This window comes from Phlebotomus argentipes, unplaced genomic scaffold (assembly GCF_947086385.1).
Source record: "Phlebotomus argentipes unplaced genomic scaffold, Phlebotomus argentipes genome assembly contig_32, whole genome shotgun sequence".
Classification (NCBI taxonomy): Eukaryota; Metazoa; Arthropoda; class Insecta; order Diptera; family Psychodidae; genus Phlebotomus; species Phlebotomus argentipes.
In genome coordinates, this window is record NW_026776187.1 from 1 (window position 1) to 68824 (window position 68824).

Below are 68824 nucleotides of genomic sequence, written 5' to 3' on the forward strand. Positions count from 1 at the left end.
GCCGCCGTTGTGGAAGAAGCCAAGGCTGAGAAGGCAATCACGAAAGCGAGGAAGAAGTCTGAGGAAGCCGAGAAACCTCAAGAAGCCGCCGTTGTGGAAGAAGCCAAGGCTGAGAAGGCAATCACGAAAGCGAGGAAGAAGTCTGAGGAAGCCGAGAAACCTCAAGAAGCCGCCGTTGTGGAAGAAGCCAAGGCTGAGAAGGCAATCACGAAAGCGAGGAAGAAGTCTGAGGAAGCCGAGAAACCTCAAGAAGCCGCCGTTGTGGAAGAAGCCAAGGCTGAGAAGGCAATCACGAAAGCGAGGAAGAAGTCTGAGGAAGCCGAGAAACCTCAAGAAGCCGCCGTTGTGGAAGAAGCCAAGGCTGAGAAGGCAATCACGAAAGCGAGGAAGAAGTCTGAGGAAGCCGAGAAACCTCAAGAAGCCGCCGTTGTGGAAGAAGCCAAGGCTGAGAAGGCAATCACGAAAGCGAGGAAGAAGTCCGAGGAAGCCGAGAAACCTCAAGAAGCCGCCGTTGTGGAAGAAGCCAAGGCTGAGAAGGCAATCACGAAAGCGAGGAAGAAGTCTGAGGAAGCCGAGAAACCTCAAGAAGCCGCCGTTGTGGAAGAAGCCAAGGCTGAGAAGGCAATCACGAAAGCGAGGAAGAAGTCTGAGGAAGCCGAGAAACCTCAAGAAGCCGCCGTTGTGGAAAAGCCAAGGCTGAGAAGGCAATCACGAACGAGGAAGAAGTCTGAGAAGCCGAGAAACCTCAAGAAGCCGCCGTTGTGGAAGAAGCCAAGGCTGAGAAGGCAATCACGAAAGCGAGGAAGAAGTCTGAGGAAGCCGAGAAACCTCAAGAAGCCGCCGTTGTGGAAGAAGCCAAGGCTGAGAAGGCAATCAGAAAGCGAGGAAGAAGTCCGAGGAAGCCGAGAACTCAAGAAGCCGCCGTTGTGAAGAAGCCAAGGCTGAGAAGGCATCACGAAAGCGAGGAAGAAGTCTAGGAAGCCGAGAAACCTCAAGAAGCCGCCGTTGTGAGAAGCCAAGGCTGAGAAGGCAATCACGAAAGCGAGGAAGAGTCTGAGGAAGCCGAGAACCTCAAGAAGCCGCCGTTGTGGAAGAAGCCAAGGCTGGAAGGCAATCACGAAAGCGAGGAAGAAGTCTGAGGAAGCCGAGAAACCTCAAGAAGCCGCCGTTGTGGAAGAAGCCAAGGCTGAGAAGGCAATCACGAAAGCGAGGAAGAAGTCCGAGGAAGCCGAGAAACCTCAAGAAGCCGCCGTTGTGGAAGAAGCCAAGGCTGAGAAGGCAATCACGAAAGCGAGGAAGAAGTCTGAGGAAGCCGAGAAACCTCAAGAAGCCGCCGTTGTGGAAGAAGCCAAGGCTGAGAAGGCAATCACGAAAGCGAGGAAGAAGTCTGAGGAAGCCGAGAAACCTCAAGAAGCCGCCGTTGTGGAAGAAGCCAAGGCTGAGAAGGCCGTGACGAAAGCGAGGAAGAAGTCTGAGGAAGCCGAGAAACCTCAAGAAGCCGCCGTTGTGGAAGAAGCCAAGGCTGAGAAGGCAATCACGAAAGCGAGGAAGAAGTCTGAGGAAGCCGAGAAACCTCAAGAAGCCGCCGTTGTGGAAGAAGCCAAGGCTGAGAAGGCCGTGACGAAAGCGAGGAAGAAGTCAGAGGAAGCCGAGAAACCTCAAGAAGCCGCCGTTGTGGAAGAAGCCAAGGCTGAGAAGGCCGTGACGAAAGCGAGGAAGAAGTCAGAGGATATAGGAAAGCCAAAAGTAAAGAGAACTAGCTTGAAATCGAAGAAGAAAGTTGAAACGGATGGCCCAGACAATACCACTGAGACTAATGGTTTCCGTAGTGTGGAGAATGGGGACAGTCATTCAGTGCCCATGAATGGTAAATTGGAAAAAATTGAAAGTCTGACCGCCGATGAGGAATATGAGAAATTATACCAGAAAGCTTTGGAAACTCGCGCTTATATGGAAGATGGCCGCGAGTGGACACGTGTGACTGATGAGGATAACAGCAACCGACAGATTCTTCTAAATAACGATCAAAAGCTTACTGAGGCAGTTAAGAGAGAGATGGAGGATCTCAAGAAGATGCAGAAGGATCGCGAAATGAAGAGGAAACCTGCCTTTGAGATGTTTTTGACGAATCGGTCAATGGGCGTGGGATCAACTGTGAAACTATCGTGCGCAGCAACTGGTCCCGAATATCAAGTGCAGTGGCTGAAGAATGGGAAACCCATTTCAAGTGGAGGAAAATATCGCATCCGGGAAAGCTGTGGTCTGCTTGCTCTCGAAATTCTAGACGCTACCGTGAGCGACAGTGGTGAATACACTTGCATCCTGAAGAATCGCAATGGTTCCGTCGAGAGTAGCTCGATGGTGACTATTTACGAGAAGTGTCGGGACGATGACGCATTCGCGCCACTCTTCACTCGAGGAATTCGAGGTAAGACTTACATTTTAATCTTCCTTCTCCACCAGATAGTTTGACGAGATGTAGAGGAAATATTCAACTGAGATCAAGTTCTATGTTGCAGCATACAGTGTGTGATAAATAAATGACGACAGTTGAAGCTGTGAGACACATTTGTCCCAGAGTTTAATCTGTCCCTATTTAATTGCCACTCACTGTACATTTGTTACATATTTATAGCCGCATGTTTGTTTTATGAGTGAGTAAATTCGTTGCAGTGACCCAAGTTAACGAATCACCCCCGTTTTCATTTTGCTGCGCTCACATAATTGATTTGCACTCTTGTACACACTTAATAGACCAAAATAGACCAATCATGACCGAATAATTTAGATAAATTCGGTTGATGAAGCAGCGCACGAAAGGTATGTATACCAATTATGTGGTTGATGCTGAGGAAAACAATACAAGAACGCATTGATCGATCGTTTCTCTTCTAAATCGAAAATAATGTATTTTCTATCTTCTTTCAATTCATGAATTGAGTGCGTCAAGTACAATGGCAAATTGCAATCGACCACATCATGAGGCAGTGTCAATGTTAATTATATCCCTTGGCGCGATGCCACGAGAACTGATTAATTGGTCAGAGGCAGTCGATTGAGCTGGGCGATCGATGTCTTCAGAAGGGTGCAATCAGTGCGTTCTGTCAAGTGCTGCTGACCAGTTCTCAGGTGGTCCCAACAATGGCGGACGTGTTGGTGGAAAAGAAACCTACCGTGAGCATTCAGGTGCCTCAGTCGATCATTAAGCGCGGTATAACTCCAGATGTCCTGCGAAGGAGCCGCAGCCGGCGCAGCCGCAGTGTCACGCCATTTCTGGCGCGTCAGGATCGCGAGACCACACCTTATGAAATTGGCCAAAATGTCCCTCACACGCTCGTGTCGGCGCTTTGCGTCCTGGATCAGGCTCTCGTTATGGACATCTCATCGGCCATCCAAGATGATCCAGTGCAGGTGCTCACATCGGACTTCTCCGTAATCGACAGGGCGTCCGTGATGGACATTTCCCACGGAGATTTCATCCTTGAGTACGAGGAGTACGAAGAGGAAATTGCCGATGATGCCAGTATAATGAGTGTCGATGACCGCGCCAGCGAACTGGATGAAAGTGAAACGCGATCGGAAAGATCAGAGAGTGAGGCGCCGGTGAGTGAGGCTGAATCTGTGGGTACAGAAGTGAGTGAGACGGGAGAGGGCGGTGAACCAGGTGCCAAGAAGAAGAAAGTGGTGAAAAAGAAGGCAGTAAAGAAGCCCGTAGTGAAAAAGAAAATTGTGAAGAAAGAGGAGTCGCCAAAGAAGAAGGCGGCCGGGAAAACGGGTGCCACCCCACCGCCAAAGGCTCCGCCCAAGAAACTCGCCGTCTCGAGTATGTTCAATCAGGCAGACTCGGCTCCAAAGCCCCCGAAACCCACGAAGCCACAGCCGAAGAAGAAGTCCAAGTCCCCATCGCCTAGGCCAAAGGGAGCCACACCAACGAAGTCAGCAGAGGAAGCGGCAGAAATCGCCAAGAAAGCACGCGAACCGTCTAAGGAGCCAGAAGAAGAGCCCGAAGAAGAGGAGGAGGAGGAAGAAGAGGGTGAGGAAGAGGGAGAGGAGGAAGAGCAGGAAGAGGAGCCAATGGACGAGTATCAGTACGATGAAGATCAGGAGCCAGAGGAAGAAGAGGAACCGACTCCAAAGTCTCCGTCGCCAGTATATACGGAAGACGATATTGCTGAGCAGAAACTCATTGCCAAGCTCACAGTCTATGAGCCTGACTACGATCCTGATATCTGGAGGAAGGTTAAAGATGAACCTCCACCGCCGCCCATCCATCTCGAGTTCCCACCGGAGAAGCCGAGAAAGGGCCAACTTCCTTACAAAAGTCTCACGGAGAAGGAGCGCGATATTGAGTGGCAGAAGGAGCGTGAATCCAGGAAGCCACCAGTTCTGTTGAACCATCTCACGGATCGTATAGTGTGCGAGGGAACACCAGTGAAATTGAGTTGCAGTGTATCTGGGCCGGATCTTCAGGTGAAGTGGTTGAAGAATGGTTTCACTATGGAGAAGAAGCCGTCAATCAAGACCACGTCGACCGATGGATATCTGGTACTTGATATGCCAAATCCCACTCCTGCAGACTCCGGAGTGTATGAGTGCGTGGTGAAGAACAAGAACGGGGAACTCTCCACTCAGGCCAATGTGACAATCTACCAGCTCTCAAGTGAACTCCACGTAATCCCGACAGTCATCGCAGCTAAAGGTATCTTCATTTGTGCTGTCCATCATTTGTGACTCCCTCTGTTCCCTCTAGAGCACCATTCGTCTGAGCATTGAGCGGCAGTTCATGGCAAGTCTCTGTCTTTCAGACTCCTACGACATCTACACAGATGAATTGATCGTGGAGTTCCACATCCGTGGTCAGCCTAGACCTCAGCTCGAGTGGGCCAAAGACGCCATTGCTCTGGATTTGAATGACGAGCGCTATCGCGTGGTTCACGAAGGCAACCTGTGTCAGTTGCTCATCTCGAAACCAACGATCAATGATAGTGGAAAGTACGTGTGCTTCGCCTCGAATGCCGCTGGCAAGGTTGAAGCCTCGCACTATCTGTACTTCGAGAGCAAAGAGGCCGTGACCCACGTTGCGGGCATTTTCCATGCTCACTCTAAGAAGTCCTTAGAGGAGATCACCGATGAACTGATGCCGCACATCACGCTGCCCGAGAGACCGAAGGATGATAATCAGGGCGAGAGAGTGAAGAAGGAGAAGCCAGCCGCGAAGGGTGTCAAGGGCGGGCCAAAGGCGGCGGCCGCAGCCGCTGCTGCGGGCAAGGGTCGTCGCAAGGAAGAGACTCTGCTCCACAGGAAGATCCTCACCTTCTCCAACAACTTGCGCGACATGACAGTGAATGTGGGCACAAAGCTGAAGCTCACGACCACAGTTATCGGGCCAGAGCCCAATATCAAGTGGACCAAGGATGGCATCGGCATCGCTCCGTCGCCGCGCTACAAGAACTCGACCAAGGAGGGCTTCGCGTGCATCGAGCTCAATGATCTCACGCTGGACGACTCCGGAGTCTACGCCTGCACGGCCAAGAACGCCGCTGGTGAAATATCAACCCAGGCGCAAGTGACGGTTTATGCAATAGAGGATGTCGACGCGATCGCCCCAATCTTCACTTTGCCAATTAGAGGTAAGCTCAAGTGGCGTTCTATAATTAAGTCGGCGATTGAGAGCCAATTTCACGAGTCTGTGAACCTCCCCAATTGTTTTTCAATCATCCAAATTCCTCAGCGTCAAGCAAGATTAAAGAGACAATGAAGAGGTGTGTGTCATTGACATTCTTCTCTATTTTCTGAATAATTTTCCAACTATTTCAAACAATATCAATTAATATGTTGCACAGCAAGGGGAGAATTAAATAGTTAATTTGAAAAGGGTTACAAAAATACTTCTGGGTTGAAACGAATTGAGAAATTTCCTATGAGAAACACTTAAGAACGTATAATTTATAGTGTCTGTGCGCATAAATCCGTCACTGAGCTCTCATAGTGCAACCTTAAGCCAATTATCACTCCTAGAATGCAATGATTATGCAATCAAATCGATTGATGTGCTATTTTTACCCCTTCAAGATACTTACCACGCCGCGGAGAACGACTTAATTCTGTCTTGCAAGGTGCGCGCTCATCCGCGACCGCAGATCGTGTGGATGAAAGATGAGGTGGAGATTCCGCCAGAGGAGAGGATTCAACAGGTGGAGCATGCTAATGGGGTGTGCGAACTGCTGATCCACGCCCCGTCGACCAAGGACAGCGGCACGTACTCTTGCACGGCCAGCAACTCAAAAGGCATGCAGAAAGTGGCGCACAGAACGCTCGTGCAGGCACAGTATATCGCACCTGTGGACGTGCAGCCGCGCGACGAACAGAAGCCAAAAGGACGCAAGATGGGCAAGAAGAAGGAGAAGCCCACATCCACGGGCATTCCCAGCGCCAAGTTGTCGTTGGTCTTCCAATCCTTCCTCACGAGTCGCACTGTGAAGGAGGGCCAGCCTGTGAAGCTGACGTGCTTCGTCGCTGGACCGGATCCAAATGTGAAGTGGCTGAAGGATGGGGCAGGATTCGCCCCGTCGCCAGTGCTCAAGGTGAATAATGCCGACGGCTTCCTCACGTGTCACTTCCTCAGCCCCAAGGTCGAGGACTCGGGAGAGTATTCTGTGCTGGTGAAGAACTCCATGAGCACCATCACCTGCTCCTGTCGTCTGGACGTCTATTCTGCTCACCTCACCTCGGACTTCCCGCCGATGTTCACTAGAGCGCTCAAAGGTAAAGCGAATTGCGCGGATTCGATCGGATGTGTGTGACCTTTGAATCACCTTTTCAGACAATTATCACATCAACACGAATGAGCTGATCATCGACAGCCACATCCGTGGCCAACCGATGCCCAGCGTGTCCTGGATGAAGGATGGCCTCACTGTCAATCCAGACGGCACTTTCCAGCAGTTCGAGCACGAAGACGGAAGCATCGAGTTCGTCATCAGCGATCCTCAGCGCAGTCACAGCGGACGCTACATTTGCCAGCTGGAGAACCACATGGGCAAGGCTGAGCTTTCGCACTATGTCCTGTTCGAGGGCCGCGAAGTGTGCGAAACGGAGCCTGTGCACGGAGTCTATCACGTGGACCACGCGAAGATCCGCGAGAAGGAAGAGGCAGAGCGCCGAGCCCGCGAGCAAGCGCTGCTTCCAACTCCTCCGAGGCGAGAATCCGCGGTGGCGTTGGAAGGATCTGCCGATGTTTCGCCCAGGAAGACGGTGTCTAAGACACCGAGTCGCCTGGACAGGGTGATTCACGACGCCAAGACGAGGCTCACCTTCGCGGCGCCGCTGACCAACAGAGTGTGTGCCGTTGGATCCAAAGTCAAGCTCTCGTGCTACGTGGACGGCCACAATCCGCACTTCGAGTGGTTCAAGAACAACAACCCAGTGAACTACAGCACCACAGTGCGCAACTCCAGTCGTGACGGTCTGGGCATCTTGGAGTTCTTCGACGCTCAGCTCGATGACACTGGCGACTACAAGTGTGTGGTGAGGAACATCGCCGGAGAGATCAATTCGACGGCCACGCTGATGGTCTACGAGGACAGAAAGGACGTCGAAGTGCCGCCGTGCTTCGTCATTGGGCTGAAGGGTGAGAATCGAATCTTGATGGAATTGCCAAGCAAACTGATGACTTCTCTTTGCAGACAAGTACATAATCGAGCGCGATGAAATCCTCATGGAGTGCCACGTTCGCGGTGATCCCAAACCTAGCATTAGCTGGATGAGAGAGGGCGAACCGATCACCGACCCTCGCTTCCAGTTCTTCGAGCTGGACGATGGCGTTTGCCATCTCTTGATCACCAAACCAGTGCCCAAAGACAGCGGCGTGTACGCCTGCATTGCGGAGAACAAGCTGAAGCGCGAACAGACAGGACACTACTTAGTGTTCGAGGGCAGGGATGCTGAGCTCAAAAAGCTGGAGCCAGAGCCTGAGCCGGAAGTCAAGGAGCCGCCCAAGAGGAAGCCGATGGGCAAGAAGGCGAAGGCCAAGGCGGCAGCCAAAGCGGCCGAAGCTGGAGGTCCAGTGGACATGAAGAGTCGCTTGCAGTTTGTGGCTCATCTTGCGGACAGAACCGTTCCCGTGGGGGCCAAGTTGAAGCTGTTCTGCATCGTGGACGGTCCAGAGCCGCAGATCAAGTGGACGAAGAACGGATGCGGAGTCGTTGCTGGGCCGCGCGTGAAGAACGGCACGAAGGAGAACAATGCACTGATTGAGATCTTGAACGTCCTACCCGAGGATGCGGGAGAGTGGAAGTGCTCAGCCAAGAATGCCGCTGGAGAAATCACCTCCGTGTGCAATCTGATAGTGTTCGCGCCGCCACCAGTCGACATTATTCCACCCACATTCTCCAGGCCGATTTCTGGTAAATTGCATGCATTGCGTTGTGTGTTGAGTGTCTCGCTCCTCTTGTCGTCTGTGGTAAGTCTAAACCTGAAGCTTGAGGCTTCCGTTAACCCTCAATTTGCGATCTCAGTTGAATCTCGATGTCTAAATTTATATGATCACAATGTGGCATTCAGCAGACTCTCTTCCTGGTTGTAATGAGGCAACTCATGCGCAATTACCGCCTAATTGACGAGCTAATCGATGGGTAATTGCGACGTGATCAGTTCAGTTTGATCCGTGATCCTGTGCAGTTCAGGATGGAGATCAAGACGGAAGCGCCGCGCAAGGCGCGCGGGAAGAAGCGGGGCCAGAAGAAGAAGGAGACTTCGGATCTCCTGGCAGGAGACACAACGCCTATTTTCCTCACCCACCTGACGAACAGGACCGTCGAAGAAGGCATTCCAGTGAAGTTCTCATGCTTCGCCATGGGACCTGAACTGCAGGTGAAGTGGTTCAAGAATGGAGAATCCTATACGCCAACATCGCCCGTGAAGATGTCCTGTGAGGATGGATTGATTGTCCTGGAGTTTCTCAATCCCCGGAAGGACGATTCAGGACGGTACAAAGTGAATGTGTTCAACGCCAGCGGAACTATATCCTCCACAGCCTTCCTGGAGATTTACTCAATAAAAGGCGCCACAGTGACGGCAGATCTTCCGCCTGTCTTCACCAGCGCCATGAAAGGTATCACGCGCAGTCCTCGAGAGTCCTCTGAAGCCACATTGTGACAAAATCTATGATGAATCCTTGTGCCTGTGATAAATGTCATTGGTATTTATTCCCTCTTGCAGATTCATTTCATCCAGAAACCAATGAAATTATCCTTGAGTGTTTTGTCAGCAATCCTCCCCCACAGATTTCATGGTTCAGGAACAATGTCGAAATCACAAACACGGACAAATTCGCTCTCATATCAGAAAACAATCTCAGAAAGTTGATTATATCTCACCCCGAAAGCTTAGACAGTGGTCTTTATTCGTGCAAATTGCACAATAGCGAGCAGGAGCAGGAGGTTTCCTGCCATGTTGATGTGAACTCCTTAATTGGCTTGCCCAGAGTGAAGAAGGAACCCAAAGCCGAGGCAGAGGATCAGGATCTTCTGCCCAGAAAGAGGATTCAGCAGGAGGATGAGCAAGTGGCGCAGAAGCCGCAGAGTCGAGCGGAGAAGATGCGCGAGGCGGAGAGGAACAAGTTGGTCTTTGAGGTGTATTTGAAGAATGCAACGGCCAATGAAGGATCGACGATTAAGCTGATGTGCTGCGTGCGTGGACTCGAGCCAAGAGTGACTTGGCTGCGGAATGGCCAAGAAATTCCTCACGATCCCATCAAGTATTCCACAGAGAGTCGCAATGGCGTATTTTCGCTCGCCGTCAGCAATCTGACCCACTCCGATGCTGGCGAGTACTCGTGCCGCGTTGAAAATGCCATCAATGCGATCTACTCATCGGCGAAGGTGATCGTCAATGAGAAAGTGCAGAAGAAGGAATTGCCGATGGTGATCTCGGATAAGTTACTAGGTCAGTTCATCTACTGAGAGTATTTTTAATCATTTAGTGACGAGATTTATTAATTTCTTGCAGATTTCTATGACCAGAAGACCAATCAACTGATCTTCGAGTGCATGACAAGAGGATCACCGAAAATCACATGGTTTAGAGACAATAAACCTCTGCAGGATGAGAGATTCGACTACTTCTCAGACAAAAGTGGCTTGAACAGGCTGATAATCAGCAATCCCAGAGCTGATGATAGTGGAAACTACTCTTGTCGGATTCAGGATACCAATTTTGACGTCAAGCTTGATCATCATCTGTCTTTCGATGGCAGGAAGATCATCCGCGGAAGACATCTCGAGAAGGCCCAGCAAGAGCCGCAGAAGCCATCCAGTTCGCACACAGCACTGAGGCACAGAGACACGAGGAAGAAGCCCTATTTCACCACTTCTCTGATGGACAGAACAGCCGCCGAGGGATCGACGATCAAGCTGATAGCCAACGTGATGGGCGATGCCGACTCTGAGGTTGTCTGGCACAGGAATCACATTCCACTGGAGAGCTCTTCGCGTCATCGCACGATCTTCAGAGACGGCCTGGCGACGCTCGAGATTTTCGGCGCCACTCCAGATGATTCTGCAGAGTATTCTTGTGTTGTGCGGAATCGCTACGGTCAGGCGGAGTCGAGTTCCAAATTGAAGGTGTACGAAGGGTTTGAAACCACCCCAATGCCACCCACTTTTACCAGGAGTATCAAAGGTATTTGGCGAGATTTCCCCGAGGAATTAGCTTTGGATGCCTTACTGAAAACTTACACACTTTCTCATTTGCATTCATCCTCTGTCGCTTAGCCATAAGTCTCTCCCTCTGTTGAACCAATACTGATCTCTGGTCTCATTGCAGACACTTACAACATTAACGTGGATGAACTGGTGCTTGAATGTCGCGTTCGTGGCCAGCCTCGTCCCTCGATCACATGGTACAAAGACGGCGAGGAGCTGGACACGCACATGAACAAGAAATACGAGCAGCAGGACTCTTACGATGGCTTCTGTCGTCTGCTGATCAGCAAACCCACGCCGACCGACAATGGCATCTACATCTGCAAGGCCGACAATCCCGGACACTCGGACAAGATCCAGCACATGGTGCAATTCACAGGCAAGGACAGCAGCATCCTGGAGCGAACGCACGGCTTCTACCATCGCGATCCCAACAAGCCGCACTTCTCCACTGTGCTCACGGACAATCTGGTGCCGATCGGCGGCACGATCGGTCTGCAAGTGGAGGTTCACGGGCCCGTGGACGTGCAGTGGCTACGCGGCAAGGACGTACTGACGTCGGGCGACAAGGTCAACACGTATGCCGAGGAGGGCACCTACACGCTGGCAGTGTCGAGCGCCACGGCCAAGGAGTCCGGCACCTACACCTGCCGCGCCACAAATGCATTTGGCAAGTCCGACAGCATCGCGCACGTGCACGTGATCGCGCCGGCTACCGTGAAGGGTGGCAAGCCGCCGCAGATCCTCGACAGACCGCCCAAGGAGATGGTCCTCATGACTGGCGACAACCTCAAGATCTCCTTCAGGATCCAGGGCGATCCCAAGCCACAATGTGAGTGCGGCGAAGCCACGAAAGGTGGGAAGAAAAAATGACTCTCTCGCTCTTTGCAGTGTATTTCTTGAAAGGATTGCGAGATCTCTCCAAGAACTCACGGTGCTACAAAGAGAAGCACGACGACTACGTCCGATACAATATCGAGCAGTGCAGCCTACAGGATTCAGGAACGTACTGCATAATGGCGAGGAACCGCTTTGGCATTGATCGAGCATTTGTCGCCGTACAGGTAAAATTCGCGCTCAGAATTTCCAACTAAAACATCTGATAAACTCTCAATGGCTTCTCTTTTTTCACGCTTATCTTTCTCTTATCTATTTCCATGCTGGCTTTTTACACACTAACAACCGATCCTCGCTTTTGCCATTTTCTTACTTTCTGGTTTTTCCATTCAAATTGAATTATGTAGATCATTAATCCTAAGCAACACAATATCGCTGCCGTTAACAGGTTAAAGCAAGAGCGCGATCAATAACGCCATCGAGGGAATGGAATTACACACCGATAACCGTGGATAGCACAGAAGTTTCATATTTTAAAAGTAAGTATTTTCACCATTTTTTGTGTCTTTCTTTGCTTGTTTAACAAGTCGTGTGATTGTTCGCTTGTGTTAAGCAAATTCTAGCGGAATTTCCTGTCATTTATTGGATATTCTGTGAGATTTCTCACGGGATTTCCGTAGAATCTTCATGTGCCTTTATTGTCTTCTTGTAATCCACTCATTTGTACAGTGAAAATGTGATTGTGAATCAACCTTTCGCAAGAGAAATTCAGTAATTGTTCTGTGACTCAGTGAAAAATTCATCTTTCCGTGTCTCACGTCTTGTTTATGACGTCAAATTGTCCAAATATTTGTCCGTATCAATCGTCACAGTCTGTTTCTTCACTCTTGAATATCTTCTCAGCACCTGAATATTTTCTTCTTGTAGGTTTTCACGATGAAACGGAATGTTCGCAAAATTATGTTAAATATCTAAATAATCAATTTCACTTCTATAACTCTTCAATTGCTCTCACTTATATTGTAATACACTGGCAAATGATGTGGAAATTTACTAAGAAGGTCAAAAAGTATATGCTTAATTGTAATAAAGAAGAAAAACACCGTCTTACAACTCTTGCTTTCTTGTTTGATCATCATCTTGCGATCTTGTGCTTCAACACGAACACGATCGTGTGCCGCTGTTTGCCTTTCTTATGCTTGAATAAACACTCAAACTTGTGTGTGGCTTTTTTCTGCTCTCCTTTGGAGCCGCATTGCATCTTGAGCTGATGACCTGTTGTGCTCTCAGATCCACCAGAGCCCATTCCCGCTGAGCCCCTGGTCGTGGACAGTGGGAAGAATCACGTCAGCCTCTCGTGGCTGAAGCCACCGCCCGGCGACGCCGCGCCTGTGATTGCGTATAAAGTCGAGGCTTGGCTGGTGGGCAAAGACGGCGGCGCGCGATGGACTGAGTTGGGAGTGACGCCCATCAACAGCTTCGACGCCTTCAACTTGCAGCAGCGCTGCGAGTACCACTTCCGCGTGACGCCGAGGAATCGCTACGGCTGGGGTCCGTCTGTGCAGACATCTCAGTCTGTCCTCGTCGGAGTTCCCGTCCAAATGCCAGAGTTCACGAAGATCCTCCCCGGACAGCTGAAGGCGCTCATCGAGCGCGAAATCACGCTGGAGTGTATAGTCAAGGGACACCCAAAACCCGATGTGATCTGGTACAAAGACGGCCTGGAGCTGGAGAGCGAGGATAGAATCTCGTGCAGGTCCCTAGGATCGGTCTGCAAATTGACAATCGTCAGTGTGAGGAGCACGGATTCTGGAAGATACACTTGTGAAGCCACAAACAGAGCTGGACGAGTCTCAACCTTCGCGCGCTTGCTCGCTGTTGAGGATCGCAAGATTTTCGAAGCTGACGGCGAGCTCAAGCGATTCATAGAGACTGATCTGGTCAGTGGAATCACAATCACGAAGATTAGTTGAGAGTTTTTGACGACATTCATTTGGTTTCCAGAGTCTCATCAGCGAAATGCAGCCTCAATTCACAATGAGATTGCGAGATCGTCGCGTTCAGGTCACCTTCCCCGTCCGCCTCACCTGCCAATGCATAGGTCTGCCCCTGCCCGAAGTTGTCTGGTTCAAGAATGGAAAGGAAGTCGAGCAAAATGGTGAGAAATGCACAATTTTCCATGACTAACGATCGTAAAAATAATACTCTTTTCTCAAGATCGCTTCAATGTCTGGAACGAGAACAACTTCTACACCCTTGAGATCCTGCGAACCACCTTGGATGACGGCGGAAGGTACACCGTGACGGCTCGCAACGAGATGGGCTCTGTGTCCTGCCACTGCAATCTCGTGGTGGACAAGGGCATTCGGGCTTACATAGCTCCGGACTTCTATTGCGGTCTGGATCCTCTGTACACCTTCCGCGAAGGCTCAGAGATCAGGCTGTCCGCTCAGGTGGAGGCTTATCCCTCTGTCGGCGTCACTTGGCACAGAGATGGGGCGAAGTTGCGTCCTAGCAGGAGGATTGTTGTCACGCTGGATCACAACGGCTTCGTTGAACTTGTGATCGCCGATGCGAAGACTAGCGATGCTGGGATTTACACCTGCGTGGCTTCGAATGCTGTCGGTCAGGCTGAGAGTTGCTGCAGAGTCACAATTGAGGGCTCGTCAGATGATCAGACGGACAGAGCAGCGATCCCGAGAGTGACTGAAGGAGATCACCCGTAAGATCACGTCGCCCAGCGCCTCCTGAGCCCATGCTAATCCTCTTCCGTTCGCAGGTACTCCAAGGAGCCGATGTTCATCACGAAGCCACGCTCGAGCGAAGCCTACGAGGGCGACACTGTGATCATTCACTGCGAAGTAATTGGCGATCCCAAGCCCGATGTCGTCTGGCTAAGAGATTTCCTTAAGGTGAGCTCGCGTTTAACTGCAGGCATTCCCATAGTGGGAAATGTTAAATTAGTTTTCTACCTCAAGTCGGGGTCATGCACATTATTTCTGCCCGCAGATGTTCTTTTGCTCTCACCCAAAATGCGAATTGGCCGTTTATGAAACCTTCATGCCTTAAATGGTATCAAAATTGTGTGGTATTTACTTTATGTTCATTACAGGGTTTTTTTGTGATTAATTCTTAAGAGAAGCAAATTGAATGGAATTAAGTTTTTATCTCTTAAACAATTACCGTGAAGCATTTTTCGGGGTGATCTTGAGGAGAGTAATTTTTATATGTTTTCATAACTCTCCTGGTAAATGAACTCTTTTCAGCGGTGCGATCACGATGACTTTTTGCACATCCGAACGCGTTGAGATGAATTACACGATTGGAAAGGTCATTACCACATCTCTTATTGCGCACTCTTGTGCCATTCAGACTATTCACAGAGGCTCTAATGAACTTTTGTGTTCTGCTGGAATTTCGGCACGATCTCTGCTTTTTTCAGATTGGCGGTAATTAAATTTGCCACTTCACCTGTTTTCTCTTCACGCCGCATTTCTCTCGCAAAAAAAACAGCCAAGAAATAAAGAGATAAAAAGCCAACGAAAATGTACAATTTGTACTGAAAAATCAAAACAATCCGCATACCTTGTAAAAGAGTGAAATTCATCGATATTCTGTCTAATCTCTTGTACAGCAATTTCATTTATGGATTGCCAGCTCGAGCATGGAACGAGAGTGCTTTTTTTCATCTCCATTGAGTGCCTCAATTCGCCAAGATTAATCTCTTGTCGTGCAGCGCAATATCTTCTCGCAAGAGTTTCCAAAGCGATCGCTTGAGTGACTTAAATAATGCATGAATGGAGAGCAAAGTACACCCTCAATATAGGAGACACAGAGTGTGGCCGCGATGTTTTGCTGAAAACGGGCAGAATGAGATTTTATCATCATGTCAAAAATGCCAAATTGCAATACTGTTTAATTAGTTATAGAAAAGGAACATGAGCATTTTACTTGCAATTTCTCTTTCTCATTGCTTTTCGGCTAAGTGAATTGGGCGAGGCGAAGCTGCGGCTTCACCGATTGCAATTCTATTCAATGTAATCCGTAAATGCTCTGAGAAATTTAGAAATCAAGCATAGAGCAGCATTACATTTAAATCGATGGTTAAATGAGAAAGAATATTGATAAAAGGCCAGAAGAAAAGAGTGATTCAATTGAATTCTGAGCGCAACAGTGCGTGCATGGCGCTAAACATCGCGTAACCGCGCGAGATTGTCGGCATGTTTGTCATTCTCAAGTGAATTTATAAGCCAAAGAGTAGCGACGCACGTTGAAAAATTGCCAGTCCTCCTGCTGCTGAATCCACACAAGCTCTTGCAGAGATTGCTGATGTTTTGCTGGCTCCACTATGCGGGATATGCAAATTCTGCTCGGCGCTATGCACGACACAACCATAATTGGAAGCAATTCGCCGAGTGAGCAACTGCCTAATGGCAATGCTTCGCAGCATCTGAAGATGCCATTTGGCGGGGTGAATCGCGGGCTCACACACCTTCGCGCGGGGGAAGTTCGGACAGATGACGAGGCGGGATTTGTGGCACAGGAAGCGACCATCTGAGATGACAATTGAGCTGCGGCACGCAATGTGTGCCCACTCTCGCGGCGAAGAGCACTGAGAGAGGTGGTGGCGGAGCAGGAGAGGGATCAATGAATCTCAAGTGGCGCTTCAGGTCCAGTTGAGCTCGAGTCGTTGAAACGCGTGGGTCGAATTGCGGAGTGCTCGTGATTTCTGGGTGAAGCGTTGACATTCAAAACAAACCATAAAACATAAAGCATCTCAGGAATGCCGTGTGAATCGTGAGTGATCCATTTGTGGACGACTCTGCACAGAGGATTTCCCGCCAGGCTTTCGCAGTGTTGAGCCTCTCGAGGTACAATCACACCATTGCAGGAGTTGTTGCTAATTGTGGGATTAATTGACCAGTATTTAGCCATGGCGAAGTGTTATAATTTGTAGATACAGTGATTTGTGGTCGTGCTGCACCTCAATTTGCATGGTCACGCATCTCCTAAATCAATCAAATTTGATATATTTCTCGCCCAGGATTTTATTTTTCTCACAGCGAGCAATAAGACTCTTTTTTTCCCACTTTTATAATCAACTTCACGGGCACACACCAGCGAAACTTTTGTCTCATGCGATATTGTGAAAAATGTTGATTTACACTAAAAGTTCATATACGGTAAAGGACGTGTGATTCATGCGAGACACTACTTTTTTCGTCAATGTTGCTCTATGGAGCAACTTGAGTCGCTCAACCCAGCGGGGAGAATATAATCTCAGGCAAACATCAAACTGCGAAAGTTGAAGATTGAGTGTGTCTTATTATATCATATCACAATTTACTTACTCTGCACACATCGCAAAACCACATTTCAGTGACTAAATAAAGTGGTGTAGTTGTGGTGGGAGTCGAAGCGCCGGAAAAAGACGCTCAAGGTTCCGCAATATTCAAATTCAGAAGGGTTTCCCCAGGACTGTCGTCAGAAGGTCATGAGAAAATCACAAGACAGTCCCGTGAATGTCTTTTGCACATGCTTACGATATTCTGTCGCATATTATATGCAGAAAATACATTGATTCTTTATAACATTAAGAAAATAAGCTGGGAAATGGCGTACGGAATGTCGTACGACAATCTATCGAAAGCTCTCTTGAATGTCTAAACCACTGAACATTGCGTGTCTCATGATTAAACAATAAGAACATAACATTCTGGTATAAATATCTCTTAGAGTATTCAATTTTACTCTATTGTAAAACAAGGATTGTCTTATAAAATTCTAATGGATATTCCTAAAACATTCTACAGAGAATGAAATTTATGAACAACGACATATATTTTACACTTTCTTAGCCTCTTCTCAAGTCAACTGCTCACACCTCTTTTCTGCAACAGGTTTTTATTTGCACTGGACAATCTGTTATTTAAAAAAGTATCTCGCACAGAATTAGAGATCTTTTTTGCTAAGACGTTCGACATTTAATCGCAAGTGAATATTGCAGATCTTAATCTTGTCTTCTTGACCATGCGGCGAATGGGGGAGACGTCGCTCTGTGTTAGAATTCATTGTGTGTTCAGCCGCCGAAAGTGGCTCAAGTTTAATTCAATAACACACTCAAATGGGTCGAGCGAGATCAATTGAACTGCGGAGGAAATAATTGATATTGACAGAAGAGCATTGCGTGAAGCAAATTGATTCCCATTTGTCATAATCATGAGCGAGGGAGAAGACATCTGGGTTGTGTGAATTCAGCAATTGCAGCGTGTGTGTAATCATATTAATTCGCAGTGAAATGCGCGATTTCTCGCGTTGGCCGTTTAATAAGAATTCACCACATCATTTTCATATTTCACTCAATGTTTATTGATCACTGTATTTGGCTGTGGTTTTCCATAAATTGTAAACAGAGTTTGCAGTCTTCGCGATTGGCAATTTAAGATAATTAGACGGAAATTGTGACTGTTTTTCTTTTCTGTTTCTCTCAATAGCCGGAATACTACAAAGATGCTCCACATTTCCATCGCGTGGGAGATGGTCCAGAGTACCGCTTAGAGATTCCCAGGGCGAAATTGGACTACACCGGAACATACTCAGTGATCGCTACAAATTTCCATGGAGAGGCCAAAGCAATAATTTCCCTGCAGATTTATGCCAAAGGTAAAAACAAAGAGATTATTGCGCGCGCATGTGAATTTTCTCTTTAACATCTCTCGCCGTGTCACAAAATACCAGAGATTTTTTCTACCTTATACGCGAATGTTGCGAGTGGGGAATGAAATGGAAATATATCGGCTAATTAAAAAATTATCCCGCATGGCATATCTTATTGGCTAATAGAGTGTTAAGAGAGAAAAAAAGACACGCAATTACGTCATTTATCTAATTAAAAAATTCTCTCGATGCCATTTGCAGATTTAGACAAGGTGAAAAGTATGGATAAAGGATCGATCAAGCACAGGTGAGAAGATTGAATTGCTTTTTCGGCGGATTTGGTGAGATCTTGTGCATTTTGCTTTGCAGCAATGTGGAGACATTGCCTTCATTCCTGAGCCACCTGAAGGACCTCAGATGCTGCGATGGCGACGCAGCGACGCTGGAGTGCAGAGTCATTGGACAGCCAGAGCCGAACATCTTCTGGGAGAAAGATGGACGACTGGTGCAGATGGGAAATGACTTCTCCAGCAAGTACGACGGAGAGAAGGCCACACTGTCGCTGGCCAGGATCTTCCCAGAGGACGAAGGTTCGTACACGTGTATTGCCTCGAACACAATCGGGAAGACCTACTCCTCAGCAGTCCTTATTGTCGATGGTAAGAATCCTGTAAATCCAATTTCAAGCCAGAATTCTCTCCTCACTTCTCACTATCCTTGTCAGTTCCTGAGGAGAAGGAGAATCTCCTGAGCAAGCAACTCAATCGTCCGCCTGGCATTTTGCTCTCTGCTCAATCAACTCCAAGATCCACGCCGCGAACGACGCCCATCCGCAGCAGTTCTCCACACCGCGTGTCCTCCATGTCCTTCAGGAGTCCCTGCATTGACATCACATCGTCGAAGCACCTCAAGTTCTCCGCGCCCAAGTTTTACGCCCTGCCGCAGAATAAAGTGGCCGAAGAGGGCGAAAATGTGCGCTTCCAGTGCGCAATCGCCGGCCATCCGACGCCCTGGTCCACATGGGACATGAACGGGACGATCGTGACGCCGACAGCGAGGATCACAGTGAAGGAGTGCGACGACCTGCGAATCCTGGAGATTGAGCAGGTGACTCAAGAGGACGCCGGGTTGTACAGAATCACACTCGAGAATGACTTCGGGCGCATTGAGGCCACTGCTCGGCTGGATGTGATCTGCTGTCGGGATCGATCGGCCAGAATGCTGAGGACGAGCAGTGCCTCGCCGAGACGCGCTGGCGTGTGGTCACGGAGACTGATGGGCAACAGCACGGCGATTGGAGGTCGTCTGGCGCTGGCGTGTGACTTCAGACGAGGAACTTCCACGCCAGCCCGGAAGTTCTACCACAACGGTGAGGAAGTGGAGGAATCGGAGAGGATAAAGATCGCAGACAATGTTCTGGTTGTGGACAATGTGACAGTGGAAGATGAGGGCATTTATACGTGTGTAGCTTACACAGAAGACTGCATCATGACAACCTCAAAGTGTGTGACTTTCGCCGACAATCCAGTGAATCCGCCACGAATTGTGAAATGTTTAACGCCCGAGGAAGCCCAAGACATTCGCACGTGCGAAGGAGCAGCCCTAGATCTTGAGCTGAGAGTGGAGTGCAGTGAGGTGTTTGACTACACGTGGTTCAGAGACGATAAAGCCATTCCCGATTCTGATGACATGAGGTGAGAGAGACTTTCTTGCAACCACATTTCACTTTCTACATAATTTGTAGTTTCGAAACAGAGAGAGATAAACATTATTCATGATGGTTCTTTCCATGGAAACAATAACGAAAGAGGATCATGAATATTTTATGACGAAAGCTTTGTGCCACAGGCATGAAGAGATTATGCGCATGAGTCAATATTGCTGCCTCTTATTTCCTTATGCATCTTCTTGATGTGCACATTAAATGGCAAGCGATTGTCGTCATTCCCAGGAAAAAGAGAGCCTTAAGACTAGATAAGGAGTCTAAATTGTCGTCAATCAAAATCATTAGTCTGTCGAGGCGTCAATCTATTTATGGCTTTGCCTTCTCTTAATGCCCAGATACATCGATCACGGAGATGGCTTGCTGGTGCTCAGCATCGCCGATCCATTCGTGCCGGACTCTGGCGTCTACAAGTGCGTAATCACCTCGCCGGCGGGTGAGTGTGAGTCCTCCTGTCCGGTGATCGTCACCGAGTGCACTCATGAGTCATCCGGCGTGTCTGAGCAGCCGCGGCCGCTCTTCTCGAAGCCACCGCTGCCAGTTGTCTCCCATCCGGGCGCCGAAGTGGCCTTCTCAGCGCGAATCTCGCCGCCTCAGTCGCGCATCTCGTGGTATCTCAACGGCCGAGAAATTGGGCAAAACCCTTCGGCGCATTTTCAGGTGAGTCAGAGTGGTAATTAAGAGAGAAATTGCCGGATAAAGAGAGAAATAAGTGTTGTTGAGGAGTCTGAAGGCCGTGAAACGAACGAGTTTGTATTGTAAACACCACCATAAAGTGTGTGTATGATTTCGTTGTGGAATTCCCTGACGTCAAATCACTCTCTTCAGCGTATCGCTTTTCTTATCCATTCTGGTATTGTGAAATATACAATTACCTTTGAGTTGCGGTGTGTTGTTCAGAGTCTCTTCTTTGTCACAACCCAACTGACTTGCGTGCGCTCTGCGCAAAGTACTCAAAGTGAAGAGATTTTCGGATTTAAAACAAGCTGTTGAAGAAATCAAGGATCAGAAGTGGGGCACTATCTTTGATTCTTTGGATTTCCTTGGATTTTCAAGCAAAATCAATAATAAAAATATTTTTTCTAGGTTATGTAACTAATTACGGACAGATTTCCAGTCATTGGTGGCAGAATTAGACATTTACATGCAATAAAAAGTCCTTTTCTGAACCTTTGACGCCATGAAACACTGCAAATTGTATTGAATTCGAACATAACCTCAAAAATAGTCATGTGAAATTGAAGGAATGTCCATTTAGAAATCTTTCTGGATGATTTTGAGTGTGAATTAGCAATTTTAAGATCATTGGCAAATCATAATGAGATTATTTTGTGATCTAGAATGCTTCAAAACGGAATTTTTGAGGTTATGGTGGGAAAAGACCGCCCAAAATGTGTTTTTAAGTCGATTCTTACGGAAAATTTGCATGGAAACTTAAGAAATTCATTATAATTTGGAAACAGTCTTTACAATCTTAAAAAAAAATTGTTTTCTCTCTGTATTTATTTATAAAAGTGTCATCTCTTAAATTAAAATATATCTCAATTTTAAAAATTGAGAAAAGATGAGAAAAAGTGAAGAGTTTGTGCTGATTACAAAGCTCTGTTTTCTACATATTTCTGGCATTTAAGTAAATTTTTCAACCTCATCTTTTCCACGTCATGGTTTCCAGCGGATTGCAAATTATCAATTGACTGAATAAATGGCTATCAGCGCTGTGAATCAACACTTGTAAATGCTAATAATTACGCGTGTAATCGCGACCGCTTGCGGCTGACGAATTGCCTCACGACGTTGCCAGCCGGGATGATCTCTCATGTGGCGATGTTTGATAAAAACCACACAGAGCGCGGCAAGCAAGGCAGCAAGAGTGTAGTTTTGAGCGCGAGACTTTGCAGGTGAAAAATATCGGAATTTCCTCAAGTGGAAATAGTCGATGGTAACAAATTCATAAGTTCGGTCACGGTAGTTTTTTTCCTCCTCTACTCTTTTCAGCCCACTTTCTCGGACTCTTCCTCTAAAACAGTTAATTGCTGGCGCAAAATGGGCAAAAAAAAATTGTTAAATTGAAACTGTGAGTGCGCGCTTTTGAGTGAGCATTTTGTGGAGCACAAACGTCCCGCATTTTCAACCACAGAATGTTCTTCAGATATCAGGGCATTCTCGAGATTTGTGTGCGCTTAGAGAGAGAGTCATTCAATGCAAATTTGTGTGCTTGTGCGGAAGGATTGGCGAGTGATTTGTGTGTTTCTCTCTGTCTTGAATTTTTGTAGATTGAGGAAGAGGAAGACGGTTTGAGTATTTTGCGGGTCATTGGGCTGCAGCACGATCACAGTGGGGAGATTAAGTGTGTGGCAGAGACGAGAGCCGACTGTGACGGAAGACACGACACTCAGGCCATTGTCTACACCAGCCTGGCCGTTCTCCCCGAGGTTCCGCCCAGTCAGTGTCCGGCGCACATCCTCAGCGGGCCGCAGGACTGCACGACGCTCATCGGCGGCAGGATTGTGCTGGAGGCTTTCTTCGCCGGCCATCCGGATCCGGCAGTCAAGTGGATGAGGGCAGTGAGTATGACCCAATTGATGCCAATGCACCAATCAATTTCAATTAATCCGTCAATTACTGGTGGCACGATTATGGGATCGCGCATGTGTCGTCTTGGCATCAGAGCCAGTTTCTAGCGCTCCTCAGCGTTTGCCACACAATTAGAGTGATCAGCGAAGCGGAGAGAAGTACCGTCGCGTCGCGCAAAATATTAGGGAAAATTACAGATGATCCGGCCACATAACATGTTCTCAAGATCACACAATTGCCACGTGAATTGCTGCAACCTCAATTTTCGTATTGAATTTCACTTGGTCATGATTCAATTTATTATATTCCGCCTGTCTCATTTTCATCCTCAGGGTCGCATCATATCTGAGACAAGCAACAAAACCATGAGCACCACAAAGGGACGCTCCGTGCTCTTGCTCACGGACATAACAGCCGACGACAGCGGCAAGTACACCGTAGAAGTGGCGAACGAACACGGAGGCGACACAGCGTCAGCCTCTGTGGCAGTCGAGGGTCCTCCAGAGCCGCCCGGAGGACGCCCCAGCGTCTCACCGGGCGTCGACAGAGTCGCCGTGGCGTGGTGTGGACCACCTTATGACGGAGGCTGCATGATCACGGGATTCAGGTGAGAAGAGCTGCGAAGCACTCTCAATCTTCGATCTTCACGATCTGTTTTCTTCTTCTCCTCAGCCTCGAGATGCAAGAGGATGACGCGGAATGGAAGGAAGTGGCTCAAGTTGTCGACTCCCTGGCATACACTGTCAAGGATTTAACGCCTGGATTGAAGTATAGATTCCGCGTTCGGGCAGAAAATACTCATGGGAAGAGCGAACCGAGTCTTGCCAGCGATGAAATACTCATGAACTCTCCAGACGTCACAGGTAAATGTGAGCTTTTGTGCCTCTCAGGTCGAATGGTAACTGAGCCTCTCTCGCTGCAGATGCGGAAAAGTCTCCGGTGGACGTGGCTCCTGGAGGGGACTTCAAGAGCCGCTTCGAGATGCTCGAGGAACTGGGCAAAGGTCGCTTTGGTGTGGTGTACAAAGTCGTGGAGAGAGACACGAGCAGAACTCTGGCCGCCAAAGTGATCAAGTGCATCAAGTCGAAGGACAGGGTGAAAGTGCAGGAAGAGATCTCCATCATGAAGTCGCTGCAGCATCCCAAACTCCTCCAACTGGCCGCCACCTTCGAGACTACCAAAGAGATTATTATGGTGATGGAATAGTAAGTGGTTTGCAGGCTTCTTCCTTGGGGATTCTATTGATTTTCCTGTCACATTTGCAGCATAACTGGTGGTGAGCTTTTTGAGAGGGTCGTTGCGGATGACTTCACCCTCACGGAGAGAGATTGCATCCTGTTCCTCAGGCAAATATGCGAAGGAGTGAGCTATATGCACGAGAAGTGTGTTGTCCATCTGGACTTGAAGCCCGAGAATATCATGTGTCACACGAGAAATAGCCACCAAATCAAGATCATCGACTTTGGTCTGGCTCAGCGCTTGACTGACAACACTCCAGTGCGCGTCCTGTTCGGGACGCCAGAGTTCATCCCTCCGGAGATCATCAACTACGAACCGATTGGATTCCAGTCCGATATGTGGAGCGTGGGAGTAATTTGCTACGTCCTGTAAGTCACAGCGGCACGAGGCATTTAATAAAGACATTAAGCCACTTTGAATACAATTAACGATAATGGCTGGTATAATGAATATCATTTACTAAATTTCTGACTTTCTCGTCACAGTTTATCGGGTTTATCGCCATTTATGGGCGATTCGGACGTGGACACATTCACCAACATCACGAGAGCCGATTATGACTTCGAGGACGAGGCATTCGACGCTGTGTCACAAGACGCCAAAGAATTCATCTCTGGACTGCTGATCCATCGCAAGGAGGAGCGCCTCACGGCGCAGGAGTGCCTCAACTCCAAGTGGCTCTCGCTCGAGAACGACAACATGAGCAATGTTAAGCTCAGCACCGACAAACTGAAGAAGTTCATCATTCGCAGAAAGTGGCAGGTGAGATTTGGTTGGCGAGTGTTTGCTTTTGCTGTGCTTTTACGTTCTTATTTTGCATGTTTGTTGGTGTGTTTTTTCGTTCGATGTGTGCGTGTAACAGAAAACTGGCAATGCCATAAGAGCTCTTGGCCGGATGGCGACTTTGTCGGCCAACTCGCGACGCAATTCTGCCGCCTCTTCGGCACCCAACAGCCCTCGACCGTCGATCTCCGGGAATCTGCTGGCCTCCCTCAGCAGTCACATGTCCTCAGTGCACGAGGAAGTGGATGACTTGGAGGAGAAAGCCACGAAGGTGCACTTCGATGAGCAGAAGAAGAAGCCGAACGGGGTGAAAGATCGCGCCTGCAGTGAGAGGAGTGATTCTGGCTTCAGCGAGTGCTCCACAAATTGCGGATGCGCCCAACCGACCACTAACAAGTTGCAGATAATCTTTGATATTGACGACAATGAGGAGAGCGTGCCCGAGGAAGCCTCAACGGGTGGCTTTTCGCATGAAGTTCTCACGTCGAAGCTGGAGAAAATCGCGGAGCAGCAAAAGGAAACTGGTTCCGTGGTGAAAAGTGATGCCAGTGACAAATCCTCGTCACTCTCGCCAATCAATTTGAGTCCCTTGAATGACTTGGAGTATGATATCAAGCGCTACAACCTCACCAACTCCATCCAGACGCGCAAGAAGTCCCTGGAGAGCAGCATGAGGAAGGACTCGGCGCCGCAATTGTCCGTGCCCATCATTCACATCAGTCCGGAGAAGAAAGTGTCGCATCTGAAGGAGAAGTTCGATGTGAAGGCAAGTAAGAAGGATATTCAGAGGACCAGAAGTCCCAACAGTCGTGTGTTTGCAAAGAATTCCGCAGGAGGATCTTCAAAGACTGGTAATGTTGTGTTGGTTTTGTTGAGAGCTCAACTTAAGTCACTGACGGTGGCCTTTAGCATTGGCATTGATAACTGACTGTGATTCTCTTGCAGATCTCACAAATCGAACCGCAGCAAACGCACCCAGTGCTGGCCGGAAGATGGGTGGGCTAAGTGCTAAGGTCAGGGAGGTGACAGAGCGCCTCTCGGCGCCCAAGAGACTCCCTGAGCAGTCCAGCAGGTCAAATGCGACAAACACAGCGAGAACGACGAAGAAACTCACACTCTCGCACGAGAGCTTCAAGAAAGCTTCAGCGTTTTGGAAGTCCTAGTCACGATTAAGAGATTGCAATGTCCTTTTTCTATGTCCTGTATTTTATCCGCAATTTTTTAAAGTGTTACTGTTTCGTTCTTTTGTCTGACAATAAATCCTGATGGAGAAAATATATGACAAAATTTCTCACATTTGCAATCTTTATTTCTTGTCTCGTCGCTGTAATTGAATCCAAAATCCTCCAGATGATCTGAAATTGACGTGATAGGCTTCAGGACTGTCTCTCATGAGAGACAAATGCGAGAGCAACTCCAGAACAAGCATGAAGAAAACGAAAAACTTCAATAGAACAAGTGACGAACCCGCGATGACGTGAATTCAAGTGATTTTCGTGTTTTGAATTCATACAACATGACAATTAATCATCAAGTGTGATGAGGAATTTGGAATAGGAAGGAACGTTTGCCTAAAATGTCGAGCAATCTTAGGTATCGAATAGATTTATTCTACTCAGAATGAATGAAAAGAAAGCGAAAAGACTGAGTAATCATGCAGCGAACAAAGTTGTCTTTGATTCGAAGATTTTCCGATATTTATGCCATTAATATTTATTCTTCGTCACTTTGCTTAAATATTTCGGTGACGTTAGAACTAAAATTCCCTGCGCATTGCGAAATATTTTAAAATATACAAATGAATTAACAAAATAACTGATGAATAAAGTTTATTTAACACGGGAAAAGTTGTGTGAGGGGAAATTTATTGTCTAAATAATGTATGACGTTGTTGTATGATTGCTGAAGGTGTGTTTCAGTTTGCGAATGATTCGCTTGCTAAGTCGTCAAGCACAACCAGTTCCTCCCGGACAGAGATCACTAGCAAAGAAAACTAACCACAGGATAACTAAAGCAGTAGATGAAACATTGCAGAAAGCTCTTTTGAAGAAGACACAATTGATCTGAGAAAACCATGTTTTTCCACAGATTTTGTCCAGATTAAACCGGGAGAAAAACTTCAATTTTTCAAGAGAAAATAAATTACACTACACAAATATTATTACTCGCAAATGGTTAAACAACTACTGTGTACAAATTTCTCCTTAATTCTTTAACACCGTGCTTAGAGAGAAGTGCAGAAGCTGTTAAATCTTGTCCCGCCGCTCTAGCCGGATCCAAAGTCCGCCTGTGGCTCTGAGAGTGACGCGGAAAGAGGGATGAAGAGCCTGCTTTCCCTCCACTGAATGCAGCGTGAAGTGCCTCAGGATCTTCGAGATGACAGTCTTCATCTCGAGGATGGCAAATTTGTGTCCTATGCAGTTGCGAGGTCCGGCACTGAATGGCAGGAAGGCGTAAGGATTGCGTTTCTCCACTTCTTCCGGCAGGAAGCGATCGGGATCGAACTTCTCCGGGTCGGGATAGATGTAGGGCAGCCGATGGATGGCATAGGGGACGATGAAGATGTGACTTCCGGCCACGAGATTGTGCTCTCCAATGCGCACGTCCTCGCCCAGACGCCTGGCCAGGAGTGGCACGCTGGGATACAATCGCAGGGTCTCCTTAATGCATTGCTCAAGATAGCGCATTTCTCTCAAATCCCTCATAGTTGGCGCTCGAGTGTCCCCGTCGAAGATGGAATCGATCTCCTCGATGCACTTCCGCTGGCACTCGGGATTCTGCGCCAGCATGAAGAAGCTGAACGCCACGGCGGCGCCCACGGAATCCTGACCGGCCAGCATGAAAGTGCACGCCTCGTTGATGATGTCCTCTTCCGTGAACTCCGGCACTTGGTCGGAAATGTCGATCAGGTAGTCGAGAAGACACTTCCTCTCGCTAAGATTGCCGGATTTCTTGGCTTCGCGCCGAATTTGAATCATTTTGCGCGTGAAATTGTCCAGTTGTTTCTTCTGATTCAGCTCAGAAGCCGCTGTGTCCGTCATCTTGTACACCCAGTTCAGCAAAAGCCACGGACGTGTCACGCGATAAGGCATCACGACTTTTCCTCTGAAAAAAAAAGGTGTAAATTGTGTCTAAAATAGCGCCTGACCTTCTATTGCAGCTAATTGATTGAAATTCTTATCTAAAATGTACCAAATTGTTAATTGTTTTCACTAGCTCATAATAATCTTGGCCCTCTTTTGCCCAGACTGTGTGCTATCGTAAATCTTCAGCCCATCGAACTGAGAGAAGTTGGCGCGAATGAAAGAGTTCAATGATATTGGTGAGAAAACAATCTACCAATGTTGCTAATCACGTCCAATTTACCATGAAGGTGAGAGATGTTAAGCAATTTGATAGATTCTTGAATCAATATTTGTAGGCAAGATACTGGGAAATTGAGCGTTTGAGAGTTGTCTTTCAAGCTTGGAAAATTGTCAATTTGAGTGTTCTTAGCGGATATCATCTGTAGATTGTGCTAAACAAGGTGTCAAAGGTCACGAAACACTCGAGATAATTTCAAGATCAAGGGAAAAAGATGATGTTCAAGTGGCATTTGCATTTTCTTTTGCGTGTGTGTGAGGAGAAAAAAACATGAAGAGGTTTGCAATTATATTCGTGAATAAAATATTGTGCAAATTCAGTGTGCTAATTGATGTTGCGCGCTTCTTATTTGCCCAAAAACCACGACACTTGTCTTACAGATCATCATTTCCCGGACGATGTTTAGCCAAGGAATATTCTGTGCAAATCAATTTGTAAATTAGCAATTTGACTAAGCATTTCGCCAAAAATGATTGTTTGATCAGCATTATAATTGGCAAGGATTGCCGAAATTCTCTTCATCATTTTCCGTATGCCAATGACGAAGACAAATGTCATAACCTTTTCTTACCGTCAATATGCATGGATACAAGTATGTCTTTATCTGTTTGTCTTAGAATATTTACACGCTTTTTTCACATTCATATTGATATATTCATTGACTCAAGTATTGCGAAATTCACATGAGTTTCTCTTTGCAAAAGTGTGATTTTAATCACTTTTCGTCCCAGAAATGAATCCAAAGTACCTTTAAATAAGGCATTTTGATCAAAAAGCAATTGCACAGCAACTTGGCATGCATAAATTATTGACTAATTGATGTTTTTTGGGGGAAAAAATCGTTTACTCACTGTCTAAACGGAGATTTTTCCATGTCTTTGTCTTTGCGAAACACTGGAACGCCCAGAACCGCTTCTACAGATCATAAAAAAAATGGTGTGAACTATTGCGTGATGGAAACTTCCGACAACTCACCATTCAAAATGTCGAGAACGCAGTTGTTGACAAAGTCCGTGATGTTGATTTCGCCCTCAACGGCCTGGAATTTGTCCAGAAGACACTGAGAACTGTCATTGAATGTGCCGATGAACTTCTCCAGGATGTTGAGATGGAAGCTGGGCTGAATGAGTTTCCTATGAACGCTCCATTTATCTCCACTGCTCGTGATCAAGCCGTTGCCGAGGAAATTGTGGAGGAGTTTGTAGAAGAATGTCTTGCCAGTGTGCTTGCGCGAGGACAGGATTGTCTGCAGATCCTGCGGATCGAGGACAATGAAGGCCGGCACAATTGTCACCCAGATTCGGATGAGTGTGCCATATAAGGAGAACGCCTTCGCCGCATCGTTTGCCATAACTAAATTAAACATCTCATGTTAATTGCGATAATTTCTGCACGGCATGTTGACTGAGTTGCACAATTGTCACAGTATCAACAGTGCACCTCAATGGCCTGAATTCGGTCGTGCGCGCTCACCATTCTTGTCGCCGATCATCAAGATGTTGCCGATGAAGGGAATCGCCGGCGGCCCGGGAAGCTTCAGGGCGACGAACAGCAGCTTCAGATATCCAGACAGGGCATAAATGAGACTTCCGGCGACGATGATGGACAAGTAGCTGAGCAGCTCTAGATTGTAGGCTCGGTCAAGCTGCAAGCGAATGAAAGACTTCAATTGGACAGGCGACAAACCCGCGGCGAAGTGAAATTGAAGGTGACGACTGAACGATAACTGCGTGATTTGAATCGATACAGCGCGATAATGTGTCAGCGATGTCTGATGGTGTGGCAATTGATTTTGAGGGAATGTCTTGGCAGTGTGCGATTTCCCAGGTGCGAAAGAAAGTGCTAAGCAGATGAGCAAACACCCAAGTTTTCCATCGATTTGGCGGCAAAGGGGCCACTGTGTGGATTGTTACTTCATTGACACAATAACTCACATCGCTGAACTTGAAAAATATTTGCTGTACGCGATGGTCTGAGAATTTTTCTGCACCAACGCAACAGTCAAAGAGTTCAGAAACGCGTGTATTTATGTTACTCATTAAAATTGCAAACCATCAAGACAAATTCACTTGAGCGTGTGAACTTGTAGTCGAGGGGCGAATGACCCTGTTTGCTGCACTGCAGAATTAATTCTTCCACAGAAATACACACAAAATGTGTTGTCAAGAACTCTCGAGAGGAAACTTCTTCACTCTACAACACATTTGAAGTGTTGATCTCAAACTCAGTAAACATCATTGATGGTGTTCAGGTGCTAAGAACTTGTTTGAGATCTGATTTTTTGCCATTTCAGTATTAATTGTTAAGTAAAATATTTTTCTACCCATACAAAATTACCTCTTTTTTAGGCATTATCACTGGTTTGGAGCATCAAAATGATGTGACAAATGATAATTCATCCTTTGCATTCACAGCTGTAAACCCCTCGGCTTCATGAAGCACAAGGTATCTTCTTCACGAATCTCAATCACAAATGCAGAATTTCTTCACAATCCAACGTATAATTCGACTTTCGACGAGCTTTCGTGATTAGGTGAAAAGAAGATTTTAATTATTCCCTTGATTACTCCCTTCTTCAGTGGGAAATTGGGACGATTCTAAATATCTGCGTTTTTCATGTTAAAAAACACACACACAAGAGCTTTAATTGCACATAATTGAGTCCCAATTGATGTATTCCATCAATTATAATGGATTTCAGAGCGATGTTTTGGCGGTCTTTTAGCACATTCGTACTAATTGGCGATTGATTCTGCAAGAGTTGCATTCAGAACAACACTTTTAGCGTGTTTGTCTCATTAGAGTTGATCATTCATATGGGGAAAACTGACCTCTCTAACAAATTAAACCGAATTCACACTGACCAATAGAGTAGCAAAAGTAACATCCTCACAGATTCTTCTAGCAAATTATTTTAAATTAAATTTATACTATATGATATTATAGTTAATTTTAGCACTTTTGTCGCAGCACGGATGTTCAGGGTGATTTTTTTGCGCCAAAAACTATATCATCGGGAAAAAAAACGTCCACCAAGTGCGAAGTATTGAATTGAACTGAGTGAGAAGCTCAGCAATTTGCTTCAATTTCTATTCAACGCAGATTTCCACGGCAGATTTTGACTGTAGATGATCAAATTATTGACATCACGTTGCCAATTGCTTCATGAGCATTTTCACATGGGCGCACAAATAGCCGCGAAGCTCCTTTTGGTCGGTGGTTCAACAGCACATTCATCTTCACTACACATTCGCACACGAGCACAGTGAGAGTGAAAGTCCTTTTTTTTCTCCTTACCGTCTGATGCGCAACCATGGCGAATCCTTTGCAGATTGCGGCTCTCCTGAGATTATATCCTTGAAAGAATGCTCGAGCATTCGCGGAAAATCCACAGCAGAGCAAAAGAACACCTTTTCTCAAGACACTGGGAGAAGAATCACAGCAGTTTTCCACACTTTTCCATGCGCGTCTCTCTCTTTGGCGGTTTGGCTGATGAGCAAGTGGAGACGCCTAAGCGCGAGCGCTTCCTTTTATATTATTTCGCGCTGAGATTTGTGGTGGGGCGCGGACTAATGGTGTACCTAATGAGGCTGGTCAACAGAATCTGTTTGTTCTGGGTGGTCCAGCCCAGGAAAGACTGCTCTCACCTGGACAAATTCACATTTCTTCTCTCGCAGGCGCTGAATATCCTTCGTCACGCGTTTTTTTCTCTTCTTCTTCCTCTTCTAATCTCTCCGCGCACGTCACGACGAGAGAAAACAATGATTTCCTATTCTTTGTTAATTTTCGGGGGGGAAAAAAAGAAACTGTTGACTGTGTGTCGGAATGACTGAATTTGTGAAGAACTTCGTGCAAAATATTTTTCATACCTATTTCGCCGAGAATTCATTTTCCATATCGCAAATAGTGTGGTCATGATGCAAATGTGATGAGTGTCACGTGTAAATTTGACGATTCCTTCAATATTTTTCAAGTGATTTTCTAAGAACATTTTCTTCACTTTGCCCACATTCAATTTATTCACTTTATTGCATTACAGACAAGATTGCAGACCAAACATTAAACTTTATGTCGCAGTGATGAAGCTTTTGTGAAATTATACATTCAATTTTCCATACTAAAACTCTCACAAATTTTCATCTTAGAGAATTACTTGAGAAAACCTGATGGAAAATGAATTGCTTCAGATTTATATCACACGCACTGTTTAAAATTCTACTGAAACTTCTAAGCTTTCTTAGCTTTCGGAGTTTATGCAATTAGAATTAGAGCTTCTTCTTCTCTTTTCGCCATAAATATTAATTTCACGTCAGAAATAAAGAAATCTTGGAATTTATTTCGAGTTCACGGTTTTTTGCAATCTTTTTCTATCATCTTAGTGAATATTTGGACAAAGATTTTCTAGGTTAGTCGAGATTTATTGTGTGGCTCAATTCAAGTGCATATTGAAACCGCTTTAGTTCAATAAATCAATCCTGTAAACACACTTTCGCTCTAATGTTTTTGACAAAGTTCAAAGCTCTCAGTTTAAAAACTATTAAGTCACTGGCCACATTAATTTTTTTCCTGTTAGATTTCACGACATTTCAAGATATCTTAGTCACAATGAGTTGTATTTTGCAGTGTGAAAAATGTTTTGCATCATTGCATCACAAGCCATAGAATATTATGCAAATTTACACACTTTATTCATAAGCAAATAGTTCATTCTTAAGAGAATATTCAATAAGTGCCTTATTTGGCAAATAAATCATCTTTTGCGTTGGTTTTTTTGAGATGAAATCAATTGTCGCGAACCGTTAGTGAAAAGGAAGTTCAACAATTCCTTGCCTAAAAGATATTCTGACTCTTCAAAAGACACTTGACTTTGGTCCAAGACGTCCATTTATTCGTTCGACTGAATAGAAATTCGGTAGACAAAAAGGCCTCTTGAGTGGCGATTAGAAAAAGACGACAAACAATGCATCTTCCATTCAGAGGGTTTTCTTTGACTTTTTTTTTCTTGAAGATGGCATTCTTAAACCATATTTTGTGCGCAATTCATTCCGCCAAAGTTCCCATAAATTATCGCTGAAAGTGAAGTGGTGAAAAAAAATGCACGTGTGAGACAAGACAGGGCGATAAACTCCCAAAGGAAGATGAAAGTTCTTTGGAAAACTATTGTCAGGCTTGCAAGCCATCAGATTTGAAACAATTTTAGCAGTACATAGCGAAATCGGAAAAGTATATGAAATATCAATTGAGTGCGATATTTCACACTCTTCTGCCATTCTCAGGTGAAAAAACGCGATCGTCAACAGTAAAATCGGTTTATTATTCCATATGACAACTTGAAAGAATCCCATAAAATTTGCCTTTTGGTCAAGATCACCAATATTTACCCTTGACAACGAAATTGTGATTCTTTACCTTGTTCTTTGCCGCCGTCGAAGAATTTGGGTTACGAGGCTGAGAGCTTAGTTCCCAGGAAATACAAGTCATTTGCAGCGGATGTGAAGGTTTAATTCAAATTAGAGGTATAAAATCGTTATGAAACATTACATTAATAAGTAGAGTTGGCATTTTTATGCAAATCCACGATGAAATGAATAATTTTTTGGCATCGATTAGCCAATTGTTGATTGATATTCACAGAAATTTCACTTAATTTGAATGCAAAAGTTCTTTGATGGCTTTTTTGTGTGACACAATTGCAATTTCCAAATTACAAGGTTGTGAATTGTACATTTTGGCAGCGAATTGAGAAGCTTTTCCCTGATAAGCAGAAGTTTTCAGTGAAAAACTCTTTCATTTTGAAGTACATTCTATTAATTACTTGCCATGATATTGACCATTTGTAAAGAGTTTCTATTCAAATTCATCTCTTCCACTCGTCGTCAGGTGTTGGCTTAGCGAGGAAGACAATCAATTCCACCTGCAACTCTTGCTTTAAGCCGCGAAGTAGACTAAGAAACGACAAATACAACAATAATGGTTACGAAGACTCGCGAAGAGCACAAAAACCTTTCTCTTTTTGCGATATCAATCACCTACAATCAATAATAATAGCAGCAGATTTAGGAGCATAAAAAGTTTTATTCAAACCTATTAATCTATTTTTCGTCTCTTGAGACGTGTTATTTGCGCCATTACTTTGCATTATCATAGTTTAAACCAGTAATACCAAATAGAAAGAAGAATGTTTATTCTCACATGCCAATGCTTGACCAAATGATTCACCACACTTTTCCACGCGATCTTTTTCAACGATTTTATAATCTGGTTATTATGACTTTGTTGTGTCCTCTAATCGGCTAGAATTGAGATTTCTTTCTTCTCGAACAGACTAAAGAGTGGCTCAATGAGATTCAGTACAGAAAGCAGCTTCCAGAGCAGTAATCCACCGAGAACGATCTTCGTCGTCAAATCCAGCACGTACAATCTAAGAGATTTGATTGAGAAGATCAATATTTTCTTTTCCTAATCAACAATTTTGCGAAAACTCACGCTTTCAATTGCATTCTGGCCTTTGGCAGAGACGTTAGAGGTTCCTTCAAGCAATACTGACGACCGCCCAAAATGACTTTCTTGAGGTATTCAACGTTCTCCACAGTATCCATATCCATTGTAAATGTCCTTTCATCCAGTGCATTCAATTTGCCTGGCAATCCCTGAAAGTTTTCCGATCGGAAATCCCATTTCCGCGTCGTGAAGAATTGCAGAACTTCCAGGCCGTCCGAAATTCTAGTCTGAACTCTCACCATGCTGGAAAATGAATGGAAAAATTGCATTACAATTGATAATGACATCTCAAGGATTGTGACTTGAGTCTGAGGAACTAGAATAAATCATTTTCTCGCTAATTTGCATTGAAAATATGTCGTATCAATTGCAGATAAACATTGTAATTTAGTCCACACTGTATAAATTCATTGGAAGCTGTTTTGCAATCCTATTTATTATCTTTTATAGTCTTCAAGTCAGTAATATATGCGTGAGGTTTGACTTTACGATCAGCATCTAAAGAATATTCCTCGTAAAAATGTTTGGGTTTTGTTTTTTAACCACACTGTTCACTATTTCCCACAATTATAAAACACTGCTTGGAAAGTCCTAACGCGAAAGCAATATAACTTAATCTTTCGTTCACCGGTTTTTTTTTCTTGAGGCCTTGGATCATTGTGAAAAAGCTCCAAACATGTCACTTTCCGGCTTATGCAAGATTACGCTTTCTTTCGTGTTTTTCACAACCAAAAAGAGGATCGAATTGAACATGCGAAAGAGCATGAATATCAATCAAAAAATCCCCCTATAATGTTAAATGCAAACTAGAAATAGTAAAACTGGAGAAATAATAATTTTGGGCAAGTTATGGTAATCTTATGACACTCTATAGAGTGAAAACATGTTGGACATTTCGTCCGTGACACTTTTTTCCTCTCATTGTCGGAGATTATTGAAAGATTTCTTACTCCATCCATTTGTGGGACACACACACAACTTATTGCACAAATGGAGAGCGTTTGAAAAGAATTAGCTGCTGTTGTTGCAAAGAAACGCACAATCTCTTTGATCGTGCCAAATACTCAATGTTGTCATACTCACAATCTCTTCTGTCCGAACAAGAACATGAGGAAGTCAATGAGGTACGCGGGAATCCAGTGGAAGAGGATGACAGAGAGTGTGTGGACGATCTTGTTGGTCGTTATCGTGCCATTGGGATACCAAACGCCCGCCTCGAATGGATACTCGTAGGCCACTTTCTTGCCCAACTCCAGAACTTCGCCCCAAGTCACCTTCTTCCCTTCTGTGCACGTGATATTGTACACTGGGATGTCTTTCCGCCTGGCGAAGAAAAATGGACATTTGCCATCAAATGCCAGAGATATTAAATGCATCGAGCTTACTTGAAGGCGGCCTGTCCTTCGGTGTAGGCGATCGTGAGCAGACCATTGATGGCAATGTCCACGGGAATGACTTCTGCGCGATACTCTCCGTTGCACAGCATGGACCTGATGACTCCCTTCGCGCCGCCGATCATCAGCCCAATGGGCCCATTGAGACTGTCCACCCAACCGGGCAGAGGCTCCTCGTTGGCCGGGATGACTGCAAAAGAAACCCGCTTTCAGTATGCAAATTCCTCAGCCAGTGTCATTAAGACCGCCTCACACTATTGAGCAATAGTTTGTATCAAATAAACTTTGCTGAAATAAAGCAAGTGATCGTATTTCAAACTAACCAGTCTTTGCATGGAATTGATTATCTACCTCTTTGCATTTATTCAAGACACAATTAGGAAAGATTACATTCATTAAGTGTGAAGCATTTGTGGACGAATTTCCTATAAACATGTCACCGTAGAAAGGCCATAAAACTTTGTCTAACATGTCAAGTGCTTACACTTTGAGTGTTGAACCACTTTCATTGTTGCGCAAATATATAATTGAATTTTGTAAAGTCATGTTATCGATGCAAAATTGTTAAAGATTCAGTTACAAAAGAGGAGAAAAACACCTTTCATCCCAATAGCGACCTTTATAGTAATTCCAGCCATAACCATTTATTCAATTATCTTCGCTTTTGTGACTTTACAAGCACTTGGAAGCCCTCTTGGCGATTTATGGCAGATTATTACACGGTAAATAGACGCTCGAGTGCGGTGTGCATGAATAAATAATAGCGATATCTTGCCGGTAAATAATAATTTGTGTGAATTTTCAAACACCCACTCTATGATCAATTAACACTTTGCATCTCATCGCTGGTTGCTTCAGAGACAAAAAACATTTTGATCAATTCAAGATACTTGCATTGAGGAAAACGAGTGTCTCGAAAAGAAAACCATCAGGAAAATTTCTCCAGCCTCTCAGTGTGCAATTAAAATTGCACTTTATGATCGATCTTAGGTGGTTGAGAAGAACACAGAAGAGGTGTTTCTCGCTCACTTTGCACAATAGCACGCGATCTATGGCTTTATTCAAAAGCGCATATTCTTTGGCCGCCAGTTACTCCTCGCGTATTTGAATGTTGGCTTCAAAACTGGGTATATACGAAGTCTTGGGCAATCCGCCTTATTTTGTGGCTCTGGTGCAATTTCATATTAAATGTGTGTGTGTTTCTGCAGCTAAAAACACTCAGCGAGAGCAAGCGAGATGGTTGCAAAGTCTTCTTGTACTTGAGGAAAATTCAATAAATAAATCGCATTATGTGCTGCAATTTTTGCCTCTCCCTCCTTCCCTGCTTCTGCATTTTCTTCATGCCAACACACCAAAGAGTGCAGGTGAAGATCATCAAACCCACTTAATCTTAAGCTCAAATTGTCTCAATCGCTTGGGAGAAACACGATCATTACGCTGAATTGCATTTGAATGGCGTTTGCAAAGAAAGTCAAAGTTTTGCAACATTGGCCAAAAGCTTCGCCCAAAGTCTTAGCCAAGGTGTCTTATGGTTTTTTATCACTCCCCTCAGTGTGTTTATTTGCCACTTGACGGCATTATTGTTGTTAAAGCGATATTAATACAATGTAATTTCGCTACTATTACACACACTCAAAAGTCGTCACGTGATGAAGAAACACTTAATCGTCTTATGTCCAATGCGAGACGCTTCTTCATTCGTCATCACACACTTTTTGCTTGTTACTTTATCTCATTTTTTCTTTACCTATAAATTTGCAATAAAACAAATTGCCGGTTCTTAACTAGCAATACAATTTATGAGCAAGATTTCCTGTTCAATTTCATGGTCAGTTTCGATCTTAGGATTAGGAAAAAAAAATTGCCCACAGTAAAAATTTCAATAAAATGAAGCAAAATATGCAATGAAATAAAATATTTTATGCAATATGCAGCCATATGAAATAGCGTATAAATTTTCCTTCCACTTTCCAACGGTTCGCGTTGGCTTAGGGAAACAAGAAGAGACAACTTTGCTGTATTTTTCGGTGTGCATTTCGCACTGACTTGAGCAAGTTTTCTGCAAATGTTTGACCCATTTATTCATCGGTGGTATCTTCAGTTTATATTCACGCCAGCTCATCGAGATCCGACTGTTGTGCAACAATTACTATGGTGTCGTTAACTTGCACAACGAGTATTGAGTTTCCTGTTCACCAGCAACCATATTTTCGCATGAAAATGTAAACAGATTCGCTTTTCGCGAGGCAGAAAACAACAATTTGCGATCGTTGACCAAAGCGAGATTTGCCTTTTCTTGCACACTTGTGGCTTTACCATTGGAAAAAGAAGAATTCTGCACGCGTGTGGCAAATTAATTGTTTTGTCCATTGTCTCAAAGAGTGCAAAAACGGCATATTAAAAAAATCTAGCACCTTGAGAAGGTTCAATCGTCAGATTTGCACGCTATTCCACTCATAATTTGTCTGTCTTCCCACTAAAAACGCTGTTTTGCAATTTGTACACAAACGTGGGAACGAATTTGAACACATAAGAAATGGCTCAAGTCTTATTATTAATAAACGATTGAAATTTTCAGTGATTAGTTTTGGTAGAAACACACAGAAAGAGATTCTCTTTTTTCTCTATCGTCCGAATTACTCAATAATGAGTGAAAAAATGGCTTTAAAAATGCTAAATCATGTCAAATACACATTCTACTAACAAACTAAGTGATTGCAAGTAAAGAGAATGTAAATACATATTTGCATACTGCGGTTAAAATACTACCCGTAAATTCCAAGTTCATAATTAAATGTCAAAGGTTGAATCCTGCGTAATTAAAACCCCGCCCAGGGTTATTCGTTAGGAGTTTTCAATGCAGCCTTAATCACGCCAATCGCCCTCACGCACAGATATTGACTCCAGAAGGCAAATAACTCGCAACACTCACTCTTGCGATGAAGTACAGAGCCTCATTTGAATTTAGCTCATTATTTGCAAACATCTTTCTGAGTATTTATCCATCTCATCATCACGTATAGAATTCAATGAAGTGATGAGCTCAAGTGTTTAGGTGAAGAACAGCAGCATTGCGAAATTTGAACGAGAAGAGAATGTCAGATTTTGAGTGAACTTTTCAACTTTCGCCAATTAAGTCACAAAGAAATTATTTCATTGCGATTTCATGACATGTGCCATTGATATTTGGGAAAATATCACAACTATGGATGAGTTATTCAAAGAGATGAACAGATGCCGTAAGATTCAAGGGATTGAAGAGGAAAAGGAAAGTGTTATGTTCCGAAATCCAGTCAGTAAAGTGTCTTTTAAAGCTTTCTATCTCTCAAAATACCAACTCAGTGTTCATCAAGATCATTCATTCGCATATTTTAGCGCCCATAAAGCGCTTAAAGCTCGCAATAAACTCACCGATGCTCGGCCTGGCGATGACGACAGGTAAATTCGGGTACTCATTGCGCACGAGAATCTCCGCGAGGCGCTTGGAATAGGTGTAAGTGTTGGGATGTGGCGTGATGAGGTTCGGCGTGATGTTGTCCATCATCTTCTCGTCCATCCACTCGGCGCAGCGCATCAGGTCGTGCGGATTGTGCGGGCACTCGTACACCTTCTCGTGCAGGACCTCCTTGTCGCAGTAGCAGAAGGCCGTGGACAGGTGCACGATGACTCTGAGATTGCTCATCTTGCGGCACAGATCCAGCACTCTCTTCGTGCCCGTGGTGTTCATGTCGATGGCATCCTTCAGCTTCGCCTCCAGTCGCAGCGTGGCCGCCATGTGGAAGACGATGGAGGTGTTCTTCACCACTCTCTCGAGAGTGTCGCCACTCAGGCCCAGGCCGTCGAAGGTGACGTCGCCCTGAACTGGCACCAGCTTCTTCAGCACTTCCGGCTTCTCCTCGCGAATCCGCTGAAACATCTGCAGAGCAAAAGCGAAACTTTCTTTGCAATTTCCGCGAATTTAGTGCCAGATTTTTGCTGGCAAAGAGAAAACACACAAAAAGTCCCTGATTTTTGGGTGTAAAACTAGAGAGAGAGAGATTGCAATTGAGTGTGGCGCAATTCGAGAGACACCTTTCAACATCTCAAGTTCCAGTTTAAACGGTAATTTTTTACCCATTCAAGCAAATTCAACCGCTCAAGTCTTGGTCAATTTTTGATGTAATTCTGGAGTACACATTCGAGGTGTTTGACTATTGATCTGAGGAAATTGCGTACAAGACAATGCGTCGTGCGAGTGAAGAGCTCTAGAGTGGATGAAATGCTCAAACTCTCTTAAGACATCAACGCGCAGCACCAAAATTTCCCTCTGCACACTTTTGATCGATTCAATGGGTAAATAAACAGTGTTTTAGTGATCCAACTCTTCCCGTCTGTTTGGAGAGAGTCACACTTCGCGTGAGTGTCGGAGGAGAAAAAAAAGTTTCAATGGCTGTTTGGCCATTGAGTTTTGTGAAAGAGACTCACGGGAAGCTTGAACATGTCCTCAAGACGAGACTCCGGAACACGTCCGCGCTTCGGGCGCATCAGGATGAAGATCTCCTTGATGTCTGAGCAGGAATAGAGCAGCTTCTCCACCAGCACCTTGCCCATGAAGCCCGAGCCGCCCGTGATGAAGATGCTCTGGCCTTTGTAGTATTCGTTCATCTCCGACTTTCCGGGCGCCTTTGGAGTATTCATGTCTCAATCTCTGTACCACCTGCAAGACAGCAAATCACGTGCATTTTAAAAATTTGCGCACAAATCAATGTCAAGTTTGTCGATAAAACTATCATTTATTATCACATGAATGAAAGAGTCATGAAAAATTTGAAGATCAGATAAAAAAACCGTCGTTATGCAACGGCAAATGAGACGAAATTAATAAAGCGACATGAATATTTAACCAGACATTCAATGAGAATAGGTTTTTGTGGTTTCGCATCACAGGTGAAGAAAAAAAAATCGTAGGCAAAATGTGACACAAAATTTCCATATTTTTTTCCCCCGAGTGTTAACAGTGTTCATGCAAGTGAAATGAGCCAATAAATCATTACACAAAATGAGCTTAAATATTATTCCATTGAACAATCTTCGGCGAGACACTTTTTTTTATAGCTTTTTGGGGGTTTTCTCAATTTAAAACAGGGACTCAGCAAAATGCCAATAGTTGGTATTTTGCAGAAAAAAAACTGCATTGTTTTATGTGATTTATTAGCATTTAATGACGCGCAAAGCCTGGCAAATCAGGACAAAACACAGCGTTTGATTTCATCATTCACATAAAACCTCATTTTGGATGGTTTCAAATTTGAGATCGCGCGTAATTTTAAACCTCTCTCTCTCTCTCTCTGAAGTATTGTTTCACAAATCACTAAAAACCATTAAGATTTAAAACTCAGCTGAGTAGAGAATTATCTGTGAAGGAAATCTATTGAAATTGGAGAATAAAATATGTAATTATCCGGCTTCTTCGGCATTTTCTCAAGTTACCAATATGTTTGACATTCCCTTTTGCTGGGCTCAGAAAGTAAATTCATGGGATTATAAAGCACTTTTCGCGCACTTTGCTTCACTGACTTTTGTAAGAAGCTCGCACAAAAAGACTTTCTATTTCCCATTGATTTAGGCGACACTAGCGGAAAATCACCGTGTCATCCATTGTTGTCGCCAAAATAATATTAAATTAATGCTATTTGCTCTGAGAGAGTCTCATGAAATCATCTTCCACAGCTTTGAAGGCAGTTATTAGCGCGAAACTAGTAATCGACTTTAGCATTTCCTTTTGATTTATTTTCCTAAATCTTCAAATCAGACATGTTTTTTCTCTCTAATTACTGGTGAGAACTCGTTATTTCAATTTTGACAGCAATAATTTTAGACAGACTAAGACAAGAACTCCATCAAAAAATGTGGTTAATTTATTATTCTGAGAATTTTGAGGAGAAAAAAAACAGCTTCTTGATGATCTTCTACATGATCGTGCGCTAATCTGAAGAAAAAACGTGTTCACTTGAGTTCAAGGTGAATAAATTATATTTATGTGTGGGTAATTATTACACCATCAATTGGTGTGGAATTGAGCGAGAAAATAAAGGAAAAATCTCCACGGAAAATTTAATGAAAATGTTATTTTTTTCATGTCTACAATTTAATAATTCTCTATGATGATTTGGCAATTTTGCAAATTCATTTTGGTCAATCATTCAATCGCTACCGGTACTTGGCGTACAAATTGCAATTACTTGAGCTAAACGGAAAGTGTGTGAAATCAATTGAGTTCTTCGCCTCATAAATGCAAAGATTGACTACAGACACTTGACATTGTTCCATTGCAAGCACAATAGAGTCAAAGCTCAGCTAATTTAGTCATCATTCAGTGTCTAAACACTCTTTTTGTTGCAATTTGCACTGTAACGTCACGTGAAGTTTATGACTATGTTATTATGTTTGTGGTTTTCATTGCATCAATTGATGCAATCGATCTTCAGGTCTTTTCAAGACATTAATAGCCTAATATAATAGACGCTAGGAAAACCCAATTAATCTATCTTTAAAGCATCGAGAGAAGATAAAAAAAGTTACCCAACGAATTTATTCAGGATAACAATCTGAGAGAAAACCAACATTTTCAGGCATTCTTTTCTTTCACTTTGTTTTGTGCTCGTGTTGCTCAATAAACGAATTTGAGAGAGAGAGAGAGTTTTACGCGTTTTACGAGACTGATATAAATTTTTGACGATCGACCCTTGCTTTTATGAGAAAACGCGCCAAAAACATCCATCAAAACAGAGTGAACGCTTTATATTTCTTCAATGGAACAGCGTTGTGTTTACTTCTTGTGATTTTGCACGAGCCGCCGTTGGAAAAATTGTAACACACACACACATTCGGGACAGGTAAAAGTGAAACTCTTTTTGCCACGAAATGAGCCATAAAGAAGGTACAAGAAGTTCACACATGCGCAATTTTGTCTCTTCCAGAACACTTTATCCGTTCCATTGAGCAAACTTGAGCTATTTCAGCAGGAAAATTGTTCAAATGCCTTCAATCAAGGGCACATTTTTCCAATCCTCCAAGTCTAGACTTTTGGCACAGATTCTTTTGAACCACGCTTTGATCATGTTGAAGGTGAAATTATTTGAATTGCTTGCGATTTGACACTCACAGAAAGGCAAATTCAGACATTCTCTGAGGTTACTAACAATTCACAATTGATTATTAAAATTACCTTGCAGCAGAATAATGAGAAAAAATCCCCTTGAAAACACACTTTGCGAACTCTGGATCACTGCGCGAAGAAATGTCTCTTTCAGCAACTACACCTCAAATCGCACTTTCTGAGAATCAAGAGCAAGTTGTGGCAAAATCACAGAGAGCTCAGAGAGCGAAGTAATGCCGAAAGACAAGTAATCTGTTGAGAGACACAGTTTCAACTGCTACGAAGCTCTGTGTGCCAGCGAATAAATATACTAATGAAATTGCAGACTGAGACTTTTCCTCTCGGGCTCGCGCGACTCTCGGTTTTCTCGGTGGAGGGAATTCTCGTGACTATGGCGGAGATTGGAAATTCCAGCTCTTGTTTCTCGGGTGAGATGCTGTGGCATTAGGAAAAAGCGACATTCCTCTCACCCAGACATTCGCCGATGGCTTTGTGCGCAGCCGTCGAAGTGGATCTGCGTCCGCAAATTGCCCTCCAAGCGGCGCATCTTCAGAGGGTCTTCGGCAACTTCCCGCAACAACACTGAGAGAAATTGCGTCGACTGTTTCGCAACACCACTGAGAGGCTCCCAATCTTGTTCACAGTGCGTGACGGTCAATTTATTGGTTTTCTCATGCACCTCAAATCCGCGACGACGGCTCACGAAAGCTCCTCAGTGGCCAACCAACCCAATCCAAGCCTTATTATTTGCGCTAATGAGTTGCCACAAACTGTGTCTCCAAATGGAATAGTGACACAAAGAGCTGAGAGACAAATTGTAAGATAAAAAAACTCTTATAAATAAGGGACTAAAAACTATATTTTTCAATGAAACAAGCAAATAAAATACTTTTGAGTCTTATTTATGTTGAATAATTTACATAATTAAGAAAAAAAAATCTCCTATATTATGAGTCCTTTTTGTAAATTCTAATAATTACCTATTATCTACAAAATATGCTAGTCTAAAAATGCTATTTATTCTCCTCTTGATTCCTCCAGCAGTGCGCAAAATATATAAATTCTTTTGCTAAATAAGTAATTGCAGAGTTCTTCTTAGCCTCAAATTATTCTTTTATAGCAGAAATATTAGGATTTTTTGTTGCTTTCTTAAATATATTGCTAGGTAAAAATGCTGAGTCAATTTTCCACCCCTAAACATCAAAAGCCGGTAAAATCCTTTTCAAAATTTCCTCCTCTTTGACCTCAGCGCCGGTGGCAATTTGAGGCACTTCCCCTGACAGACGACGTAAGATTTCTCAGGGCAAATTTGACCAAATATCTTGATGCATTTTTCTTTGTGATTTCCCTCAAGTTTCTGCCCGATTTTGTGTTAGATTCCACTCCCACCCAATCTAGAAGGGACGTATTTTCACGCGGTGCGAGTGTGCGGAGAAACAGACTGTGGAAGAGGAGTGAAAACGTGATAGAACAGTGAATTGCAGGGTGACTGGAAATCAGAGCCGGAGCGCTGAGATTGTGACCTGCTGCGCAAAAGTGCGAGGAATTTCGCAACATTTCTAGCATGGAGTTCATGGAGACAGAAACGGACGAGGAGGAGATGGACAGCGACTCAGACTACGAGCCCATCCTCAACTCCATTCTCTTCCACGATCGCGAGAGTGGTTATGGTGGCTATCGCGGCTCCTCCAACACGAGGCGCTCCTACATTCTCCTGGTGCTGCAGAACCTGGTGGGCAGCGGCCTGATCGAGTACGAGGGCGACGGCTTCGCGCGTAAGCTGCCCAAGATCCAGGGCAAGCAGACGACGGACGCCCTCGTACGCAATGACTTCTACCAGAGCGTCATGAGGGCCTCCGGACAGACAGCCCGGCGACAGCCGTGGAACGTGGCGCAGATGCTGAGCGAGCGACAGCACGTGCGCTCCTGGACGACGGCCCAGAAGTGCAAGATGAGCAGCCTGTACGTGCCGAACGTGAAGGAAGGCGTGGCGATGAAGTACGACTCGAAGGTCTTCTGCGGCAGCTTCACGCCGAACGGGAAGCACTTCGTGACGGCGTGCCAGGAGGGTGAGATCCGCGTGTACGACGCCACGGCGTCCGGCATCAAGCCGGGGTACAAGCTCGTCAACACACTGCTGGGACGCGACGTGGAGTGGAGCATCCTGGACATGGACTTCACGCCGGACGGACAGGAGTTTGTGTACGCCACAAGGTCGTGTTGTCGTAAGTTCATCCCGGGGTCGCGCTGATAAGGCGCTATCGGTGTCGCTGACCCGCCAAATTCTCTCTCTCTCCGACAGTTCACGTGGGAAATCTGCACGGGCGCAGCTCGGACATCATGTGCATCCCGTTCGATGAGTATTCCATGCACAAGTTCGCCTCCTATTCCGTCCAGTTCGCCAACGGCGGGCGCGAGCTGATCGCCGGCTGCAGCGACGGCGCGGTGTCCGTGTACGACAGGGACAGGTGCGCGTGGACGGAGCGCGCGCTGGAGGACAATATGGAGGTGAACGCTGTGCGGCTGCTCGAGGGCAACTCGCACATCCTGTGCGCGGGCTCGGACGACGGCACCATCCGGATATACGACCGCCGAGCGATGGCTGTGAAGTCGCGCGGAAGCGTGGGCATGTTCGTGGGCCACCTGGACGGCGTGACGTCGATTGACGTGAAGAACGACGGCCGGTACTTCATCACGAACTCCAAGGACCAGACGATAAAGCTGTGGGACGTGCGCGTGACGTCGAAGGAGAGCCAGATCCAGGAGTTCGCCGCCGGCAAGCGCGACGCCTTCCGCGACTGGGACTACAGATGGAACACAGTGCCGCCGAGCTACTACAAAGTCAACGAGCTGCCGGGCGACACGAGCGTGATGTCCTACCGTGGCCACCGGGTGTTCAAGAGCCTGATCCGGGCCAAGTTCAGCCCCGCCTCGACCACTGGCCAGCGCTACATCTACACCGGCTGCGGCACGGGCTATCTTGTGATGTACGACGCCCTCACGGGCGAAATGGTGCAGGCGATCCGCGGCCACTCGAACATTGTGCGCGACGTGGCGTGGCATCCGCACCGCTCGGAGATCCTCACCAGCTCCTGGGACTGCAACGTGAACCTGTACTCATACAAGGCGGAAGGGTGGAAGAAGGAGAACAAGAGCGCCCGCTCAGGCGTCACACTGAGACGTTCCCTGCGCATTGCCAACCGCAATCGCCGCAATCAGTCAGATATTTCGTGAAAAGACAACATCCTGATTACTCAATTTCCTGGTGAGTTGTCACACAGACTGTGCAAAATGATTCCACTGCGTTTATTGTAACTTCAATAATACGTATAAATGTCTTTTCTCCAACAGATTCCTACTGAAATTATGGGAGTGTACTTCTGATAGAGGGATGAATTGATACACGTGTAAGTTTTGTATTGGAGGAAAATAAGAAAAGGTATACTTGATCACAATAAATATCAACAATAATTCCTGTTGGAAATTGAACGGAAATGAGGAGAAGCAAATCAATTTATAAGATCCGGCGTGAGAAGATCATCAGCAGAGCTTTTGTCCAGAAGAGACGTCATTTGACTGCTCTCGCCGATGCTCTGGCTCAGATCGATGTCATTCAAGCCCAGTTCCATCAGCAAGTCATTCTCCTCCGCCGACGGTGTGTCAAGATTCAGGATCATCGTGTCCAGAATGGGATTCTCAGACGCTTCCGCCACATCATCGTCTTCTGGCGGGGATTCAATCACGCCACTCGGAGATTTGTACTGGAAAGCGCTGGCTTTCAGGTCCACTTCAACTGGGAAGAGATTAGCGTGCGCCTGGAGGCGTTCTGTGGTGTCTCTGGCCAGAGTGGCGAGGCCCTCGATGAAGCGCTTCAGCTGTCCTGTGAGATCCCGGGCGTGTTTGCTCTCCAGCAGTTCCATCTTCTCGAGCACGTCGCTTCTGAGGCGCGCAAATCTGGCTCTGGCTTCCTGGCGACAGCGCAGAATCAAGCGATACTCGTAGTTTCCCGTCTCCACGCGATACAGAGGCTCCTGGAGAGCGGCATAGCTGTGCTCCTCATCGTCCATCTCCTTCACCTTCAAGCAGTAGGACAGATAAGTGAATTTTGCGTCCGCGTAGCGCCTGATTGTGAGCTTTGTGTCAGGAATGGCTTTGTGCAGATACGTTCCGACGTCTGCCAGGACTGGTTTCAGTGTCTTCAGCATCTTCACGCCATCTCTGTCCATGTTGCGATGCATTTCTCCTGCGGAAAGGATGGCAAATTATCTTGAATGCGCGAGAAGAAAGGTAATTTCCATGGGACTTGCCGAAGAGACGGAATGCTTCTGAAGCTCTGGCTTGGGGTTCCCGGACGCTGATCGCGGCGAAGACGGCGCCAAACTGCTGGTAAGTCTGCAGGAGGTCAAAGTGTGCCTTCAGCATCCTCTTGGCGTGCTCCACGAGTCCTCTGTACATCGCCTCGGTGGCCTGAAGCTCCTGCAGGCGCTTCACCAGGGAATCGTTGCAGAGAATGGCTCGGGAGAGTCCCAAAGTGTCCGCCGTGCTGCTGGACATTCCCTCCACGAGGCGGTGTTTCACCTTCTTCAGGACAATGTCCAGGGATTCGCCCTGCGCCGGGTCCGCGTGCAGCTTGTTGTAGTGAATTGTGACCTCTTCGGCGGCAGTTTGAATCATCTTGGCCACTTCCACCTTCGTCTTGCCCTTCACGGACTGCCCATTGACGCCCAGCAGCTCATCTCCGCTCTGCAGAGTGCCTTCGCGAGACGCCGGAGTCCCGTCGAAGACCTGAAAGAAAGTCGAGACGCTTGAGAAGTTTCCTAGAGCGCATGCGCTCTAGGCTAGAGCGCACCTGAACGATGTAGAGACAGGGACAAAGAGGTCCTCCGCCCCCGATTGAGATGCCGATGAGGTTTGACGAGTCCTTCTTGATCACAACCGTCCCTGAGGTCACAGTCATTCCCCTGAAAAGCGCAAAGGTTAGCCTGATATCCGGATTAACCGCAAAGCTAAAGCCTGAGTGGAGAGAAAGCCAATTGAAGCACGAATTGAGAACATCATGCAAGAACCATCGCAGAAAAAGGGGTGAATTTGACGATGAGGTCCTCTATAGAGATGGAAGAGAGACTTACAGTCGCTGAATTTCTTGGTTTTGGAGCATTGCATTGGATGTGCTCAAGGGACAACCGACAACATTGACCTCCGATTCGGGTTCATTCGCGGACTCCTGTGGGGCTTCCACGGACGGATCTTTGGATGGACTTGAGAGTGGCATGGAAGAGAGTCACCAGTGAATTTCATGCACGTCCAGAAAGTGTGATTGCAAGCAGGAAAAGTGTGCAAGAAGCGCCAACAGCTGTTTCAACTCAAGTGCAAGAAATCAATAGAAAATAAAAAGAAAATAAATGTGTTACTTTGTGTCCTCCTCAAAGGCAAAATCATAGCGCACGGGCAACATTTCGTACGGATAGTGCCACATAATTGCAATAATCCAGAGTCAAATCAACACAAAAATATATGCACTATAAAATTGGGAATTAAAATTGCAACATGCGAAAACACTTTGTGGTGTTTTTACATCTTATCTTCTTCTAAAAAGTAATCATCTTGGTATTCATCCAACATCTTTGGCAAACTACGAGGGATCACTAGGCTAATTTCCACTAATTTCTGCTCTCTCGCAGCACTACAGAATGTGAAAAAAATGACGCGAAAATGTGCGAAAATTGCTAATGCGAAGAAAACGGGGCACTTTTGTGGGATTTTTCCTTATCACTCTGACATTCTTCGCGTTTGCGCGCAACGTGAAAAGCTGCAAATTGCCCTCATTCGACTGTGAAATCGAACACGCAGGGTCGTTTCTCAGGGTGAACTCATTGCCAAGGAGGAGATATTGTGTGGCCAGGAAGAATGACACTTCCAGGGGAAGTTTGCATACAAATTGTGAACATTGTATTACGTGTTGTACAGATTTTAATTATGCTAATTGTCTTAACGTTATTTATTGTTAAATAATAGAGAAGAAACTCAGGAAATTGAATTGAAAATATAGAAATATCATCGGGAAAATTCTTCAGCAAGTTTAAATGAGAAATTAACACTTTTCTGGTAGGAATCAAAAATTGTATGAGTCAGAAAGCACGTTAAAAGTGGTTCCAAAGTTCCCAATCAATAGGAATACATTTATCAACATTCATTGTCTGACTCGTGGTGATTAAAGACTTCATGAGCATCACTCTTTCTCATGTCCTTCCATGCATGCAGACATCCATTCTCCTCCTCAAATACCCTGTGGTTGTGCGAGCAGGAAGAGAAATTCGCTTTTTTTATTGAGAAAAGTATTAAATTAAATGGGGAGAATGTCTCAATTTCCTGATATTCAGCCACTCAATTGCTGAGTCACGTACTCGAGCATCTCCGCCGTTTGAATTGGAGCGTCGCTCGTTCCGCCCTCGCCACCCAGAAAGCCACCCCCAAAAAGCCAACTTGAAAAAGCGAACTTTATTGAATTTGGCTGTGTTTGCATTGGGTGAACCCACGATTTGCTAAAACCCACTTTAATGAAATTCCACTTCAGTGTCGTATTTTATTAAAAATTTGCTAAAGTCAATCTCTGATGCGGCAGTCAGACGCTGATGTGCTTTTTTCTGTCGCTCGAGGGGCGGAATAAGAGTGGATGTTAAAAACATTTAGACAATTTCGTGCTGTAATTAATTCTATTCGCATTCAAATGAGCTGCCACGATGATTAGAAGGTGTTTTGGGGGGTGGGAGGACATTTTCAGAGGCTTCCATTTATCAATTCCTCACGCTGAATGGCGAAATGAGTGCATTTTTCCAGCTGTGTGGCGACTTGAGAACAATCGAATGGGAAGCGGATGTGACATTTAAAGACTGCGACAAGTCATTATTTCATATCTCCAGCAATAAGACCCATTCATCGAGCCTATTCCGAGCCATTTTCGCAGATTATTGCGTGAAATTCAGCGTAGATGAAAGAATTTGGCGATGCGATTAGTGCGAGGAACAAAAGAGGTCAATTTTATGGTTGTTGATTTGTCGCTCGAGACATTTTCCACCCCCATCTCTTCCACCCTCTTCCGTGTGCATTTTCCCGGGCAATTTTCTCCGTCTCTTGCCAAGTTGATTCCATTCAAGTGGACGCCCAGAGAATGACGAGAGCTTCGGCGGATGGAAAGAGGGTGGATTTAGTGATACAACAAACGATTCAAAGTCAATAAACTCGGTGGAAAATTGCGCGAGAAATTTTCCACCACTATAGTTCTACTTTCGCGGATTTTCACCCGCAGAGAAATTGCAGTTATTTGCAGAAATTAATTTTTTGCATTTTTCGTTCTTTCTACAAATTTGAAAAGGAGATTTCCGTGAAATTGCAGTGCAGTTTTGAAGTGCTGCGAAAAACACAAAAATGATTGCCTTTGAGGACATTTGCGAGAAAAGTCTCTTGCACGAATCGCATCTTATCTCAGAAGCTCGATATGATAAGAGGCATATAGATGTGCACACAAAGGCGAAATGTATTGAGAGGATGCGAACAAGTTCGGGGGGATGAGTGAAAATGCGGAATATATTGAAAATATAAATTGCAATATTGCTCTTCACGCTTCAACATTGAATTGTGTATGGAAAATATATTGAATCTTCGCGTCTGTGTGCAGTTGGGATTTGAGGAATGATTTCGCCATGCGAGGGCAATAAAATGATTGCCATGAATTTTAATATGATGTCACATTTTCCGCCCTCTTGGCGTCATATTCAATTGCTAATCCGCGGAGAATTAGCCAATATACTCCTGGCAAATTGTCCTCAAAATTCATCTCTCCACCGCTCAATTTCAAGGCCCGGGCTTTGGGATAATCCCCGGCCACGTTTTAGGTGGAGTGCGAGTTGAGGCAAATGGTAATATTTGCCAATGAGAATGTTTAAGGGAGAGAGATTCACCACCCGCTGCTTGAGTGGCACCCAAAACGAGAATTATTGCCACAAAATGAGACCGAATAAGATAATGCTGGGAAATTCCTCACATGAACCAAAAGCCAACCCCGACTTTTTGCTCCTCCTCCTCCTCACCAAATTGCAATCAAAAAGTCAATTTCGCACACCTTTTCCACCCCGGGCACGGAAAACTATTCATTTTCACCCATGCAAAAGAGACTGTGGAGTGGAATTTAATCTTCAAATTGATTGAATTTCCCGTGGAAATTAGTTTTCAGATTTGGGGAGAAATTCAGACCGACAAAGACACCAAAAACCCACTTTCCATTGAAAAGTTCATATAACTGCCATTTGTGCTTAGTGATTGAGTATAGAAAATTCTGGGAATAATTTGTGCTTGTGGCAGAGAGCGAGTGGATGAAATATAGAGCATAATTTGGAAAAACCCACAAAGGCGAACCTCATTTTTGGGCTCAGAATATATTGTTTTCCTTGAGGATTCATTGATGAAAAGTGAATGCCTAAAACAACAGATTTGCAGCAATTTTTGAGGGCAACTTTAAGTAGAGATGAAAATGCTTAACTTTGGGATGTTTTCTTTGGCCACCAGAGATTTCATTCACAGAAATTGGCAGTTTCTGCAGAAAAAAAATCATTTTAGGACTTTCTGCCTAATGACAAGCATTTGACCTGTGTTTTTCCATCGATTTTTCTCAGCCAGGCTTGAGATATAATTCCTGAAATTGCGTCAATTACAATTCGCCCAGTGCTGCTGACAACCCACTCTTTCCACGCCCAGGGTTGAATGTGATATCCAGCGCGGGGGAGGCGGAGGAGAATGGGAAAAGCGAGGGAAGAAAATGTGAAGAATCCTCGGTGGCATCTTCATGTGGGCGGACGACGAGGAGGAGAGGAAAATGCTCTCAAATTGTACTCAAATGCAGTCACAATGTCCTACTGTGAAATTTAATTGCCATGGCTTTTGTGTAAGAAATACACAACGGAGTTTATAACAAAATTAGTCCCACATTTTAATTTAGCCAGCACAAAAGCCATCAGCGTGATTGTGAAGGAGAGCGACTTTCTTCGCGAACATCCCTGGATGAGATGCAATTTATTCTAATGAGCCGATGAGGCGGTGAAGCGATTCTGCGGAGGAGAAATCCGATATTTCGAGGAGACAAAGCGTGTGCCAAAAACACTCAATTCACGTGACTTTTTCGTCTGGACATCCATAAAAGCGATGGATAAAATATGCGGGCGAGAAAGCAGGACTTTTTGCGAAGATATCTTCAAAATCAACTAATTGGCAAGTGATCGAAGTGAGTAAAATGCAAAAATCACTGCCTGATTTCCTGTGCAAATCATCTCTATATCGATAAATACGCCGGAAGATTTATGAACCTTTAAAGTCCATGAATAAATAGCGATGATATTCGCGGGTAATCTTTTAATTAACCCGCGGAAGTGTGCAGCATAGAAGGGTTAATAACATTTTCAAGTGCATAGCTCACAGTCCTCATTTCATTTTGCAATATCCTCTCTCTGTGCCACATTTTCTCATCATCCACTGTGACTTTTATTAACATGAAGATGACACAGAAGTGGTGGGAGAAATTCCGTGACATTGCCATCAATTGATACACCTTGGCAAAAGGGGGAATTAATTTTATTACCAAAGGGAGTGGGGAAAATTCTCGGGGAAATTGCTGAAATGAAGTTGGGCGAATGTCTCGAGTGGAATTGTTAGATTAAAAGTTGCCTCTTTGGGCACATTTGTCGCTCCGGCGATTCACAATGTCGCACATCTCTGGTGAGTGGCTCAAGTGGAAAATGTGCTCCTCAATATTGTGTCCACATTGTCCTTTTGCCAGGTGACACGCACGAGACACTCCTCTCGTCATGATATTTGCATGGGAGAAGAAATTTCTAAATTGAAAAATGATTTGCAAGAATCCTCTTTGAATTGTTGTAGCTTTACACACCGGTTTAATTAACTCCCAGCGCTCGTATTCGTTCTGCTCGGCGCTTGGATAAAGTAAATCGCAAGTTGCCAGAGCAAAAAAGGAGATCGTGAACCCTTTGACTCACCCACCCACTGTGCGCCACCCACTCGAGAGCCATTTCCGTGTCCCAGAGGCGGAACGGGTGTGAGAAAGTGGCATAAAACGCGCGCGAGGAGAGCACTTTTGCTCAATTTTGCCAACTAGTATCAAATAAATTCAATTCGCTCTTGTAATGTCAACAATGGAAATCGAATAAAATACTGAGGGGAAAACGGAGCGCTTTCATATGAGGGAAATTCCATTTGGGATGGATTTTTGGGGGGCGGCAGAGACGTCGATTGAATGGCAATTGAAAAGTTTTCTCTGTTGATGTTTCTTATGTAACTTTCATTCGATGACTTCTTTTTTCCACCCTCTCGTGCCATTTTCTCCGTCAATTCGCCACTGAGTGCCTTTTTCTTCGCTCTCTGTCTCCACCGGTTTTTTTTTTGGGGGGCTGAATTTTTATCATGCTCAATCGATAGAAACTTCTCATGCTTTGTTAATAACTTTCGCTACACTTGCTTGTGATTCTTTCCCCTGTGAAAATGCCAATTTCATTCGAATGCCCCAATAAATATGCCTCATACTGTACGCAGGTTTAACAAGAGGCAATCTTTGTAACAGTATAATTGATATGACGATGAGCTGCTTCCATACGAAATCAGTTGATGTATTGATTTTGAAGGTGTTGTGTCGTGCTGTTTTGTCTTTTCCCTTCGTTTCTGTGTGTCATTTGTATCTTTTCACTTTGTTTGTGCCCGGAAAAATGCGCGAAGATGAAGAAAACCCCCAACACTCACCTCTTAATCCGCGAGATAGCAATAGATATCAAGGTAATGTTCTGATAGTAAAGATTTTCTATTTCATTCATCCCAAACTTGGTCTCCAACTCCGAGCGAAGTTATGAATTTTGATGAAATATCTTGATATTTCGAAGTTGTATACTTTGATTGCTGCTCCCTGACTTCTGAGCCCTGCAGAAGCACACAACCCTGCGCAGATTCTTCCAGCTGAAGAACCACGAAATCGCATGGCACAACTTGAGGGATCTAATGAGAAGAGACTGTGGCACATCGTCAACTGAAATGGTTATTGGTGCCTCAGGGCGGGATATTTGATAAATAAGTTGTATTTATCCGATATTTGCTCAGAACACACGCAAATAATGGACAGGGAATTCCAACTTCCCTTCGTGATGCCTTTTTTGTCTGCCAGGCAGAGAGAGATTAGCTCTGAGAAATTAGATTTTCCTCCTCGCACGTGGTGCCCCACGGGAGCGGGCGGGGAGTCTCTGGGGTCCTCTCCTGCATCACACCTGTTGGCGTCCGTGGGCCGCCGCGGAGGGCCGGGGACCCGCGGGAGACACGTAGCAACGGTGCGACCTATCAGTGCATCTGGGCGGCAGCCAATGGCAGGGATCGGGCGGAGGCGCATGTCCGGAGAGGAGTCGGTGGATATTGGATTTGGCGAACGTGTGAGCAATTCAATCCCCTCGTGAGCTGTTTTCGTTAGACGTTACTTCTATTTATTTGCACCCTCGGGCTTCGGGGTAAAAAAGCGCAAAGAGCGAGAGCGACTTTTTGGGTGTGAGTTGATGAAATTGCAGTCTATTTGCGTGTGTGTTGTCTTTCTGTCACACCAAAATTGAATCTATTTTTCCGCAGAGGGTGGCAAATAATGAATAAATTCTCTGAGATTCTCCAGGAAATTTCCTCCCTTTGTCATGGACATTGAGTGGTGAGGAGATTTGCTCTTTATGTATTTATCTCCTGCCTATGTCCTTTCTTTCCTTCATCCAAAATGACTCAGAATTGCCGCATTTCTTGCACTCGAGCCTTTTCGGCATAATTCCTTCTGTGACACGTGGAGTTCTAGTGCAAAAATCTCTGAAATGTTTTCACTTGGCTGCGCTCCCTGGGCAGATTTGTGGGCATGATCTCGAAGGGTTTCCGCCAGTTTCTTGGACAGAGCGAACGGTGGATGAGGATGGTCCGATAATCCACATGTTAATCTTTTGTTTTTGTTGCAGCTGATGGTCCCATTTGTCTATTAATGGAATCTTCACCATCATTAGCTGGCTATTGCCATTGTCCGCCATAAGACGCTCCAAATCCCAACTGCACGTGAATGCCAGACTCGCCCCTGGCGGACCACGTGAGTCCCTTCCCCTGCGCCGCCCCAGTGATAAGGGCTCTCCCACCCAGCGTCGCCCGCATGGCACTGACACTCCTCTGCCCGTGTGTGCGTGCGAATTCCGGACGCGACTGGGCCAGAGCGCCTCGGGAGCGACAGAGAGAGCGTCCGGGGCGAGCGAGAGGAGCGACTGTGGCAGTGGAAGGGAGGTCAATTGAGTCGTCATGCCAACTTCTACCCCTAAACTTCTTAAATATTTATTTGCCGATTTGTGGCAGGCGAAGTTCAGTCAGTGGTTGTTGGTTCACGACGAAAGATCACCCCAGAAGCTATATAGTTATCCAGATCCGCGCTCGCGTCACGGTGCTATAAAGTGGACAAAGTGCAAGGAGTTGAATTGTGTGAGAGATCCTGTGATATATTGTGGATTTTGAGATCACAAGTAAGGCGCGGGAATGATGATGTCCACTTCGCATCTCAGACCATCGCAGAACAGTCCGATACCAATTTCCAGACCGCGAGCTGTTTACTCCATTGATCAGATTCTCGGAACGCATCCGCATAGAAAAAACAATGGTAATTGCATGCATTTATCTGTAAATTGGGGTAAATCGTTGTAATTTTGAGGTGCCAAAAGCTGAAAAATTCTGAAACTCATCAATATGTTAAATGACTTTAAAGTAGACTGGAGATTTAAAGGATTTGCATTACTTGCTAATCATCATAATTGCCAGGGGTTTTGAGACCCAAATTCATAAGGGAAACTGACCCACTTTCTTTCTCATAATATCCAGAATTGTGGGAAAAATCCCTTCGCATTCTGGTTGGCATTCGAAAATTCGTCTGAGCCGCGATTTGCTCTCAATCTGGCGCACTCTCAACGGAAAGATCTCAGATTTTGAAAATGATGTGCTCATTCCATTGGAAAAATATAATCCTGCATTGTTCGCCCAAAAAGGGTAGCAATATTTTGTGCCGAAAAAAGTGCTCTTAAGTACCACGGAATATGAAATAATTAAAATGTCCCGCGGTGTTATTGTTGTCTCCTTGTATTGAATTGTAGCGTTTTGTAGTCAAAACAGTGCGTTTTTGAGGACTGTAAACAAGAGTGTGTGCACCACTCGATAAATTAATGAAATGTTAATTCAATTCAACCGAATGGAATTATTAACAGTGCGTTGTTGTAAAATGGGGTGCGGCATTTATGTGATCCCTCTTGATCATGCGATGTCGAAGGGGAGGAAAAAGGACATGATAATGGCCCGAAATTGGTCCTTTTTTCCATATGATTCTCGCTATTGGAACTTTTAATCGGATTTAATTGATTCCACAGCGTTTACAGGCAATTTTTATTGACATCACATTGCTGTTGGGGATGTGAAATTAGAGGAAAAGTGTGCATTTTTACGTGCGCTCCAAAATATGGCCCTCGTTTTTGCTCTGCTCGACCTCCATGGCAATCGTTGGAGGTGAATTGGGTGGTGATTGAATGCACTGATGATGAATGTGTATTGAATGCTGTTTTTGCAGATCAAGAGAACATGATAAAAGGCGACTCGGGAGTGCTGGAGAGGGATTCACTGTCCAGTGGACAGGACAATGAGGAGGATTTGCCCATCATGAGCGACTTGGATGGCCCGGATCACGATCCGAATGATCTCAATGGACGCCCGAGGAAAATTCGAAGGTGCGCTGAGAGAAGACGCTCCAAATTTGGTCACAACATCTCACTAAAATCATGTTGATTTTCAGATCCAGGACAACATTCACTACTTATCAGCTCCACCAGCTGGAGAGAGCCTTCGAGAAAACGCAGTATCCGGACGTCTTCACGCGCGAGGAGCTCGCAATGCGACTGGATCTGAGCGAGGCTCGTGTCCAGGTAAGGAAATTTCCGCTTTGATTTCATGGGCAGCAGAAGTGAATGACACCCAAGTGGACAAAGTGATCCCACGTAAATGAAATTAAGGCACAGCCCGAGGCGAAAAATGCACTTAATTCGTATGATATTTTCGACTAATTGCATCGTCACTCCAACCTGTTGTCTTCAGGTATTCAATTATAATTCATGTCCATTAATTAGGCAATTGAGCCAATGGGAGGCCATTGGAAACTTGGCTGTTTTTCTGAGAATCCCCATTTGTCAAAAGTGTTAATTTCTATATTCGAGATTCAAGTTGCAACTTTGCGGAAAAATCATTGACATACAGCTATAAATCACCTGAGAATTTGCTGAAGAAATGGTAATGAGGCGAGAAATTGCTGGTTTCTTGCTCAAGTTGGGCTGTGGAGAATAAACAAAAGGGTTTAACTGACCTGAGACAGTTGAAAAGTAAACAGAAAGTCATAATTTTATTATTATAGGAGAGGTTTTGTCTGAAAGGGTCTTAAAGTTGGTTAATCTTCTTGTGATTTGAACCTATTTGGCAGCAAGAAAGACTGGGAAAATTCATTTCTAGATCAAAAATCATATTAAGAGAAAAAGAAATCTTCTGGATTTGTCATTCTTTTGCTCTTTTCTCTGAGATTTTTACTGAAGTATCTTCAGTAAATCCCAAAAGTTCAGTGCTTGGTTCAGTTACACATTTCCACCAGTGTTTAGTTTTTTGTCGGGCAGTAATTATTTATTCACCGTTTTTAAGTGCATACCAAGGTTCACGGGATCAGTGAGAAAACATGAATCACAATCAGCTTACAAGAGATCATTTGATGTCACAAATATGCATCATTCTGAGGGATAATTCACGTACAATTTGTCTGTTTACCCTCTTCAAAAAAGGCACACACACATTCCCCTCGTCGAGACTCTCCAGTCCGATGCATTTCTGCTGGAAGAACATTCGTGAAATGATGTACAAAAGTCTCTGAAATGTTGTACAATTGAATGGGATTGAGTACCTCCTCGTCTTTGACTCCGCGCGCGGGGATAATGTTATAAAATGGTATTTGAATGCGTCACAGATTTGATACATTCAGCGAATGAGTGTATTATGTGTGCGTGGAAAAAGCCAGCGCGCTCGGCGCACACAAAAATGCTCCAAGAGGAGGGCAAAAAAGGTCAGAGTCGGTGCAATGGACAAATCCCCTGGGCAGAGGGGCTGCCAAAGGGTGCCGGAGGGTCGAGTGAATTGGTAAATCCGAAATAATTGCCATGTAAAGCACGTGTAATACGTGGAATTGCTCAATGGCTCTGGCGTCCTTACTTTTCCATCGCACAGAGCGGCTCACGCGATTTTCCACCCATCCGCCTTTTTCCCACTGAATCGCGAGAGGGGGCTTTTCCCGGCAGATTCCTCAAAATCATCCCTGCTCGTAATACAATCAAAATGTTATAAAACTTTACCTACATCCATGACAATGTGCCGCGATTATCCCTGAAGGGAAATGCGCACCTAAATACCATTCCGAGCACCACTCAGCGGACTCAGCCCAAATGAGTGGTAATGCGATAGAGAGAGAAGGGGTGTTCGGCCATCCCTCAAGCCATGGCAAGAGATGTGTGATGATAAATTAGCGGCACACAAGGAAATCCGATGACTAAATTGGCCTCCTTTCGGCAGCATTTTAGCGCGATGAATGGGAGAAATGAGAGAGGCAATTAGTTGCTGCAATTACATGTAATTTCATATTTAAATAGTTGAAATTCTGAGTACACTCAGAAGCAAGAGAATTTCACACTCAGACACACCCGACGTGGAAATTTATTGTCTCTCTCGCTGTTTGGCTTGAGTTCGACAGAAGAGGTTTACTTTCACAGGGTTGAAAAGCGAAGAAAACATTCTGTCGATGTTACATCGCAACGGAAGGTTAAGAAACAGATTCATGTCATTGAAAGGGATTTAAGGATGAATTTCCAGGTGGCGTTAATCAGGGATCAGTCAGATTAAACAGATGCAAAGTTCTAACTCAACTTTCTGAGCTGAAATTTGAACCTGAAAAGCTTTATTTCTTGGAGTTTAGCCCTTCAAGAGTTGAAAATCATTTTGCGCAACAGTATTTTTTAGGATCCTAAAAAGATCTTGTGAACTTTCTGTTAAGATTTTACTCTTGTGTTCAGCTTTTACGCTCTTGTTTTCCTTCTGAGTATTGAAAAATCTCATTTCTCAAAGTTGTTTTGCTGCTTGCGACACTGAAAGACATTGGAAAATCTTCAAAAATATCCCTTTTCACGTGAATCCTTGATCATTTCAACACACACATTTCAAAATATGATATACAAAATCCGCTTGGATACAATTCAAAAGAAATATTGCTGGGAGGAAAAGAGCGTCTGCGACAGAGGAAGCAATAATTGATGTTCATTGAAAGCATTGATAGAATTTCCCGGAAAATCTCCGAACCCTCAACTTTTCCATGCACAATTCATTTGCAATATCTTGTCAATTTGCAGAGCTTCGCGCATGCAAAATATATAAGAAATTCCTCAATGGTATAAATACTTCCTGCCTGTTGAGCTTATTATGTTGATTCGATGTTCATGTTGGGGGAGGGAAGAGAAAGGCTTTTTTCCACTCTTCCCACACTCAAAAATATTTCACCGCTCTAATTCCACCAATTTTCCACTCCATCATATACCAAAAATCTTTTCTCATTGTTGCATTATATCCCATATATAGGCGGCATTTGAAAGCCGTGCGCTTCATGGGGGTGGTTTTTCGCCTCTTTTTTCCACCATCGCGCTACCAGATTGGAATGCGCCATGTAATTTCATCCAATTTCGCTGGCCATTCGTTGTCAGTGAATTGGAATGAATTTAAAACGAGTCACTTAGGAGTGAGATTCAGAGAGCGTCTGTTAATTGACAATATGTCAATTATCTCGCCAATTATCTTCCCCAGTAGAAGACTCAATGGCTGGGCTTTTGTGGGAAAATCGAGGGTGGAAAGGGGGATGGAATTCATGTGCGGAAGTAGCTAATTTTCGCTTCAACAATTTCCACCCGAGGGAAAATTGACGAGGAGAATTGTCACTGCGTGGAAATCTGTCTCAATTGTCGCATTTTCTGCTGATTTCATCATCACAAGATCGGCGGATGGTTAATTCTCTATTTGATGAGTCGCTGCAGACTTTTTTTTTCTCTCTGGCCACAAGGAAAATTTTCTGGCCAAATTTCTCAGGGGCTCGAGAGGAAATTCTCAGTGCAATCTGGCATTAATTCTGAGGGAGTCTGAGGGTGAACTTCCGATTGAGTGTATTGTGTGCTGAGTGAAAGGGTCACAATGCCACCAATTTGAGGTTCTGAATAATGCGATAAAAGCCTTCTTCCAGCATGCAAATCTTTGACTGCCACCCCATTTCCTTGCATCTCCGTCCAAATTGCCGTTCAGCTGCTCTGGGGCAAATGGGTGAGTGAATTGATTCACTCAAATGCCCTCTAACAAAGTTATATAATTGACACTAATTTACAAGCATCGGGTGCATTTCTTGGCACTTGCCAAGGCGTGAAAAACATGATAAATAGTCGCAATTTGGTGTGGAAAGCATATGCATGATGTTCACTCTTGATCTTCCTTTCAGGTTTGGTTTCAAAATCGCCGTGCCAAGTGGAGAAAGAGAGAGAAAGCCATGGGCCGAGATACATCGGGCTTTTTGCATCACGAACAAGGTGAGTTACAAGACAAATTACTTCTCATCATCGCAAAAGAGCATATAAGATAAGGCGAAAATCACTTGAGCCCTGAATTTGTGGAGTAAATTAACTCTGGGTGACAAAATGTGCATTCTCTGCATATTTTGCAAATTGCCATCGATCTGTAGCAGTCCAAATTGACTCACTGCCATGGCACAATGTGGTCAATTGATGAGGGTAATTTATTGTAATTTGCTCAACAATGGCGATTATTGACACAAAAGTTGTGTGTCGCGCCCGAAAAAAAAAGGGGGAGAGAATGAGGCTGGCGTGTATAATTAAATATCAATTAACAAGTGTCTCATGGTGTTTGTTAATAAACTTAATGCACCGCGAGGGTTTCAATTCTGCTGAAATTGTCTCACCATTCGATGCAATTAAATTGTTATTACGTCGATAAGATGCTTATCTCGATAGTAATTTCTGCCCTTCATTGCAGGACTTCCCGAATTTCCACTTCCAATTCCGCTGCCGCACAATCTGGCCCACCCAACCCTTCCGTCAGACTTCTGGCCGTCGAATTTCACCCTCCACCCCTCCCTCATTGCCCCCAATCCCACGCTCATCCACCAGAATCTCCTGCCCAACTACAAGCTGCCCAACTTCCACGCCATCCTCACGCAGTACATGGGCCTCAACAACCTCGGGCTCTTCGGCAGCTACCCGCAGAATCTGTCCGTGAGCAACGGCCGCCAGAGCCCCAGCAGCCCCAAAGAGAGCCCCACGCGAGAGCCGGAGAAGTAGACTAGTCGCCCAGGAGTATGTAAATACCGCGCTTGTGGGGCAGTGATGAAAACCAACACGAATTACTTCGACTGCGGTCGAAGACATTAGCAATTTATGGAATAATAAAGATTTAGAAATTCATAAACATTCCTCTACTCAATTTCACCCACAATTGTTTATCAGCCGTTGGACGAGTTTATGTGTGTTAAACGGAATTAATATACGCATTGATAACAAATGGCATTCGATAGCGATTTGCTGATCCCAACATTAATTAATACACCGCAAGAGAATTTATGATTGTGATTAGGGGAAATTATTCACGAAAAACACACCTTCACAAGCTGTTGCGTGAGAGAGAGCAAGAGGCGCAATTGAAGGGTTGATTTTTGTGCACTTTCTCATTAAAAATTGCCATTTTTCCATTTCATATTTCTAGTCCAGGTCAATTACTGATTAATTTTGGTCATGAAATTTGCACTGCGTGAGAAAGTTTCTTTGACCGATTTGACATCAATTGAAAATTGCCCACGTGGAATCATTTTAATCGACATCCAATGGCTCAATAGGAAATCAATAAACTGCAGGCGCGCAGAATTGATGGATTGAATGGCACCCAAAAAGGTGCGGCAATATATGCGAATTATTAATTTTCTTTTTTTGCCAATTTCAATGGCCCGATATATTTTGTCACAGAGATTCACTCGTGTGTTATTGATTTACTTTCACGAGTGGATGAATACTGACGAAAGACCGAGAGTGAGAGGGACAATTTCTGCGACATAAACACGTGAACTTGAGCCCTTCATTGTTGTGCCATTTCGAGGAGATTTTCCCACATTTCACCGCAAATACACAAACGCATATGGAGAATATTTTGCTGGTAATTTGTTTATTGCTATCAATTGCTGGGTTTTTTTGACGAGAGTTTGGGCTAAAAGGTGGACAAATGATGTCTCAACTGTCCGGATGAGATTATCTGAAGGTGGAACATTTAGCACGTTCAGGAAGAATGGCCACAAAAGGTGAGAGAATTACGCGATTGTGGTTGAAAGAGGCCGACAAGCATTTCTTTTCCTAAATTCCCAAACAAATTCTCAATTACAGCCACTCTTATGTCCTTTGGAGAAGCCACTCTGGGTCGAGAGGATCATGTTTTCATGCACAGATTGAGTTATTCAATTGGAATTTGACACACTGCAAAAAATTCCCGTTGATGTTGGATTTTCCACATAATAACTGTCCATCAAACTAATGATTCGTGTGTGGTTTTTCTGAGTGAGTTGAAGCTTCGCCGAGTGCTGCAAAATTAATTAATTTGGTCACTATTAGCGTGCGGTTTGGATTTCCTGGATACCTAAGTGAGAAAACATGTGTCTGAGAGGCGCCTCGCTGCGCCCTAAAGGTATCGCCCAACAAAAGCCCTCAAGAGCCTTTGCTGAGATTCTGCTCAAATATTGCCATATCGATTCATCTGCGCACATTCCCACCCCTTTTGGCACCCACAGCGAACCTCTAAATGGCGAGAACAAAAGATTAAGAGCATTCTCAAGATTTTTCCTCTCTGCATCTCAATGCCGCACGGCTCTAATGTGGAAAATCTCGTGTTTTTCATTTTCCACTTGTCGCGCCTTCCAATTCCACCCGGCGTTTAATCAAAGTCTTAGCAATTACACAAGCATTCAACTCTGTGCTCAGGGCTGAAAAATATGAAATATATCATCATTGAGAGCTCTTCAAATGTACCGAAGTCTTTTCATTTGATTTTAATGCCATCGAGGGTGCTCGAAAAATCAGTTTTTCACCACCCCCAGCATTCAGCGTGGGCGGCTTTTCATCGCCAAATGCCCACCGCGCCTCACACCCTCGCGCTGGGTCAATTTTTTCATCGCCATTGGGGAGCTTTTCCACCTATCAATGGGGGCTGACTGCCATTCACAGTCATTAAGGGGTGACAGCGCAAAGGGGCGTATTTAATCACTTAATTGTGGTTAATAAATGACTCAACAGCCGAGAAGCAGAACTCATGGGCGGATTTGTGTTCCAGTTGTTAAGACACATTATTAGACTTTGAGGGCTTTCTCGTTTCAATGCGATTTTACAGCGCAATTATACGTCACAGGCGATTTTAATGGGTGAAACTCAATGGAAAATATGGAGAATGTGCATTTTTACACTCCTCTTTACCACTTATAATCCCCAGCTTTGATCATTCCGATTTTGGGAAAAATGTCACAAATATTAATCAAAGGATGTGGAAAATATTCAAGTTTATAGAAATATTATCAGATTCAAAGTGGGAGAAAAAGTTTTATCCAAAGTACTAAAGAGAGTTTATCGGATAATTAGAAAAAAAAGATGTTTTGCCAGATTTTTGAAATAGTTAACGTCAGTATTATAAATCATCACAAATAGACACGCTTCCCCTACATTAAAGCTCATGATGATGATGGTACAAATTGTTTATTGCGGTCATTTCAATAATTATGTCACTCGCATTGCTAACTTTACCTCCCAATAAATCTGCAATCTCTGCTGAAAATCCTCGCGGTGACTCATGATGTGGAATGCCACTATATTTTGGGTGATTGAACCGCGTGTAGTGAATTAAGTGAGCAGCGCGTCCTATTAATAGGTCCTCCAACACTTCACTTGTACGCCATAAATCGCCTCGGCTCGCATATGCCCAAAGAGGGTGCCAAAAGTGTCTCTAAGCGGCAAAATCCCACAAATGAGCATTTTATCTGCATCCTTCTCGGGATGAGGAGAAGGCAAAAAAAAAATGGGGAAATGAGAGAGGCTTAGCATGACGACAAAAGACACCGTCTTTGGGTAACAATAGAAAGTGTTTCAGGAATCCTCTCGAGATGCAGAGAGCGAGGAAAGGTATCGATTTTGCTATGTTGGAAGCAAAGAGAGTGAGAGAGGATAAAGAGCAGGAGACGAGCATTGATTTTTATTATGTCCTTGTGGCACTCTTGAGAGTATACATTTCGGAATTTGCCAGCAATTATCTCGCTTGATTTGCCGCCAATTGATCAGCTGGATCGCCTGAGGATCTCGTAAGGGGATTTATTGACCCCACATTGAGAGGTGTTTCCCTGTTATTGCCTAATTTATGCCAAGGAGATCAATTTCCATCCCAGATTACCATCGAGGGCGGCACAAGAAACAGAGATTTCTCCATCAGGACAAACGAGGAAAGAGCCGCCAGGAAAAGTATCAAATGTTGCCGAGGGAATTTCTGTGGTTCTCCAGAGAACATTGTATTTAATTTGTCACAAAATCCCCTTCAATTTTGCAGATGTTTCCGATCACGCTAACGTTGGCAGAGTGATTAGGACTTAGGCGCGCACTATCTGGGAACTCTCTGCCATGGGCTTATCGAATTATTGAGCAACAGCGACGCGTCAATCGCGCTGTGGAGGGTTAATCAAATTGCCAACATTCAATTCTGTAATTTATTACACGGATATATCCTGAGTTAATTAAAAGCAATTATCGTCAGGTGAGGCAATTCTCAGCGCTTCACGCAGGTTTTCCCGCCCCGTTCTTGTGCACTTTTCCCGGCCATGGAAATACGATGTGTGTATGTGGAATATCAGCTTGGCGGCTCTTTTAAATAAACACCAAATTGTTATTTACATCTTCATGTCAATTGCCCATCAATCAAACTTTCGAGTGTGCTGCAGAGCAATTTTCAATTTACCTTCCAAACTTAATTGCACGTGTATCTCAAATATGGAAAATTGGATGGGAAAGTGCGCCAAAATTCCACTGCAGTTGCGATTTTCGGAGTTATTGGCGCAGTGAATTAAATCATGGGCGCGGGAAAGAATCACAGAAATGCCTCAGGCCCTCCCTGAAGTGACGAGGGAGAGCCCAAGTCGAAAATAGTGATCGCAGGAAGGCTCCATTGCGTTGGTGTCACGGCCAAAAATAGACACCGAAAATGCCCGCTGAGGATCACTTCTTGGAGGAGATCATCTCGATTGAGAGCCAAAATAAACAGACACAGAAGTTCATCCGTATAGAGTGAAGGCATGAATTGTGTGAATATGTGGCACACCGCGATGGGCCAACACAGGAGTCATATCTTAGAAATTTCAATTATTTATTTAAGATCTATTAATACATCTCTTAAAGAATAATACGAGCGATTTTATACCTCCTAGGTTGAGACAGTGTATTGATGAGAGAATACTTTGAAGAATTGCGCTTAGAAGCACTTCCTGTGCACGATTCCGGGCCCGGACTCGTCGTACTCCTCCTTGGAGATCCACATCTGCTGGAAGGTGGACAGCGAGGCGAGGATGGAGCCGCCGATCCACACGGAGTACTTCCTCTCCGGTGGCGCGATGATCTTGATCTTGATGGTTGACGGCGCCAGGGATGTGATCTCCTTCTGCATGCGATCGGCGATGCCCGGATACATCGTGGTGCCGCCGGACATGACAGTGTTGGCGTAGAGATCCTTGCGGATGTCCACGTCGCACTTCATGATGCTGTTGTACACGGTCTCGTGGATGCCGCAGGATTCCATGCCCAGGAAGGAGGGCTGGAAGAGTGCCTCGGGGCAGCGGAATCTCTCGTTGCCGATGGTGATCACCTGGCCGTCGGGCAGCTCGTAGGACTTCTCCAGGGAAGTCGAGGCGGCGGCTGTGGCCATCTCCTGCTCAAAGTCCAGCGCCACGTAGCACAGCTTCTCCTTGATGTCCCTCACGATCTCCCGCTCGGCTGTGGTGGTGAAGGAGTAGCCGCGCTCTGTCAAGATCTTCATAAGATAGTCCGTGAGATCCCGGCCGGCCAAATCCAATCGAAGAATGGCGTGTGGAAGGGCGTAGCCCTCGTAGATGGGCACAGTGTGCGAGACGCCATCTCCAGAGTCCAGAACAATGCCGGTCGTGCGTCCGGAAGCGTAGAGCGACAGCACGGCCTGGATAGCCACGTACATTGCTGGCGAATTGAAGGTCTCGAACATGATCTGCGTCATCTTCTCGCGATTGGCTTTGGGATTGAGGGGAGCTTCCGTGAGCAGCACAGGGTGCTCCTCGGGAGCCACGCGGAGCTCATTGTAGAAGGTGTGATGCCAGATCTTCTCCATGTCGTCCCAGTTCGTGATGATGCCGTGCTCAATGGGGTATTTGAGCGTGAGGATGCCTCGCTTGCTCTGCGCCTCGTCTCCCACGTAGGAATCCTTCTGGCCCATGCCCACCATCACTCCCTGGTGCCTGGGACGGCCCACAATGGACGGGAACACGGCGCGAGGCGCGTCGTCCCCGGCGAACCCGGCCTTGCACATTCCAGAGCCTGAAGACAAGGGAAAAGCGAGTTAATCATCGCATTCTCAACACTTCACAGAATAAAATAAAAAAAAACACACACCATTGTCAACGACAAGAGCAGCAACTTCTTCGTCACACATGGTTAAAGCACTGACTGAACTGTTCCGGATGAGGCTTGATGAATCTCTGAGAGACGCGACTTGGAGCGACTGACTTGCTTCTGGGCACGGACGCGGTGTCTTATATGTGTTCGGGGGAGGTTAAAAATAGCCCAAAACAGTCGTGCCGTATAAGGGCAGGATTTCATCTAATGCGCCGCACTCGACTCTCGCTTTTTTTTTCTCCCTTGCGCCTCCAATGCGTGAGGCACGCATCTTCGGCGGTCGGAAAATTCCCCCAAGACCTGCGAAATATCGTACGTCGGATCGCAACACCTTCTCATTCATTCGCACGCCTATTTCGGGCGCCATCGAGGAATTTCCATTGTGAGCACGGCGAGGAAATGCAGGGAATTCTCGGGACACGCGACTAACATGACTAATTAATGGGCTGAAAATAAATGACTCTTCGCCGCGACCAAATCAGTGTGACTTTCACTCGTAGCCCAATTGGAATCCGTCGACGACGTCACGGGTGACGAACGACTTGTGTCACCGTCGATCTTTGGTCACTCGGTCAGAGAAAGGCCGCCAACAGAGGTGAAATTGTGTAGATAAGTTCGATAAGATCAAGGATGGAAGAAAGATGAAATTAAGAAGAAATTCTCCAAGGTAGAAATGAAAAAGCGTGAGCTGTTTTGATTAGGTCTTTAATCTCTCATCTACTCGTTGGGCAACTCTGAATCTCTTACAATTGCTAAACAGCTAACGATTCTATTAATATCTCCCCTTCAGAGCGCACATGTTTGGGGAAATGATCATCTCGGGGCATTTCTCGAGCGAATCTCCTCAGTCAGCTGTTAGTCCTCCCACATTTCTGACCACTGAATCAACATCAAGCGAGAGTGCTTCTCAATTGTTAAAATAAGTCCACTTCACGCCTGATCTTGACTTTCGTTGTGAAATTCGGTGAAAAAGAGAAAAAAAGGCGATCTATTTATTGTCCGACATGTATTTGATTGGTGGATCGCCTTAAATATCCACGATCGCTTCGGGAAAATTGCGCTTGTCTTGTCTTCTTGTGTGAGTGTTTTGAGGAGAGTTTATAAATAGGGAGGAAATGATTTATTCTTCCTCTAAGCTCTAAACACTTCCAGCAAGTCATGTGGGAATTTACGGACACTTCATGTGCGGAGAAGATTTACGAATTCAGGGACAGTGGATTTTTTTTTTCTATCCGCATGGAAATCAATTGAGAGCTTCTCCGTCAGTGTGAAAGACGGCGGAACAAATGAGTCGCTGGGGGTGGGAAAATCGCGGAAAATGGTTGGAAAGCCACAAATCGATTCATGGCGCTTTCGGGGCTGGTCTTTTGATGTCCGGCGAATTAAATGGTGCTATTTCATGCACGTTTTCATGCGAAAATCTAATTATTTTTCAATTTGCCGGACACGAAGACCCTCATCCGAATCCATTGTTCACCATCATGAGCATCAAAAGAGCCCAACGTTAATTGACTTTTCGCTCATTGACACTTTTTCCTGCCACACAAATCCTCATCATCACTTTTTTCCTATTTTGCGCCTCACAAATGCATCGACACAATTCCTATTATTCTTCTATGCGCCCGCGAAGAGTTTTCCTCCCGAGGCCACAAAATTTCCACCCTCTCTCTCATGTGTCTCTTCATACTGTGAGCGATGGATTTTTTTTCCGCGAGCCTCGAACAACTCAAATGTCAATTTTGCACAATAAATGAGGAGATAATTTATTGAGGGTCTCTAATGTGAATTAAACACCTGCTAGAAAGGTAAATTGATTAATCAATGAATCAATAGCGTGTTTATTTACGGCCCCAGTGCATTTGCTTGCAGACAACTCGCCCCTCGGGCGCTCTTTCAGCGGCCCTTTCCACCCTCCCCGAATGCAATTCCGCGCGTTTCGGCGCTCTGCCAGGTCGCGCCTCCCATGCAGAACTGACGCGCTCCTGAACAGGAACAGGTGGACTTAACAGCGCGCATCATGTTCGATATCTGTGTAA

General features: G+C 45.1%; 7 protein-coding genes across 9 annotated transcripts; 3 read left to right on the forward strand and 4 right to left on the reverse strand.

The window, feature by feature from the left end:
- Nucleotides 1-46: 46 nt before the first annotated feature.
- LOC132264198 (muscle M-line assembly protein unc-89-like) lies at nt 47-25644 on the forward strand (the record flags this gene model as incomplete). Its single annotated transcript, XM_059764311.1, has 29 exons — nt 47-926; nt 1098-2428; nt 3110-4671; nt 4751-5630; nt 6073-6765; nt 6824-7630; nt 7686-8461; nt 8680-9112; nt 9220-9945; nt 10009-10680; nt 10825-11535; nt 11595-11767; nt 11989-12079; nt 12831-13480; nt 13545-13698; nt 13758-14262; nt 14320-14452; nt 18035-18203; nt 18459-18504; nt 18567-18856; nt 18922-19891; nt 20259-20580; nt 22194-22484; nt 22827-23101; nt 23167-23357; nt 23417-23699; nt 23760-24101; nt 24219-24495; nt 25462-25644. Coding segments are annotated over 29 exons (14693 nt in total), but the record flags the coding sequence as incomplete, so codon positions are not given.
- A 1089-nt stretch (nt 25645-26733) lies between these two features.
- Nucleotides 26734-31371, reverse strand: LOC132264309 (probable cytochrome P450 4aa1). The gene is made up of 5 exons (XM_059764446.1): nt 31177-31371; nt 29353-29524; nt 28855-29232; nt 28731-28794; nt 26734-27621 (listed from the first exon to the last, which is right to left on the reverse strand). The coding sequence occupies exons 1-5, from the start codon at nt 31192-31194 to the stop codon at nt 26763-26765; spliced, it is 1491 nt and encodes a 496-aa protein (XP_059620429.1). The 5' UTR covers nt 31195-31371; the 3' UTR covers nt 26734-26762.
- A 2564-nt stretch (nt 31372-33935) lies between these two features.
- Nucleotides 33936-43184, reverse strand: LOC132264316 (putative fatty acyl-CoA reductase CG5065). The gene is made up of 7 exons (XM_059764455.1): nt 42982-43184; nt 40239-40470; nt 39186-39690; nt 35766-35964; nt 35464-35703; nt 34366-34623; nt 33936-34300 (listed from the first exon to the last, which is right to left on the reverse strand). Exons 2-7 carry the CDS (start codon nt 40449-40451, stop codon nt 34165-34167), a joined length of 1551 nt encoding a protein of 516 aa, XP_059620438.1. The 5' UTR covers nt 40452-40470; nt 42982-43184; the 3' UTR covers nt 33936-34164.
- Nucleotides 43185-44476: 1292 nt separating this feature from the next.
- LOC132264199 (DDB1- and CUL4-associated factor 11) lies at nt 44477-46376 on the forward strand. The gene is made up of 3 exons (XM_059764312.1): nt 44477-45137; nt 45215-46177; nt 46264-46376. The coding sequence occupies exons 1-2, from the start codon at nt 44477-44479 to the stop codon at nt 46144-46146; spliced, it is 1593 nt and encodes a 530-aa protein (XP_059620295.1). The 3' UTR covers nt 46147-46177; nt 46264-46376.
- Nucleotides 46325-48665, reverse strand: LOC132264308 (PRKCA-binding protein). 2 transcript variants are annotated; one of them, XM_059764443.1, is made up of 5 exons: nt 48488-48665; nt 48042-48170; nt 47762-47873; nt 47220-47697; nt 46325-47155 (listed from the first exon to the last, which is right to left on the reverse strand). In XM_059764443.1, exons 1-5 carry the CDS (start codon nt 48532-48534, stop codon nt 46422-46424), a joined length of 1500 nt encoding a protein of 499 aa, XP_059620426.1. In that variant the 5' UTR covers nt 48535-48665; the 3' UTR covers nt 46325-46421. The 2 variants fall into 2 exon arrangements, with proteins under 2 accessions (XP_059620426.1, XP_059620427.1); XM_059764444.1 differs by lacking the exon at nt 48042-48170.
- Nucleotides 48666-53578: 4913 nt separating this feature from the next.
- On the forward strand, nt 53579-61526 carry LOC132264001 (aristaless-related homeobox protein). 2 transcript variants are annotated; one of them, XM_059764042.1, is made up of 5 exons: nt 53579-53745; nt 56576-56732; nt 56798-56927; nt 60563-60650; nt 61114-61526. In XM_059764042.1, the coding sequence occupies exons 1-5, from the start codon at nt 53679-53681 to the stop codon at nt 61416-61418; spliced, it is 747 nt and encodes a 248-aa protein (XP_059620025.1). In that variant the 5' UTR covers nt 53579-53678; the 3' UTR covers nt 61419-61526. The 2 variants fall into 2 exon arrangements, with proteins under 2 accessions (XP_059620025.1, XP_059620024.1); XM_059764041.1 differs by lacking the exon at nt 53579-53745 and adding an exon at nt 54972-55621.
- Nucleotides 61527-65493: 3967 nt separating this feature from the next.
- LOC132264268 (actin, muscle) lies at nt 65494-66895 on the reverse strand. Its single transcript, XM_059764382.1, has 2 exons — nt 66786-66895; nt 65494-66710 (listed from the first exon to the last, which is right to left on the reverse strand). Exons 1-2 carry the CDS (start codon nt 66823-66825, stop codon nt 65620-65622), a joined length of 1131 nt encoding a protein of 376 aa, XP_059620365.1. The 5' UTR covers nt 66826-66895; the 3' UTR covers nt 65494-65619.
- Nucleotides 66896-68824: the final 1929 nt, after the last annotated feature.

Bases quoted from the DNA above. Each gene is read 5' to 3' on its own strand.
- LOC132264308 (XM_059764443.1), bottom strand. From the start codon at position 48,534: ATGTTGGATGAATACCAAGATGATTACTTTTTAGAAGAAGATAAGAT. The intron at 48,171-48,487 runs GTAAAAACACCA...GCCACTCTCAAG, and splicing joins TTTTTAGAAGAAGATAAGAT to TCCATCCAAAGATCCGTCCG. The intron at 47,698-47,761 runs GTGCGCTCTAGC...ACTTTCTTTCAG, and splicing joins CCTGTCTCTACATCGTTCAG to GTCTTCGACGGGACTCCGGC.
- LOC132264316 (XM_059764455.1), bottom strand. From the start codon at position 40,451: ATGAATACTCCAAAGGCGCCCGGAAAGTCGGAGATGAACGAATACTAC. The intron at 35,965-39,185 runs GTGAGTTTATTG...TTTCTTTTGCAG, and splicing joins CATCGCCAGGCCGAGCATCG to TCATCCCGGCCAACGAGGAG. The intron at 34,624-35,463 runs GTGAGTATGACA...TTCATTTTCCAG, and splicing joins TTGTTCGGACAGAAGAGATT to CATGGTGAGAGTTCAGACTA.
- LOC132264268 (XM_059764382.1), bottom strand. From the start codon at position 66,825: ATGTGTGACGAAGAAGTTGCTGCTCTTGTCGTTGACAATG. The intron at 66,711-66,785 runs GTGTGTGTTTTT...CCTTGTCTTCAG, and splicing joins TGCTCTTGTCGTTGACAATG to GCTCTGGAATGTGCAAGGCC.
- LOC132264309 (XM_059764446.1), bottom strand. The intron at 29,233-29,352 runs GTGAGCGCGCAC...TGTTTAATTTAG, and splicing joins GATGATCGGCGACAAGAATG to TTATGGCAAACGATGCGGCG. The intron at 27,622-28,730 runs GTGAGTAAACGA...TTTTTTTTTCAG, and splicing joins GAAAAATCTCCGTTTAGACA to AGGAAAAGTCGTGATGCCTT.
- LOC132264001 (XM_059764041.1), top strand. From the start codon at position 55,501: ATGATGATGTCCACTTCGCATCTCAGACCATCGCAGAACAGTCCGATA. The intron at 56,733-56,797 runs GTGCGCTGAGAG...GTTGATTTTCAG, and splicing joins CGCCCGAGGAAAATTCGAAG to ATCCAGGACAACATTCACTA. The intron at 56,928-60,562 runs GTAAGGAAATTT...TCTTCCTTTCAG, and splicing joins TGAGCGAGGCTCGTGTCCAG to GTTTGGTTTCAAAATCGCCG.
- LOC132264199 (XM_059764312.1), top strand. From the start codon at position 44,477: ATGGAGTTCATGGAGACAGAAACGGACGAGGAGGAGATGGACAGCGAC. The intron at 45,138-45,214 runs GTAAGTTCATCC...TCTCTCCGACAG, and splicing joins CGCCACAAGGTCGTGTTGTC to TTCACGTGGGAAATCTGCAC.